General features: G+C 31.4%; 4 protein-coding genes across 4 annotated transcripts; 3 read left to right on the top strand and 1 right to left on the bottom strand.

Moving 5' to 3' along the window:
• Positions 1-18213: 18213 nt before the first annotated feature.
• On the top strand, positions 18214-33836 carry LOTGIDRAFT_167787 (hypothetical protein; the record flags this gene model as incomplete). The annotated part of the gene is made up of 5 exons (XM_009065291.1): positions 18214-20101; positions 25164-25247; positions 31823-31897; positions 32695-33604; positions 33767-33836. The coding sequence occupies 5 exons, from the start codon at positions 18214-18216 to the stop codon at positions 33834-33836; spliced, it is 3027 nt and encodes a 1008-aa protein (XP_009063539.1).
• A 991-nt stretch (positions 33837-34827) lies between these two features.
• Positions 34828-45679, top strand: LOTGIDRAFT_235763 (hypothetical protein; the record flags this gene model as incomplete). The annotated part of the gene is made up of 9 exons (XM_009065290.1): positions 34828-34975; positions 35827-35981; positions 37507-37609; positions 39633-39709; positions 40223-40429; positions 40772-40859; positions 42011-44123; positions 44387-44431; positions 45233-45679. The coding sequence occupies 8 exons, from the start codon at positions 34828-34830 to the stop codon at positions 44388-44390; spliced, it is 2895 nt and encodes a 964-aa protein (XP_009063538.1). The 3' UTR covers positions 44391-44431; positions 45233-45679.
• Positions 45680-47537: 1858 nt separating this feature from the next.
• On the bottom strand, positions 47538-65165 carry LOTGIDRAFT_130484 (hypothetical protein; the record flags this gene model as incomplete). Its single annotated transcript, XM_009065289.1, has 16 exons — positions 47538-47906; positions 48266-48439; positions 48637-48873; positions 49362-49511; positions 49668-49830; positions 50319-50422; positions 50763-50990; positions 51271-51435; positions 51734-51816; positions 53108-53308; positions 62265-62448; positions 62869-62937; positions 63257-63406; positions 64002-64229; positions 64592-64676; positions 64915-65165. 16 exons carry the CDS (start codon positions 65163-65165, stop codon positions 47538-47540), a joined length of 2841 nt encoding a protein of 946 aa, XP_009063537.1.
• A 1577-nt stretch (positions 65166-66742) lies between these two features.
• On the top strand, positions 66743-68790 carry LOTGIDRAFT_235760 (hypothetical protein; the record flags this gene model as incomplete). Its single annotated transcript, XM_009065288.1, has 5 exons — positions 66743-66884; positions 67046-67194; positions 67470-67529; positions 67835-67925; positions 68099-68790. 5 exons carry the CDS (start codon positions 66743-66745, stop codon positions 68278-68280), a joined length of 624 nt encoding a protein of 207 aa, XP_009063536.1. The 3' UTR covers positions 68281-68790.
• Positions 68791-72089: the final 3299 nt, after the last annotated feature.

The following is a 72089-nucleotide window of genomic DNA, read 5'->3' as shown; positions in this document are numbered from 1 at the left end:
GTGAGTACAGTAACCTGTTAACAATTAATTGGTAATAAGTATAATTGAGTGTAACCTTCTTCCTAGGTGAAATGTATGTGAATATATTTTAAACTTAAACTCAAAATTTTCTATTATATGGGTATTTTTGCTATCTGAGCAGTCATCATCATAATCAACAGTCCAATATATTAGTGCAATATATTTACTCTAATGATTTTTCAGTTTCTGTGCTTTTTTAGTCTGAAATGTTCAGAATGTGTCAAGTAGTGTTCAATGGATCTAATATAACAGTTAACAGTTAAAAAGGTAACCATGTTTCAAATTCATTCAGTTGACAGCTTTGTAATATGTCTCATCTGTCAATAGAATCTAAACTGTTGTCTCAATGAACTGTTTTAGCCACTCATTTTGTAAATGAATCTAGGGAAAAACACATGATCACTTATCATTGGTGATTATCAATACCAAGACTTTATGGTTAAGCTGTTGAGCTATTATCATGATGAGTATATCTCCTATGGGTGGGGATTTTTTTCCTTGTAAACAGTTAGAATTGCTAACAATTGGAAGTTATTTAACAGCGCAGTTTTTGTAATAAGGAAACATTGTTGAGTTTAATTTACAATTCACATGTACAATGTTTGTACCTCACAAAGACTGATATAGTATTAGTACTCAGATACCATAGTCAAACAAGATTGTGAAGTCAAAGTTCCAGTGCCAACATATCATGGCTGGAATAATGATTCTTAGTTCCTGTAATCAATCGGTTTTTGACCAAGCTCCAATTACCACCAGTAGATCTCAATTAAATGGCTTCCTCAAAGTCTTTGTAAGTGGTACTCTTGCACCTGTTAAATGTGTGTTTATTTGGTACTATATAGGCTCTGGTACTATACTGACCAGCAACAGAAATTGGCAGGTGATAGTCTAATCATAATATTCTTTCTAGAAATACAGTCTAACCTTAGCTATGCTCATTTTAAATCCCTCAGTAGTAAGAAATACAATGCTGTCATAGCAAATAACCAATCTTTCACACTGTATGGTATATTTTGCTCTTTGTTATCCAAACAGGGTGCAAGAAAGAGAAGCAGGAAATTTTTGCTTATAAAATATTAAATGGACCATTAGGTATTTTGGTTTAAGCCTATCAATCCTCATCAAGATAGATATTCTGGATTCAGGGTGTAAAATTTCTAATATTCCAAGATGAAGATTGGTAGGCCTATATCCAAAGCACACAGCATAAACTGGCATGCCAGACTTATTTGTTTGAGGGGCAAGTCCAGATCAGACCAGAAGCTACAGAAGATCAAGGTGCAATGGTGTATGGTGCTAAGTTGCAGTAATGGAATTAGTAAGAATTTTTTAGGGGGGACCTTGCACCTTGACCTTCTGTAGCTTCTGGTCTGATCCTTGGTCCATCAATTGAGAAAGACACTGGAATGATAATGGGAGAATATTAATGAAATGGTATTTGAATACTGAATCTATTTACCAGCTGTCAGACTGAGGGACGTGACCACTTTGTTGAATATTTTTGTATTGTATATATACTTTGTAACTGATAAGGTTTAATGTTTTGTTAAGCTGAATTCTTCAATATGCAGACGTGAAAGAGTTGAAAGCGGTAAAACAGATCTATATCTAGATTCAAAATTAGTTTCATACAGATACTAAGGATACATGTTTAAAGTCTTTTGTGTTTAAGAAGTTCTAGTAAGAGGATAAAAAAAGATGCAATAATTTGAGATGTCAGATTAACCTGTAGATAGAATCATTCTTTGAATACTTGTAGTACAGTCTACCTCATCTTCACAATGGTCGAAGTATTACAAACTTAGTCTTATACCTTGACTACAATTGGCACCTTTCTTGTATCACAGAGGTTTGTAAATGCAGTGATTTGATTGGAATGTATTCTAGTGAATACAGTCAATCAGAGCCCTCGACTAAATGTCTGTAGATAATAAGCCATAATGTTTGCCGTATTTCTGTTGAGGGCTCTGATTGGCTGGATTGCCTGTCCGGTGTATTCCATGATACCAGAAAGGTGGCTATAGGTAACTGTAGTCATGGTTTAAGGTGAAGTTTGTAACAGCTGACATTGTGAAGATCAGTCTACCTGAATACCTTCACTTTCTACCTGTATCATACCTTAAAACATACCAACTAGAGTTATATCCCATCTTATAGTACAATTATTTGTAGCAATCTACCTAATGAGCAGATATACTTACAATCTGTAAGTTGTGGACAAGTAGAAAATTGAATGAAATGGAATTCTTCTTACTTTTCTATTCTTGTTTAGACCCATTTAGACAATACCATGCAGTGTCTGATGAGGAAATTATGCCCAGACCTCAGTATTAAAACTAGGTAGAAAATGCAAAGATCTAATGTCATCAATGGCTAACAAGCAACCTATTTTGGTAAAGACCACGACTTGTTCTACTAATTTGATTCCACACAAATTTTGAAAACCTTACAATTGAATTCTACTATTGAACAAAACAATGATCAAATTTCACATATTTTGTTACAAAATTAAGTTGTCTTGAGTGAAATTGTTTTGTTTTTTTTTCAGAATAAGATGTACTAATGGATTATAGAATATGTAAAACTTTACTTCAAACCAGCAAACTGGTGAGTAGACTTTTTATTACTTTAATCTTAAACACATAACTAATTGGTTCTAGGTAAATCTCATTGTTGCAGTTGATTTTTGGAGCTCATAAAATTATTTGAATTTTTACCAAACAAAATGCACAAGGGAAATAACTCTTTAAGAAATAGGTTTACATAATGCATCTTTATTAGCTAGTAACAGTAGCATTTAGATGATAGATGTTAATAATTTACCTCTTCCATCCATTCACAAGTATTGTTTCTGGATATAGAACAGACAAAATGGTTATTGTTTGTTAGACTATTTTTTAAAATGTTAAGCTCCCTTAACATAGAATGCATGTCATTTTCTAGGTCGAAAACATGCAGCCTATTTAAGACTCTCAAAGGAGATGCTCTTCTTTACTCATTTCTAACTCCTTAATCATTCTTAGACTAGCCATGACAATATGAAACAGTAGACATGTCAACACTGAACATTAACTGCCGCCATCTTTAATGTAATTTGCATTTCTTCATGTTTTATATTGTCTCATGGGATCAAAAACTTGCCAATCGAAATAAAAAAAAATTTTTAAATAAAATTTAAATTGAATTTTACATCCTTCTTTTCTGCACCTATTTGGATTAAATGCAGTGTGCAATGAGGGAGATTTTGTCAGGAAACCAGTACTTGTTTTCTTGTCCCACGCTTTACAACCTCCATAGCTGATCTCATATGGCACATATGAACAAAACATGACTATCTACATGCTATGATCTAACTGTGCAGGTGGAAATTTGTGGAACATGACATGTTTATACTTATAAGAGCACTTGATGCCACTTCGCAATCCTGCATGTCAATTCAACATAACTTTCAATGTGTTCATGTAACCAACTGTATTTTATTTGGTTTATATCTAGAAACTTACAGAAAAAAAGTTAATATATTTGTTATGTCGATGAGTCATCTAGCTACTACCTGTAAATAAAAATTTTCAACCCTGGTGGTTTTCTCAACGTAACATAATCTCTTAGCTGCCATTTTTTCTCCCACTGTAGTGTAATTGTAAAGGTAATCAAGGAACTGCAATAAATCATGTGTGAAATGCATTATTAGACAACAAATTATTTCACTGTTTATTTTTATTCATGTTGAGTCAACGTTTTTCAGTACAAGCCAAGTCTAAATTGTACTCAAGAGATTCTGATTACAAATCTAATTGGTCATGATTACAAAATAGAAAGATAATGATCATAATTACAAAATGCAGAAATCATGATTACAGGAACATCGGGTTATAAATCCGAAATACTATAGATCATGATTCCAAAATACTTTAGATCATGATTACATAATACCTCAGATCATTATTACAAAAAAATGTACCTCAGATCATGATTACAAAATACTAATAGATCATGATCACAAAATACTAAAGACCATGATTACAAAAACATCTGGTCATAACAAAATACAATAGATCATGATTACAAAATACAATAGATCATGACTATATAATGAATGTATATCAGATCATGATTACAAAATACAATAAATAGTGATAAAAATAAAATAGATCATGATTATAAAAAAAACATGCAGTCATGATTACAAAATACAGTAGATCATGACTACATAATGAATGTATATCAGATCATGATTACAAAATACAATAAATAGTGATAAAAATAAAATAGATCATGATTATAAACAAAAAACATGCAGTCATGATTACAAAATACAGTAGATCATGATTACAAAATGAAATTGATCATGAAATACAAAAGACCATGAAACAAATTACAACACATCATGATGAATACAACAGATTGTTTTTGATTGAAAACACATGTAGAAACAGTAGAGGAAATAGTTAAATGTGTGGCTATTGAAGAGTGGGATGGGGAGTGATATTAGTTGTTATATCTGGTTTGAGAGAGGGTTTAAGATCGATGAAAACAGGGAAGGAGAGAAACCGGATTTTCTGTCAGAAAGTAAATGTGTGATAGGCTACAAAGTGTATCAGTAGCACGTTTTTCTGTATACTGGGTGTGTAAATATTTGACCTTCATTTGGAGATATCTTTCTGATACAGGTTCAGGATAAACATATCATACAAATAGAAATAGCTGACAACTTGTACAAGCTGTAGGCTAAACATGAAATATTTCTCATAGCCTAACATGTTGCCACGCTAAAAATAGCTACAGATGAGAATCAGGAATCATGAAAAGTTGAGTAGAAGCCTACTATGTTTACTGGTGAAATAATGAGAAAAGAACGCTTGCCAAAGGTGACTAAAACACCAACCACTGAACAGCTAGTGGTTATAACTTAGTACTATGGTCTATAAATACTCACTTGTCAGATTACTTAGAGATATTAACTGTAAAAAGATTACTCCATACCTTCCAAAAGATAATCTACCTCTCTATTCTACCCTTTACTTACAATTGACCCTTCAATACAACCATTATATCTCTAACCTGAATGACCTTTTCATATCCATTTAAGGTAAAATTATCTCCCTTGATGAAGAAACTTGATACACAAGCTTGTCGGTTTAAGAATATTTGTTAATGTCTTGGGAGATTTTTCTTAAAACATTGCCAACATCATAGCCTCAATGTCTGTGTTTTCAAATGTAGGTTAAACTTTTTTTTGTTGCTGGCATTCTTAGAACTTTTGTCTACATTTACCTGATGTAAACCTTTCAGTGGCCAATAGATATATCAATATCAATTGGTTTCACTGTACTAGTGAATACTGAGTATAATAACATCAGGAGAAAAATTCTATTAAGTACATTGTTCCTTTCAACCATTCCTGAGCAGAATTGAAGCCATAATCTAACAAAAGAGGAGTTTCAATCACTTTCAGAAATGCAAAAAAGAGATTGAAGAGCCAATGATCTGTAAGGTGCATTACCGCCTTCCATTTTTGTGCATCAAGATCAATTTTTTCCAACCTTTTTCTTTCTATAATTATACTATTAAGAATTTTCTAATTTTGACCCTTGACAGATAACTTACTAGAGCTAATTTTGAAGTAAAACTCCATTTCAAGCGTATAGAAATCTTTGATGACATTTTAAAGGAATTTTTGCCATTTTCTTATATTTTATATCATAGATGTAGTTTGAAATGCTGATGAAAAGTGCAATCATGGCTTCCCATGAAACTCTCTGTCATTTAAGTTTTTTGAAGGTGTCAAGGTAGTATACCTCATGGTTAATTGGTGTGAAAATTACCAAAATAAATTGGTGAAATGGACACTTTAAGGTTAATAAAACTATCTGTGTTCTGTAGCACAGTTGGTGAGAGCATTGGAAACTATACCTGACATTTGCTGGGTTTACATCAAACAAGTGGTGGTCATGGATTCTAATCTTGGTCAGCTTGTGAAAGTCTAGTGACCTTGAATATGTTATATTTCCTCATTATTCCAGTTGATCCAGCTGTAAATGGGTAGGGATAATCCAGGAAAGATCAATGCCAAGTTGTTTGGCAAAGGACCAGTTGGTAGAAAGGTATATCATGCACCTAAGTGTTGTTATCATTGTAGAATTTGGTTGTTTCTTTTCATTTAAGGAATTTTGTCATAGTTTATATAGAGTTTGGACTGGAACTGTCTGTTTCCCTGAAGAAAAGAATACTTATGTATGTTGATGAGAGAACTGTCTCATCATACCTTTCTCATTGGTATTTCAACATCAGACAATTATTTCATGACATAGAGAAATGGTTAGAATTGGTTATAGAATTTAGGCTGACCCAGACCGAATATTAAAATATCAAAGTAAATTAGTTGTTCCAGACAACTTTTTGGGGTTATTTGTAGCTCAGCAATTTTTTTTTTACAGTATTGATAATGTTACTGTACAGCCAAATTGTATTACAGAATAATGAATAAACATCCACCATTTTTTATTACCAAATTATCAACTTGACTGGAAGTTATTGGATCATCAAAGTGAACCACCATTATGTCAAGGTCTTGTAGAATATATTGAAGCATTAAATGATACAGACTATATTTTTTATTATTTTAAACACATATAACTCATACAAAATCTCAGTATAGCATGAAAGAGAGTCTTGAAGGAACAAGCTCATCATCTGTTTCACCAATCGTACTTAAGTCTCAGAAACAGACAATTTTGTGCTTCAGCTTCATATTTTCTTGAGAATCTGCCTTAAAAAGAAAAGACATTTATAGTGATCCTAGTTTGAGGTATTTTTGAACGAATTATGGGATTTTCATACATTGCTTAACTTCTGAAGACTATTTACATATATTCAAAATTCGAATCAACCCCCGTAAATGGAAAATCATGGTCTTTAAATATAAATACCTAAATTGGTAACTTTCTCTATAATGAATTAACAAATCATGTCATTAAAAGTAAAAAAAAAATTTTGAGTAACTTTGAAAAGAAAAGAATTTCATACTGGATATCCTAGGCTTTAAAACGTTTTGCTTTATTAAACATAGACCTGATTCACATGACATTAAGAGGTGAAAATGCATTTTAAACAAAAGTCTTCTGGGAGAGTAGAAAGAAATGTGGCTACTGTTAGACAATATAATAGATGAGGTTCTTTTAATAATAGCAATATTTTCAGTCCTGTGTACGTCATGTGATATATTTTGTTTTCATTTGTTCATTCTTGTTTCGCAGTACATATTTTGTCTTGCTGAATATTGATGAGAACACAGTCTCATAAAAGCACTGGCCTAGGTCACAAGGTAAAAATTTATAATAAAACAAAGTACAATGGTTAATCATTTCATTTGGTGATATTGCTGAAATTATAAGAGCCAACTTGGTATCATACTTAAGGTTTGTAACATTACAACTAAGAGATCTTTCAGAATTCGTTTGCAATACTTAGTAATACATTTTGCACTTTTATCCAGTGTTTAGCTCCTTAAAAAATCATACACAATAAAAAAGGTGAATCACATGACATCAACAACACTAACAAAAAGTCCCTGTATTTTTCAGATTTTATCATGATTTTCTGATAAATAATATTTCTCTGAATCTGAGGAATATCATTAAAGAGATATTTTCTGAAAACTGATTCCATTTTATCCAATAGTATAAAATGTGTAGAGTATGAACACCAACTGTGTTGAGATATAATGGAGGAAAAAATAGCCTTGTGGAATTTTGGCAAATGAGCAAGATAAATACTAATCACTGATTGAAGATGAAGTCATGTTTTTCTCCGATATTATCAGTTGGCATATCACTGGCTCAATTTCATTTCTTTGATAGTACAGATCATGTCTAGATCTATATGTTAATGGTAGACAGAAAAGATAAAAATTCACCATTTTCTACTCATTTTTTTTTTTGAAAAAATATTATTAGGCTTGGCACAATGGTTTGTTTAGTATTTAGTTCATTCATATGACTATATGGTCGTTGTTCTTCTGCAGAAATTGTGCTCTAGATACATGCACATTAGTGCAGTGAACATTAGTGCTTTATGATGGTTACAGTTCTGTAGGTTACCCTGCAATGTTATGCCATTGGTTTGGTTGTATCATGAAATCGATAGATGCAAGATATCATATCCTTAGCTAAACCAAGGTTAATGACCTTGAACAATTTTTCTTCATTTTTTGAGACAAGATAACTTAAAATTGGTAGAATTTAGGAATGATTCATGTCATAGTTTTTATCTAGCCTCTTTACATTTTAATATATTCTGATATCAAATGAAGTCATTTACCCCAGACCATTTTAATGCAAAATAAAGTACATATTCCAGATACATTCTAATAATTTTCAACATGAGTAATGCATTTCTGGTCTATAAAAATGAAAAATAAATTGGTAATAAGGTAATTAGTACGATAAAGTTTGTTAACCTAAATGCTGTTTACTGGATAATTAAAAGGATACTATTTTAAGAATAAAGATTTGAAGATACTCAGACATTGTCTAGTTTTTCATCAACCTGTGCCAAAAGTATGAAATACTGTTTCGTTTTTAAACCACAGGTTCATTTTTTAATGTCTGTTTCAAAGTCTGAAATTTACACTCAAATATCTGGAAGATTTATTCCTGTACAATGTAAAATTGTTTGTCCACACCTCTCTATCAAGTAATTAGTTTTATTGTCAAGTTCTGAATTTCAGACTTGTTTCCATCCTTGCTGAAATAAAATCTATAGTAAACTATTGTTTTGTGAATCATATAATGTCTGATCAGCTATACATTGCACATTTTAAACCATTACATGCTCTTACAGACTAAGCTGGTGATAGTAGGTCTACAAGATCTATCCCTGCTGTTAAGCTTGGTCATGGTAGACCTTGTAGATCTTCATTTCTTTGGTTGCTTAGTTGGTAATGGTAAATCAGGATGTGTCAGTATGTTCTTGTTTGTTTAGTTGGCCATGGTAAATCTGGATAAATTTTTGATTGTAATGTTGGTCATGGTAGATCATGGTTTGTCATTATGTTCATGGTTGTAATGTTGGTCATGGTAGATTCTGGTTTGTCATTATGTTCATGGTTGTAATGTTGGTCATGGTAGATCTTGGTTTGTCATTATGTTCATGGTTGTAATGTTGGTCATGGTAGATTCTGGTTTGTCATTATGTTTATGGTTGTAAGTCGGTCATGATAGATCTGGTGTTGTCATGATGTTCATGGTTGTAATGTTGGTCATGGTAGATCACGGTTTGTTATTATGTTCATGGTTGTAATTTGGTCATGGTAGATTTTAGTTTGTCATTATGTTCTTGGTTGTAATGTTGGTCATGGTAGATTCTGGTTTGTCATTATGTTCATGGTTGTAATGTTGGTCATGGTAGATTCATGGTTTGTCATTATGTTCATGTTTGTAATGTTGGCCATGGTAGATTCTGGTTTGTCATTATGTTCATGTTTGTAATGTTGGTCATGGTAGATTCTGGTTTGTCATTATGTTCATGGTTGTAATGTTGGTCATGGTAGATTCTGGTTTGTCATTATGTTCATGGTTGTAATGTTGATCATGGTAGATTCTGGTTTGTCATTATGGTTGTAATGTTGGTCATGGTAGATCATGGTTTGTCATTATTTTTCATGGTTGTAATGTTGGTCATGGTAGATCACGGTTTGTCATTATGTTCATGGTTGTAATGTTGGTCATGGTAGATTTTGGTTTGTTATTATGTTCATGGTTGTAATTTGGTCGTGATAGATCTGGTGTTGTCATGATGTTCTTGACTGTTCATCTGGTCATATCTGGATATGTTCATAATGTAATGTGGGTCATGGTTTGTCATTGTGTTCTTTTTTTTAAGTTGACAGAAGTAGTTTGGATAGGTTTGCAACTGTTTAATGGGTCATGGAATATCAGGACGTTCCATATGTCCTAGGTTGATCATAGCAAATTCATGTATTGCCTAGGCTGTTTAGTTGATTATGGTGGCTCTGGATGTCTTTAGTTGATTAGACTTGATTTCTGGTTTTGTCATTTTGTATGGTCTGAATGTATTGTATTGTTTTGTTTAAAACTGGCAAGAGTCAACTGACATAAGTTAATTATCATGTGAAATCTACTTTTGATCAAGGTATTATCAGGTAAACAAAAGACATGCACATATTTTCGTTGCCCCATAAAATATAAACTGGATCTGACCACCTGAAAGGCATGGTCTGTTGGTCCCCCACGTTAAAATTGTGAAACCTAGAAACCTAGAAGCTAAGAGAATGGATTTCTGACTGCTGAACATTTCAGAAAAGTCACATGCTGGGACTTTATTATCACTTGCCAAAGTCCAGCTCCCATAGGCCCCACCCTTATGATGGGGCTGTGTGTAGTAGATGTCACAGAAACAGTTTTGGCTATGGTGGATCCATGATGGAAATTGTATTCACTTCAAAGAATATTTGTCAGTGATCATGATAAATAATCAGCCTGTTAGGGTCAAGTTAGGGACAGGTAATTACAATCTAAAGGTGATGCATTGATTGATAAAATATGCTTAGAAAATGTTTCACAAGATATGTTAAGTGTTGAAATGTAGGTAGATGAGTTGGTCCAATCAAACGCCAGTCTCATCTCTCTACCTCTTCAGAGAATCAAATTTCATTCTATAACCAAACAACTGTTATGGCTTCTTATAGTTGACTCTGGTTCAAGTAAGGGAGCAAAAACCCACAATTTTTCGACTTTAGGGGTAGGAAACAACTTGAAACACCCTTTTTTAACAGTGTCACTCACAATACAACTAGGTAAGCAACTTTTTTTGAACTTTTTATAACTTTTAGTAGAGTTCTGCAAACATAAAGCCATTGTATATAAGCTACTGTTAGTATGTACAGGTATATGTATGTATTATGGGTATTTACCATTTAGCTGGCATTCCACTACATACTGTATAGGTCAAGTAAATATAGAAGTTTGAAGGAATAATTAATGGTAATTTCTGATTGAGTCAGTTTGTATGGTCTAATATATATTAATGATAAACATATGTTAATATGTATAATGTTTATTTATCTTCTACATGTTTATTTCTTATACATTTTTATATAATTATTGTATTTAATGTGTATTATGTCATTTTACCCTTAATATATGTATATGGAAAATGATTCTGGATTTTGTAAATTTTATGATTTGAAAGTTTGATAAATAATTCAAGCAGCAGATTCAAAATTTTTTAGGTGAGACAAAAGTTTGTTTTTTTTGAATTATGGAAATAAAATTTTTTTTTCCAATAGTTATGGATCCTATTCCTACAAGTATCAAATTTCAGTTCAATATTATTCTTTGACAAGCCTTCAGGTATCATGATTAAGAGTTTTATATACTGATATACTTATATTAAACAAGGAGTGCCAAATTCTATATGTTTTGAACTGATAACAGTAAATTTGCTTAGTAATAAGGAGGTCAAGGTTAAGTATTTATTTCTATTGAGTAATAACATTATTTATTGTATAGTTTTATTAACTAATAATAAAATAATAATATAATATTATATAATATAATATAATATAATATAATATAATATAATATAATATAATATAATATAATATAATAATGAGAGAATTTTTCCAGGGAAGGTTAACTTTAAATGTATTAAGTGGGTTCCTCCATCTAGGTCTTTTTTTTCGCATTTTGTGTCAAAGGAGGGCAACATTTCTTGAAGAGATTGTCACATGGAGATGTTCCATTAAAATATAGGGGATGAAAATAGTTGGGTTATCCCAGAAGTAAATGCAGGTAACAGAGCACTAAGATGCTTGAGGGAATTTAAAAAAAAAAAAAAAAAAAATTTAATGCATCCTGAAATTTCTCAAAAGACATGATTAATCAACATGACATTGTGGATTCCAGTTTACTTTAAGAGCACAAGAATGTGAACAATGTTCTTTAATGAAGTATGATTGTGAACATTTTTTCATGTAAAGTTTTAAGAATTATACCAGAAGAGAAGTTAATAGCAGACTACAGCTTGAGGCCATCCTGACAAACAGAATGATATTTGATAGCAAGAAAAACCTTGAATTATTTATAGATTACTTACATTCCTATCATTTCTAACGTATTTTGACCCGATTTAACGTGAAATGCATGTGCAGAAGTGTATCTATCTATCATGTTCCTCATATAGCTTGTAAATTCATATATATGCAATTGCTGAAAGGTGAAAACTTTGCTCAATATTTTTGATTCAGGGTAATAGATATTTTTTGTGTTCTCCTCTGAATGTCTTACAGACTGTGCACAAAAATTGAAAAAGAACAGACTGAAGCCACAATCCTGGCAAATATTCTCTCATTGCACACTGCAAGACATTGCCCTTCTTCATTAGCTGATAAGGTGCAGAAAAGTAGGTCGTAAAACTCCATTCATTCTGCATTACTGCCTTGATGATGGTTTTGGAATCATGGTACTGTTTTTAGTTTCTATCAGAAATTACAGTGCATTTAACAGAGACATTCAATTTTCAACTCTGAAAATGTTCAATATTATTTTCAAATGAAAGTGCTTTGAGAAATAAGTTTATCACATTTCAGAAAGGTTAATTTAACGTTTAATACAATCACCCCCCTTTGACAAAGTTTGCAAATTTTCAAATCGAAATAGTTTATGAGAAATTCTCAAATCAGGGTCATTGAACGGACAGAACTTTTTCAAAACTATCAAAGAAATTTAAGATGTGTAGATGAGATTCTATATTCAAAGTAATCTTACATAAATTTTTCAAACATATTTTCTGCAGAAAGAAAATGGTGGACTGGGTCAACTTGCCATAAACACCTTTTATTCCTCTTTTATTCCACAATGGTTGACATTTTAACAAATATTTTCTTAGAACTTTTATTTCTAATCTAACTAGCACATTTATTATTATTATACAGTTAAAGAAATAAATAATAGAATCAGTTTTTTTCTAAATTCCTCCTTAATCTAAGACGGATGTTGGTGAAGTCAAGATATCATCAACTGGGAGAAATACAGCCAGATCAGTTTCAAATCTTTTTATTTCTCTCAAGTTCAAAGCAATAACATAAGAACATTCTATTTTTGTGGAATAAACTGAGAGGTTTGATTTCTAGCCTAAATTCTTGAGTTTGTCAGTTGAGTTGAGTAGATGCTCCATATCATGTTGTTGCCAGGGAAACAAACAAATGGTTAAATGATGATTTGGATATCTACCTGTGCTAGTTTCAATGTATATTTAGATGTTATTTTTTATCTACATTATTTATAGTTCTTGTGCATTTATTTATGCACAAGTCTTGTTGATTTTTTTTTTATTAAAAAACAGAAATAATGTAGTAGAGATATTTTTGAGCTTATGAAATAGCAACCTCAATTTGAAAAAAAAAATTGCAAAAATATGTGAATGCCCTTAAATCCTACAAATTAAAGTATAAATCATGAACATGTTTTGAAAGACATTTGGCTGAATATATGCCCACAATGTACTAGCTTACATTTGGATTACTATTTTGGGTTTAAAAGGTTTACAGGTATTTGTTTATGCATGGAAAAAGGGGGTCAGAACATTTAGATATGATGTTAATAGCTTGGTGGTTGTGGGTTGTTATCTCTGTCGTGGTGTAAAAGTCTGCTGTCAATTTCCTCATTATTTCAACCCAGCTGTAAATGGGCAAGGATAATCTTGGAAAGATCAATGCCAAGAGGTTTGACCTAAGACAAAGATGGTTGTTGTCTAGGCTGTCAATCCTGACATAAAAATTTTACTTAGCAGCAACTTTGGATTTAAAAAAACTGTTTATTTATATTGGTATGTTAAGGGTAAAAGTTTAGGTCAAGAATTATATATATTTACAGAATAAATCATAAAACATCAGGAGATGTGATATCTGTATGCATTTATTTATGAAATGTGTGGTCCCAAGACACAAGGAACTAATTCTGTTACCAAATGTTAAGTATGTTCTGTTATCTTCAAACACAGTATATCAATTTCTCTTGTGCATTTCAGGTTACTGTGGTCAAGGGGACCTGCCTTGGCACTGGGTCAGGTCACCTATCAAGGTCAGCCGATTCCCTGGTGCTGTACTCCTCTACCAACTGCTTTGGTGCTGAACAAGACTTCACTTTAAGGTATGTCCCAATGAAATGCACATTATTGGATTGTAAAGAGGTTTCTAAAATTTGGAGTGAGCAGAGGATATTCCAAAGTTGAGTTTTTAACTCCGATCTGAAGTCAGTAAGTTGCAGACTACAGGATCTGGGTCTTTGTAATGGTGTGGGCACATGAATAGTCTTGATCATTGCCTACAAGAGTCTTGTCGAGAGTTTACTCAAGATTAGCGCTGGCGACAAAAAGCAGAAAAAATATATTTGTGTGCCGACAGCATAACAGTGCCAGTTGGACAACTGAATGTTCTCTTTCTATAGAAAAATGATACTGTTGTTAGTTCTGGTCATGGAGTTTGTATAACCACTACATTATTATAGAAATAAGTAATAATCTAATAATCAAAATCTCACTATCACTTCACTCAACAGCACATAATATATTCATCCTGTTTTGTCCTGAACCTGGTGGTCAGTAAATTTCTCCAATATATGATATGTGATATGCCATACAATATCCTTCATTCATATGTCAGATGTTGGAGAATGGTGAAGGTGTAGCTGAAGGGAAGAATCAGTAGAAATATTGTAGCAATCTTTCAAGTGAGGCAATCTCTGGAGGCAATCATGATATTAAGTTGATTGACCTTTATATAATAGAAGATACAGGTTGTTATTGAGACTTATATACAATGATTACCTGAAACTTGTTGAAAATACTTGAGGTTACCATAGACAATATCAGCAGGCGGTTAGCTACCTACACCTAGAATAATGACGTAAGAGCCATTAAAACTGTGATCAGGTTTCTAACCTAAGCCAGGTGTCGACCAAATATTCAACATTTTTTTTTCTTCACCAAAATCTGATAGAAGAGTGCAGATCTTGTAAACATATATTGCTATCGCATCAGTTTTTGTCAGTATGTGTTATAGATTTGTGGCAGCAAAAGTGTGGGAAAATTCTTGAAATAGTTTTCTTCTATGTTTTTGGTATTTTGTATGTTTCAGTTACTTGGCAAATCAACATTCTTTAGGTCATATTAGTTTGCAAATAAATTAGAACTCCTAAAATATCTATTAGTGAGCCTATTAACATTAGTAAATCTTCTCTTCTTCACTTAATATTTTTTTAACTCAAAGAACATAATGATGTTAATTTTCAAGATCATTGAAGTACTTTGTAATTAAAAAAGAATTTCTTCAAAAAAAGAAAATTCCTGGCATATTTTGTAAAATGTTTGGAAGATATTTACCTTCTTCAAATGCAATAAAACTTTATAGGTTAAGATTACCTTTAATATTGGATAAATGATAAATTTCATTATTCCTCTGAAAAAGCGTGCCAAGTTCAAAAACATATAGGGTAGATTTGGGCCTTGCATTTTGTAGCTACATTCTTAATTGTTGACTGTATTGGAGGATAATGTGGTTGGTGGTTTAAGGCTTCAAGGAACCATGATGGATTGAATTCCAATATGGATTAAAAGAAGTAGACTAAATATAATTGATAGATATTTTAGATGATGGGATTTGATCTCTAAAATGAAAGGTTTGAAAAAATGAGCTTAAAGGGATTGTAAAGAGTTTTTTTAAAAATTGTATAAGGGACACTGAAAGCATCAATTTGCACCACTCCAATTTTCAATCAAACATCTGTGGTTCCAGAAAATCCACTAAAACTTAGTGTTTGATGATGTCACTAATCGTGGTGATAAAGCAAATATTGCTTTTAGTTTAAGTGGCATTGCAGGAACCATAGACATATGCTTATTAATTGGAATGGTGCAAATTGATGCTCTCAGTGTCCCCAATGCACATTAAAAAATTTAGAAAAACCTCTTTACAATCCCTTTAAGTTTTGAAATTGGAAATAGGTTGGAGCTCAAAGCAAAGTTATAATCTGATACTCAAGGTTGGTTGTACTTGTAAATTTTAAGGTAATCTAACTGTTCAGGTACTGTTATTGTAGAAGGTAGAAATAATATATGTTCATGTTTAAATCAAGAATTAGTAAATGATAAGAGAGATTGAAATTTGACATTTTATCAGGAATTCTGAGTTGGTTATCAATGTTTAAGACTGGTAGAGGAAGTGTGTTGAGAAAAAACAAGATAATCTGAGATACTATACTAGAACCTCATGTAGAGAAGTAGAGGCATGGCATTATGACTTCTGAACTTAATTTTTACACATTGTTCAAAACATGACATTCTGATTAAAGTGCAAATATGTTTTTTTTCTGTGAGTGACTCAATCTGCTATCCATGATCTGATGAAATTGATATATATCTTGTGTTCTGAGTCATTTAAGATTCAACCAATCAATTGATTTGTTCAATGACAGATTCTCTTTCATAATTGAGGAATTCTGAGATATTCATTATTAAACATTGAATGGTATTGTTTAAATACTTTTCTTTTTGATTGGTTAGGATTCATTATGAAAATTTTTGGGTCAAAGCTCAAGAGAACACGATTTAAAGAATAATCTTGTAAGATCATTCATACCAAGTGAGGTTACCAACAGAAAAAACATGAAATGATGTATCTGGATCTCCCATTCAATAAGATTAGAATGAAAAAAATTCTTAAGAATAATCTGTGCAAACATTTTTGTCTTTTTAGAGTTAAAATTAAGATTTTTTAAGTTATAAAATGTACTATATTTAGGATATTATTAATATATTCTATATCACAAGGAATTACTATGAGGATTATTAATTTATCTTATTAATCATGTTAATTATATGCTAATATAAACACAATATTTACATATCAATTAGATATCATAGTATATTATAATTTATCTTAGTAATTGTTATCTTAAAACAAGGTAGATGGATTTATTTCTTCAATATACACTTTGTAGTAAGTTCTTGTATATCTTTTAAAGTTTTATGGTATATATGTAATTGACGTATGTGCCAGTCGTGTCTGATGAAAACTCCTGAATGTTAAGCCACGATGTAGAAATTTTATTCTGTGTCAGCCATGTTGAATATTTACCTTGAAGATAGCCAACTAATCTGATATTTCACACTGTTGGCCATGAAAATGTGAAAGACCCAGATTTAGTTTGTACTTTAAATATGATTTCAAAACCATTAAATTTTATCTTCTAAAGTTAAAAACTAAATAAAATGGTGGAAGATATATGACTTGGCAATCATACTAGATAATGTTTTTTACGCCTGCTTTTAGTAATTTAGGTAAAATTTGAAATTTTTCATCCCATCCCTGGTGAAAACAGATAATATATAAAGATGATGCCAATTAACTTATTTAATCGTCTGAAAGGTATATTTCTTTCAACGTTTTTGGCAAGACCGAAAAAAGTTTGTTACATCAATAAGAGAATTGATGAAGCATGTTACTACCTTTGTTTCTATTTATAACTGGTATGGGTACTTGGTGTTGAATTGACATAGACCATATACAAGAACCATGCACTCTGTAGACTGTCTAGAAAGCCTGGGAATAACTCATACCTTCTACCTGCATCTTTCACCATGTTATTTACCTGTTTTATGTTAGGTAATATGACTCATCTATAGATTACCACAAGTCATTCAGTTCAAATAAACTTTTTAAAAATTTTAACTACATGTTTCTTAATTAAAGCATGCAGTTCAGACAGTGAATATCAAACATAAAAGATTAGAACTGTCACTTATCATTTGACTCATTTTCTTTAAAAAATTCAAATTCGTCATGTTAAAATATAAAAAGTTATAACAAAACCTACTTTGTAAACAGCAATCTTAAAATTTTAAATAAACATTTTTGCACTTAATAAATGAAAATTAAAGAATAAACGTTCTTTCTGAATTGAATGATAATTTACAAAGTGTAATTGCATTGTTATTATGAAAGGTTTTAACCCATTGCACACTTCTTGGTGCTGGATTTTTATCCTGTGGATACCCCACGCTACTATTTAATTCATGCTGTTCACAATATGTAAATTACATTGATGAATACAAGTGTGTAAGTTTTGTTTTTTTCTGTATATTTCAGGCTTGTTGTTGGAAATTTAGTAGATGGATGAAAGCCCATCTCTAAAGAAAAAGAGTTACGAGCAGTTGGTAGTCAATGTTATATACGAGACAAGACCAATTATCCCGGCTATTAAACTTGAAAAGAAACAGATTAAGATGACCCGACCCCCAGACACTGTCCCCTGCATAGTGACCGTTACTGAAGAAGAAGCAGAAGACAAAGAAAAAGAAAAAGAGAGCATTGTGGGTGAAACTGATCCACTGGAAGAAGATGAAACGAAACATCAACAAGATGTGGCCCTAAAAAATGGCCATGCCGAAACCAGTAAAGAGGCAGATAAACCTGGCAGTAGGCTAACAGTTCAATTTGCTGAACAATCGTCAACTAGAAGAAGCAGTCAAAATGTCATGGAATTTTTCGAAGAACAGGAAAAATCCTTTAGAGAACAAATGAAGTTACTTCCTAAACCAAAGAAACATCGATCCCCCAGTCCGAGTCCATTACGTCAAAGTGTTGGATTAGATCATCTTGACAATCTAGTCAGATTGATGGAACAACTATCTACACTACGGAATGAGAACTCCAGACTGAAGAATCGATGTGAGTATTTAGAAAGTACCAAAGATTTACTACAACTCAGATCCACCATTGCTGGTCAGATGCCTGTAGGCTATTCATCCTTGCCTAAACCAAAGGCTAAATTGAGGAAATCCAACACTGACCCTGAAAGTCATGACCAGCGCAAAACAAGGCAAAGTCGTTCCAGACTAAGACAACAATTAAATGTAGAAGATGAAGATATTGTGGAATCTTCATCTGATAAAAGTCATAAAAGACCTAAAGCAGCAACATTATATAAACGTAGCTATTCTACTGGCTCAATAGATGTACCATCAGAAATCATAGAGGAAGAAGTTGTTGGTATCACTAAATCCTCCAAAATACGCAAAGAAATTACTAAACATAAGAAAAGTAAGAGTTCCAAATGGGCACGTGTTAAAAAAGTGTTTTATGAAGATTTAGGCTCTAGTATTAAATCTTTACGTGAGTTTGGTAAAGGTGCTACACAATTACGTTATACTGGTATTGGTTCTCCATCAGAACTAAGTCCACCTACTCCTAGAGGACATGAAGGTAGATCACTGGATAGTGGGGTGAGCAGTAGTATGGATGGTCAAGGTTTACGAATGTCGACATCGTCAACTGAGGCTCCGAGTCCATCTCGCTCACCCAATCAAACAGCTGATATTGACCTGTGTACGGATGTGTGGATGGGACCTCCTGAATGGCTACAGAGACAGCGTGAGGAGCGTGGAGAAAGTAGCTGTTCAGGAGTGAGTAGTGACGTTAGCTCTGTTATCGAAATCAAAAGTATTTATTTAGGTAAAGACTCAACAGGAAGTGAGAAATATTTAAAGGTGAAACCCAAATTAGCGCGGAGACGTTCTAGTCCTACTCTAGTATCAGAATCAGGTGTTATTGATGATTCTTTGGAAGTAGCACAAGCTGTACCATTACATCGATCATCTAGTTATAAATCAGAAACTGATTCTGTTATTTTAACAGATGATGTATTAACTGTGCGTTCACTCGAAAGAGAATCCAAGAAACAAAAAACTGCATGGAAACGTGTGAAGGATATTATTCATATTCGTAAGGACAGCACTAAGAAAAAGAAACATCGGAGTGATCAAGATGGAAATCGCAGTGAAGAAACATCAGAAATTGATATGGAAGCTTTAAGGGAAGAACATTTTGGAGCTGAAATATTTGGTGAAGGTGTTATTAGTCGTTCCACACCAAAAACATCTCCAATCATTGTTCGACCATTAGGACCTAGTCATAGTGATTTAGCTTATATTAAAACTCCACTCTCAAGATCTCAAGGTGGACCTCCTAGTCCAGGCATGGATTTAGCAGCTTTGATGGGTAATTATTTTATTTTCATACACTTGGCATCATTGAAACATGTTGGACTGTGATTCAAAACATACTGTTGTCAGTTGCTAGGTTGATATACAAACTTGACTAGTCTGATGAATATCCCAATATCTGTGTCGAGTAAGTTCCTTGAGAAAAAATTTATTAACCTTCGTTAACAAAGTATTTTATTTTAATTAACCTAGGTCAGTTTAGACAATATTAAGTTCAAAATAATTGTAGGTCTTAATGGGTTAAAACTGTAGCATGTATGTAAAGTAATCAGGGCAATTGGGCAAATATATATAATTACTCTTAAGAAATGCTTGATTACTCTTTGCAATTGTGATTGCCGACTCTTGATAAATCTGTACAAGTTAGACAGTGAGAATTACAAAAAAAAAAGAATGGTGGGATAAATCATAATTCTAGTAATGATAATTGCCCTATTTCTCGTTAGTGATGAAGAACAGGCTTAAAAAATGAGATTAGTAAAGTCAACATTAGGTTGTTAGTTATAATGAAGATTGAAGGCAGGCAGATGGTGTACAGTATTCACTATATAGTACTATAAGGCCAGAAAGGTTAAAGGTGGAATTTATGTCTGGCAGCTATCACTGCTAAAATCCAATCATAACTTTACTGTTTTAGTGTTATTTTTAGAAGGACAGGTAATTGATATTGAGTGAGTAGGGATGGTATTTATCTTTCAATATATAACCAATACCAGTACAGTTTCTTTCAATATATAAATGATAAGCTTAACAGTACAGTTTCTTTCAATATATAAATGATAAGCTTAACGGTACAGTTTCTTTCAATATATAAATGATAAGCTTAACAGTACAGTTTCTTTCAATATATAAATGATAAGCTTAACGGTACAGTTTCTTTCAATGTATAACCAATACTGGAACTGTTCCTTTCAATATATAACCAATACTGATACAGTTTCTTTCAATATATAAATGATAAGCTTAACGGTACAGTTTCTTTCAATACATAAATGATAAGCTTAACGGTACAGTTTCTTTTAATATATAAATAATAAGCTTAAAGGTACAGTTTCTTTCAATATATAAATGATAAGCTTAACAGTACAGTTTCTTTCAATATATAAATGATAAGCTTAACAGTACAGTTTCTTTCAATATATAAATGATAAGCTTAACAGTACAGTTTCTTTCAATATATAAATGATAAGCTTAACAGTACAGTTTCTTTCAATATATAAATGATAAGCTTAACGGTACAGTTTCTTTCAATATATAAATGATAAGCTTAACGGTACAGTTTCTTTCAATATATAAATGATAAGCTTAACGGTACAGTTTCTTTCAATATATAAATGATAAGCTTAACGGTACAGTTTCTTTCAATATATAAATGATAAGCTTAACGGTACAGTTTCTTTCAATATATAAATGATAAGCTTAACGGTACAGTTTCTTTCAATATATAAATAATAAGCTTAAAGGTACAGTTTCTTTCAATATATAAATGATAAGCTTAACGGTACAGTTTCTTTCAATATATAAATAATAAGCTTAAAGGTACAGTTTCTTTCAATATATAAATGATAAGCTTAACAGTACAGTTTCTTTCAATATATAAATGATAAGCTTAACAGTACAGTTTCTTTCAATATATAAATGATAAGCTTAACGGTACAGTTTCTTTCAATATATAAATGATAAGCTTAACGGTACAGTTTCTTTCAATATATAAATGATAAGCTTAACGGTACAGTTTCTTTCAATGTATAACCAATACTGGAACTGTTCCTTTCAATATATAACCAATACTGATACAGTATCTTTCAATATATAAATGATAAGCTTAACAGTACAGTTTCTTTCAATACATAAATGATAAGCTTAACGGTACAGTTTCTTTCAATATATAAATGATAAGCTTAACGGTACAGTTTCTTTCAATGTATAACCAATACTGAAACTGTTCCTTTCAATATATAACCAATACTGATACAGTATCTTTCAATATATAAATGATAAGCTTAACGGTACAGTTTCTTTCAATATATAACCAATACTGGTAAAGTTTCTTTGAATACAGAAAAGATCAGCCCTACAGTTATTCTTAATATATTATCAAAACTGGTACAGTTTCTTTCAATATATAACCAATACTGGTACAGTTTCTTTCAATATATAACCAATACTTGAACTGTTCCTTTCAATATATAACCAATACTGGAACTGTTCCTTTCAATATATAACCAATACTGGAACTGTTTCTTTCAATATATAACCAATACTAGTACAGTTTCTTTCAATATATAACCAATACTGGAACTGTTCCTTTCAATATATAACAAATACTGGAACTGTTCCTTTCAATATATAACCAATACTGGAACTGTTCCTTTCAATATATAACCAATACTGGTACAGTTTCTTTCAATATATAACCAATACTGGAACTGTTCCTTTCAATATATAACCAATACTGGAACTGTTCCTTTCAATATATAACCAATACTGGAAATGCTAGACAGATAATCCAGTTAATACTAAAGCTTGTCAGATAGCTTAATTAATTTGGTATCAGAGCTAAATAGGTAACCCAGTTAATTTAAAACTTGAACTTGACAGATAACCCATTAAATTTGGATAACAGAGCTAGGCAGATAACCCAGTCAATATGAGTACTAACTCAAGTTTTTCCTAGTTGTTGCTTTGGACGCTAAAGCTATAAGAGTTATAATCCATAATCCAGTTGATTTGAATAAAAGCTACTTGAGCCTGACAGATAACCCAGTAAATTTGGATACTAGATTTAGACAGATAACCCAGTCAATTTGGATGGTAGAGCTAAACATATAATAGCCAGTTAATTTCGAAACTAGAACTATACAGATAACACAGTCAATTTGTATACCAGAGCTAGACAGATAACTTAGTTAATTTGGATACTAGAACTATACAGATAATCCAGTCAATTTGTATACCAGAGCTAGACAGATAACGTAGTTAATTTGGATATACTAGAGCTAGACAGATAACCCAGTCAATTTGTATACTAGAGCTAGACAGATAATCCAGTCAATTTGTATACTAGAGCTAGACAGATAACCTAGTTAATTTGTATACTAGAGCTAGACAGATAACCCAGTCAATTTGTATGCTAGAACTATACAGATAACCTAGTTAATTTGGATGCTAGAGCTTGACAGATTACACAGTAAATTTGTATGTTAGAACGAGTCGGATAAATTTGTTAATTTAAATGTTGTCACTTCTGGGGGATCCACAAAAGAGGAGCTGGATATTTGCCTCTAATTCTTAGATTGAGATTAACCACACATATATGAAATCAGGCAATTTTGCTCAGTGGCTCAACTACCACAGGGACTGGTTGAACCAAGTTCATGGTTCCCTATCACTAAGTGATCCCACCCTTGTTATTTCTGGCGGTTCCACAAGTCAAAAGATGTACAGGAACTGGATATTTGCCTCTCATTCTTAAATTGAGATTAATCACACAGTTAATTATGCTCAGTGGCTCAACTACCACAGGGAATGGTTTGACCAAGTTCACGGTTCCCTACCACTAAGTGATCCCACCCCCCCAGAAATAAAATGCAGGAGAGAATATCTTTAAAAGAACAATCCTGGGGAAGGGGCCATAACTAACTTAAGTCCACGGCCCCAACTCTAGTTAAACTAGTGATTCTGCTCACCCATACTAACTACATCCTTACACTGTTACAACTACAATTTAGATCAATCAAGCTAATGAAATGAAATAAATTGGTAATGCAAAACCTGATAGAACATAAATAGCTCCTTCATTACTGGTATAATTTGAAGTAACTGTATAATTTTCAATCATGCTAGGAAAGAAGGTTTATTTCCGTTATTTCCCAAAAAATTTGATGTGAAAATTTGATATAATTACAAAATTCTTTTTCAAATTAAAACGTATTGAGGCTTTCATTAACAATCTTATCTCATTCTGGCCATATTGCTTATTTTTACAATTGAGTAGGTTTATGATTAGTTAGATATTCTCAGTTTTCTGAACTATAAAATCATTAAAATTGGTCTTAAAATTTTGTGATGATTTGAAATATGATAAGTTTAGTTCAGTTCAGTTCAGTTTTGTATAATTTCTTGATAAACATTTTTTCACTATTTTAATCTGCGCAGTGATGAATATCATCAACCAAATTGGCCTCTGTCATGTTTAAATTTAAGTTGCTTCAACTTCTTGTCTGCTGGAAGTTTGTTCATATAGTTTAGGAATGTGAAATTAGTTTCCTAGCCTCGATAGTGTATATATCTGGAGGACCATTTACATAAAAAAAGATAGATCACCTATGAAAAAAACCAGAGTTAGTAACTATGGGCACATAGATTGAATTAAAACAATGACTGGAAGGTCTAGTGTCATGATTTTTTTAATTTACAGACAGTTTATATTGTTCATATTTCATACAGTTCTTCACATTTCAGTTTTTCATAAAGTTGCTCTTATTTCATAAATTTGATTTTAATGTTACCTGGATTTTATGTATAATAATTAACTGGACTTAACAACAACTTAGAGATCTTGTGGTTAACTCTAGACACTGGCACATACAAGATGGTGGTTAAAACTGCGATTATGTGTGCATGCAAACTTAAACTCAGGACTCAGGCTCAATCTCAACTCCAACTCCAAATCCTTAGCAATCCAATGTTCTGCTTACATATTAATCAAAACCTCTGTAAGAGCAACAGATGGCTAAGTGAGCGATTTTTGCATTTACAGACGGAAACAGACAGTTTGCAAGGAAATCCCCGCTATGACAATACTATGGGGGAACCGCCTATGTTCCTTATTTTCCTGACCCAATATCATATGGTTATTTGACAGTTTTCTTAGCTTAGCTTTTCTTCAGTACTGGTATTTTATTGGATTCGTTGACAAGACTTATTTCATGTTTGAGAATGATTTAAGGTTTATGAGTAAGATAAAACACTTTCCCTAGGGTTGTTAAGTAGCTCTTATTTGAAGAAGATAAATGATTTTCAATTATCAATGAGAATTTTTTTTATTTTAACAGCTTCTGGAGTAAGTGATGAATTTAACAAGAAACTACAGGAGTGGGAAGATAGGAAGTCTAGGAAATCTATACCATCTTCAAAAGGTAAGCATAACATGTTTTTAATGTTTTACTGGATTTGTCGTAGCTCATCTATTTAAATGCCTCAGTTTCCTAATGTCAGTGATGTTGTTATGTGGATTGAAAATAAATAGAAGTTTTTTACCTGTAAGCTGTGCTCAGTTAAGATCCATTAGAATTTGAAAATAGTCTGGAATGGTTACTGTACTCAGTAAAACAATAACTTCTATTTTTGGAAGCTGATGTAAATTTTGGGTTTCGTTCATAGCTCAGAAAACATCAAAGAGTAGATATCCATCTTTAACCCGTTCAACACTAGCAGCTGCTTTGCCAGTCACATAATGATGTATATATACTTGAGCCACTATTGAAGTTACTCTTACCAAACTATGTCACATAGTGTTAAGACATAGTGTTTTAGTCATATTACTTAGTGTTTAGGGTGCAGGTCTTTTTTTTTTCACCTTGTGTTCAAAGGGTTAAACTAACACTGTATATCCTTGCTGTATCTAGATATATTTATCAATGACCTTAAGGACAGTTAATGTGTTATTAAACTATTAGAAATGAGATTGTTAACCTATGATTAGTTTCTGGTATAATGTGTATTGTTTATTGGTCTGATGTATTGATTGAATGGAAATTAGTTCTATTACATAGTAACATGAAAGAGATTTGCAGGAAATTTGGAATCCTGGAAATTGAATTCTGAGAGTAAGTGGAATTGAGAAGGTTAATTTGACTGGCATTGTCAGGCTGAAATTGGAATCTCTTGGTCTAGCCTCGCTCAATTTACACATTTCCAATACAGTGGAATAAGAAAGTATGATATTTATAGTAAAGACAGCTTCTATTACTAGATTTGATACAATAAGAACAAATGAACAATGCGGGAAAGTTTTGTGTATCTGTTTAAGAGTAATCCCACGTTCGTGAAACTTTGATTAAGATTATCACAAGTGTTTTATATCAATATAATTTGATTGATTGTTCGTGATATTTAATTATCAGAAAGTTAACTCTAGTTTTATAGTGTTTGATATCATTGTTCTAGACACTGCTACCAGGTAAAGACGTATTAAACACCAATAGTTTGCTATTAATGTGATCATGTGTTTTTATGAGTTGGGAGAAATCTGAGCTATATTTTATCATAAAAGGAATAATTTGAAAGTTTTTAATCAGTTTATATGAAATGTAAAACATCTGTAACCAGATAACACTATATCTTCAAGTAAGTTGAAATTATTTCTAGTTTGGCTTCATAGAGAAAATCATCAGTTTGAATAATTATTGTGATTCTTACAATTTTGACTCAAGAATATAGTTTTTTTTTAGATTGAGAATGACGAAGTGGGTTTTGGGTAAAATTGTCTTGCTCCTTAGAAAATACATGAACAAACTTTTAAAAAGTTTCTCAGGATGTTTTTTTAGGTACTGTTTTAGGTTGAAGTTGGTCTTTTTCTGTAATATAGGATCTCATCATTTGGCCATGGTGACTTTTGAAACTATCAATTATGTTTTGCATCTTCTAAGACTGTTTTTGTTAAAGTTTTCTAAAAAATGTTTCTGTTTTAAATTAAACTTTTTGAAGATTTTTATTACATTAAAAGCAAGAAAATTGAATATTTTGGAATCTTTTATGCAGCAGCTGCAAAACTCAGTTTACTGCATTTGATTTAGTTCTATCCATTTTTTCAATAGCAGAGAAAGTTACTTCATGTTTTCCCATTTCAATTCTGCAAAATCATTAAAAGGATGATTCTTTGACGTACACAATATCTGTTTCTGCAAAAAATTGTGTTTCAAAATTCCTAGTTTAGTGTAACTTGCTTTCTTCATGTGGGATATCGGCACTTTTATCATGAAACATTTTTTAAAAGATTCAAATAATTCTTTAGTTAAAAAGAGCAGAAAATAGAATATAGCAATAGTATGATACGATATTATGTAGCATAAGGAGCTATGCAAAGACAGTTGTTAGCAGACGGTCAGTTTATCGACTATGAAGGAACCTATGAGATGCTGTCAAATTGCCAGTCAGTCTGAGCCCCTCTTTAACTCAATCATTTTGCCACTTTACAACTGTTCTCAATCCTTTAGATTTATGTACTATACATATAATATGTGTGAATATACAGTAGCAATGGAAGTTGACGATAAAACTAGGTTTTTCTCCACCAGATAAATTTAGTGATTTATCTGTTAAATGTGTGATTAGAGACAATGTAATTTGAAAAAGTGCCAGAATTCTACTTATACTGATAATGTGTTAGTTTATATTTAGTATTTATATATTCTTTATTATTATATAACCTTCTAGTTAATTCTGCAATATTCCTGTTCGTTATTCTACTTGGTACCACTGTGGCTCAACTATTGAAACATGAAAAGATGTAGTGCAATTCTGCTATAGGTGGGGGTAGTGTTTTTAGATTACCCTCTGTCAGTTATGCAGTTCTGGGTGGTATTTCAGTTGTATGGTTCCTGTGTAAAATAGTCCTTGTATGTTAAGATTAACTAATGTTGAAAATCCATTCTGACATTGGTCGGGATAATACCTTTAGATTTTTCAGCCTTGTTTCCCTCTGTCAGTGATGCAAGTTGGAGGGGCTGACATGGAAAATGGTTCTAATTGTTTGGTTTCAACAAAATACTTATGCCCTGTGTGTTAATTAATTGTACATGAAAGATACCTCAACATTTGGATAATAAGCTAATGCTGCTGTACTGGCAAAATTGTCCTCATTGTACACAACATTACATTGTCATTCCTCATTTGTCTCACAAAATAGTAAGGCGACCTTGTCCACTTCATTCATTGGCCTCATTCATTGTGTCACTTACACTATCTTCATCATTCCCTCAAATAACTTTTATCTTCTCTATACTAACTCACTATTTGTTCTATTATAAGACAGAAGTGATAGGAAACTAGGGAAATGTCTTCAGACAATGATATAAAAATGTATTTGAAGAGCCATGAATAAGCCATTAGATCATCAAAGTTGATATATTAACAATGTCAATGACCCAGTTGACTAGAAGACCGTATTGACAGTAAAGTTGACCAGAAGATTGCATTGAACAATCCTGCCACCTACATATAAAAAGAAAGACTTTGATCTTATGGTAAAGCTTTGAAAAGAAACTACGATGTGCTTTAATCTGAATAGTTCCTGTAATTTTTGATGGAAGTGATCATTGACTGATTCTCATTTTCATCCAGGTTCTACTTTTCCAAATTTCTGTTAGTTTTGAAGTTTTATACTTGTGTATTAAATATAATTGTTTGTGATTCGAAGAATATACCTTAAGACAAGCTCAATTTAATAATAAAAAACCACCAAGTAGTAGTTTTGTTCCATGGTTTGAAATTTGATCCTCGTGGACTGGTGGATTTTAGAACAGTGGCTGTGCCAGCATACTGAGACTGGGGTACAAATAGGGGGCAGACTGATTCAATGGGGGACAACTGTTGACATTTTATTCAAAATGCAGCAGCTCGATCTACTTTAAAAATCTATTAAATCTCTGGTATAAACCATTTTTCTGTGGTACTCCCATTGGCGCTATCACTGTTATAGAATGAACTCTCATATTTCCAAGTTTTAATTCTCCTTTCAACTATCGAACTGTTTTATTTGTATTAAAGTTCTCGATTCATCATAGGCTTGATATTTGATATTGTATTTAGTGAAATCTAACGGAGAATATCCTAGATCAATTGTTATATGCAACAGATCAATTTCAGTCTTTTCTAAAAATCAATGATAGCTCACTCACGTTTAACTTTCAATATCTCTGTTCAACAATCAGGATTAAACGGCATAAAACCTTAATCTATAAATAAGAAATCAAATAGAATTTGGTTTGAGTTTTTTGCAATTAATTAGAATTAGTTTATTCCCTGCAGAATTGAAAATAAAATATCCCTGCAATTTTACTTTTCGTTCATGTATTTATCCGTAAATATGTTTATAATGGAATTTTGTTTGAAATTGTTCAAATTGTCATGAAATTCAACCATTGTGACCATTCTCTGCTTTGGTTTAAATGATATCTTTTATAGGGCAGATTGGGGTTGAAAGCTGACACCTGACAGCATTACATTAGGATTAGGATGTGAAAATTAAGCCCTTCAACTGTTAAAAATTCTATCTTACCAACTCTGTTGGTTCCTGGGGGTGGGGGGGGGGAGGACTCTGGCAGCCCCCAAACCCCTGGCCTCAAGGGGTTTTGCTTTGTAAAGGATACTGCTGCCCTAATGTTTTGAATGGAACGTAAAAAGTCACCCTGTGGACTGTGTATGATGTGTTTTGATTGATTATTGAAGTATATGTCATTTTTGATTGCTTTTTCCAATTTTGCCATGAATTGCTTTGAGAGTATTCCTTTAAAGAATCGGAAACATCCCATTTGATAAAATCCTCAATTCCAAATCACACGTACAAATAATTTTAATCTGTTTAATGGAAGTGATCTTTCAGGCTTGAAATTTGCTTTTTTTTCTCTTTCATTGAAATCTACATAATAATAGTCTTATTGAATTCTTAATGGATATTGCTCATCAATTTCATATTGACACAGAATTAAATTTGTTGACATTAAAACTAGCATTTAGACTGATCAAGGAAACAGTAGAACTATTATTATAGACTGGTGATAGTTGTCAGATTTTAAAACTATATTGAACTATCTTATCAATATCAATTTATATAGTCCACTGTCAGTTTAGATTTTAAGATAATTAACTATATTGAACTATCTTATCAATGTCAATTTATATAGTCTATTGTCACTTTAAAACAACATTGAACTATGTTATCAATGTCAATATCTGTAGTCCATTGTCACTTTATAGCAATATAAAACTATTTTATCAATGTCAATTCATATAGTCCATTGTCACTTTATAACAATATTAAACTATTTTATCAATGTCAATTCATATAGTCCATTGTCACTTTATAACAATATTAAACTATTTTATCAATGTCAATTCATATAGTCCATTGTCACTTTATAACAATATTAAACTATTTTATCAATGTCATTTAATTAAAGAGTCCATTGTAATTTTAGATTTTATAATGATTAACAATATTGAACTATCTTATCAATGTCAATATATAGGGTCCACTGTCAATTTATATAGTTCTAATGTCAATGACAATATATTTGTAAGTGAATTATGAGCCACTTCAAAATACTTTAGGTACTTGATTGCTCTTGATTGATTTTTCTTTTACCAGGGTTTTCAGTCCAGTATCAATTTGAACTATAGTACAGGTACTTTCATGTACCTGTTGGCATCCTGGCATGGCCTGTAGGCACCAAATGAAATTAAGTCTCATTTAATTCTATTCAGTCTCAATGACATTAACTTAATTTAATTTTATATTTTGTGTGCACCATGCTGAACCATATAGAATTATCTATTTATGTATTTAAAAATTCGCTAATGTAATGCATGCATTTAGTGAATATAGAATTATCTTTAATTGCATTAAACTAAATAAATGTAAAGGCTGAAAATAATTCTATTCTTCTTAATTGAATATTTTTTTGGTGCATATAGGCCAGCAGACAAATATTACATTTGTTTGGTATACACTTTTCAACAGTCCGGGTATACTTTTATAAAGATAACATCCAGTCTTTTAATGAAATGAATTGTGTGCACTAGAACGAAGTAGAAAAATAGAAGTTGCTGCAGTCAAATTTTTTTAGATTTCACTGTTTGATTGCTGTAAAGGCTGTTATGTGACTTGATGAACTTGTCTAAATTTCTTATATTTTTCCAGATCAGACAATATGGAAAATTAATATTTTATTTATATATTTTGATATTGGAGACTTTATTTATTCACTTACTATAGTTTATATTGTATCATCTATCAGTCTTGTCTAAATTCAATAAAATCTGATATTTTAAACAATATATTGTTAAATAGACAGAATTACAATATATATATAAATACTATTTCTGAATATATGAACTAAATGTTTCACATGCTGCACAAGTCTTTCAGAAATCTGGTTAAAATGCAAATCTGTTTGTTTTGTTTCATATTTTGCTAGAGGTAACTCGACTTGTTAATGAAGATCTGACAAAATTGTTAAACAACTGCTTTTCTCCATTAACAAATATATAACCAATCAATCACTTCATGTTCATTGACTTGTAGTGTCTTGCCACTTCAAAAAGTTTTTGATTGGACAAATTTTTGATCTTGAAGGTCAAAATTTCATAGAACAAGACCTTGTTAGATCATGGATGACAAGCTTAGTAACCTGTAGAAACAACATGAATTGAAAGCAAACATCAAATTATGACTTTCAAGGCTTCTATGTTACTTATATGTTACTCTGCATACAAGTTGTGAATCAAACTTCATTTTTATCGCTTATTTGATGTACATTAGGTTAAAAAAGAGCATTGCAAGGAAAAACTCTTACAATTTTGCTTACAAACAATAACATATATTATATTACTATATAAAATAATGTTACTGCTACAATAATGATTTATTATAAAGTATTGATTATTATTATATTATTCTAATTATTTAATGTGTTTACATTGTTTATGATAGGAGCTGTTGATGAAAGTGACACATTTTCTCAAGACTCTTCACGTTCCAGTGAGTTGGATAGATCAAAAGGCAGAGGTAATCTACATGTTTTATATCTAAATATAAACTTGGTGTAATAGAGCACTGGTGATTGATCTCCTTTTCATTCTCTCATTTTAATTGGATTCTTAGAATAAAAATCAAGTGCTGGCATTTGGATATATAAAAAATTTTTATTGTCAGACTAAATCCTCTTAATACAATCCAAACTCAACTTCAAACTTTCACCATTTTTACTGCCAAATTAAATAAACTGATAACATTGCTTATTGATATTTGTTTCTGCTCGAGTCTGATATTAAAGAGAGTTTTATTTCTATGATTGATAAAGATTTTCTCAATATGAAAGGTTTGATTTTCCAAGAATGGTTGTAGGACTCTTTGAAAAAGAAAAAGTCTGTAAATGCATGCTAGTCTTTACTAACCCTCTGTCTGTTTCTACCTTGACACAACAATCCAAATTATTCTCTGAATCATGCTTTTTCATGACGTAGTTTTATCGTTCGTGGTTTATCTATGCTCACAAATCTCTGTAAATATTTAGTTTTGATGAAATGTATGAAACGATTTGAGTGTCACCCAAGAGCAAAATTTAAACCTTGATGGGAAAAAAAAATTCCATGTAAACCTTACAATGTTTAATTGCTATTTCAATAAAGTCTTAATGACAAGTAGCTATTGTAAGTACCATTATAAACAGGCCTCAGGATGATTGGAGAAACACGACAGAACTTTACATATAATTTAAACCAGTGATTTCTTTCAATTTCTATTTCAATATTTTTGTTTCTGTATAATTTGAGTGTTTATGATGATTATTTGGTTTGTTGCAGAAACATTAAGGAAACACAGTGTTGAGATATCTGAAGAATCCAGAAAACCTGGTGATGTGACATCAGATGAAGACACATCAGAAGATATTCTAACTGCTGATACCACAGGTGCCTCTGTCAATGTGGACGACTTACAGAGACGTATTACAGAGAGTTTTAGTCGTAAATTACAAGAATGGGAACGTATTAAGTATCGCAGAGATACTAAAGAAGGAGAGAAGAGTCCTGAGATTCAAAGAAAGGAGAGCAAGATAAGAAGAGAAGATCGAGCCAAAAGTAAAAAATCTCGAGAAGAACGAGAAAAGGAAAAAATGGACAAATTACGCGAACGTGAGATGCAAAAAGTTGAAAGAGAGCAAGTTAAATTAGACAAAGAGAAGATGAGATTAGAAAAGGACCGATTGAGAGCTTTAGAACGGGAGGCTAAATTAGAAAAAATGAAAGGAAGACTAAGTCAAACTGATAGCGATCCAATGTTTAAAAATCCTGTCCTTAGTCCACTAGCTGAATATAAAGTCACTGCTGATTTCGCTCATAAACTTCACGAATGGGAAGTGAGAAAAGGACTGTCACATGATATTTCTACTGCAATTTATTTAGAAGCTCAAAAACGCAGCATTCAACAAGTTAGAGAAGGCTTACTAGAGTTACCGGTACCGCAACCAAAACATGAACGTTCTAAATCAGATTCAGATGTACCATTACCCATACCTGATGCTGGTATTAGTCCGGTACCAGTTCCAGAAACCAGTATATCTGATGATGGTAGAAAACCTCCGCCATTAACATTACAACCCTACTGGGGTACCCCAGAACCTTCACCAATAGAAAAAACATCTGAATTAAGTTATGGTGATGACAATACCAGTGTAACAGAAGATAGTATGATCACTAGATCAAATATTCATAGGTAAGCTAGGACCGAAGTTTTTAATGTTTTTTACCAGAGCTCTTCTACCAAAAACCATCTGCTAACTTTTGAATTTGAAGACCTGTGATTGTACAATATCTGTCAGGTTTCTTCTTGAATGTTAATTTTACTGATGTCTAATTATAGTTTCTTGATTTTCAGGTGTAAATATGACAATTTGTGCATTTTTCATAAATCTTTTTTCAATTTTCATGCTAAAATGAAAAATTAGTATTATAAATGATCTTATACAATGAAATGTGGCACTTGGCAAAGTGAAAATAATGTCTCTGATTTTCTTCGAGTGATAAAATAAATGTATCTCTTTACTATTGATTTATCTATAGTTTATTCTACTTCATAAAGCAGGTTTTATGATCGGACAAACAAGAAAAGATTATAAAATTGATCAAATTATCCGTGTAGCTTAGTTACACCCTGTTTTTCTTAGTAGACTCGTCTCAATTTTATTTTCCAACTTTCTTTCCGCATGTTACAGTTTGGAATGAAGACAGTGATATTATTTTTAGTATAAATTTCTCAGTATATTTAGTAACTATGTTTCCTGCTAGTAATGTTTGTCATTCGTAAGTGTTTCAACAATCTTAGAGATACGGGAAGATGTGTTCTTGTTTTGACAGCTAAATTTGTGATCTTTGACAGCCAAATTCGTTTAATTGGCAAAAATGACCATAGAAAAGCTTGGAAATTTTTTAAACAGGATTCAAGAGTGTCTTGTGTCTTGAGGAAAATTTCTTTGCAAAGCTATAACCAGTCATGAAATGTAGCTGAATTCTTTGTAAATGAAATGAAGTTTTACATCCTGCTTTTGTCACTGAATTCGGTGTAAAAAATTTTGGCTGCAGAAATGAAGAACACCGATAGGAATTATTAGCAACCATATATTTTGTTATTATTATTTATTATATATATAATTTGATATGATTTCATTTATTTCTAAATACTTTTTAGTTGTAGATTATTTTATTTTGATGCATGACTATTTCTCTAATGGCTGAATCAAAGGATATCGGAATCAGGTCGTGACATTTTGATTGGACATCAATTTTGACCAATGAGAATTTAGAAATGTTGAGTTATGGTATTTAAAATATGTATCAATAAGCCATTAGAGAATAGTTTTTTTTTAGCTGTGATGTTTATGTTGTTGTGATGATCAGTTTTTTTCATCTTTTCTCCCCGATTGTCCGATCAGTGATGAAATGAATTTTGGTAGTTTGGAGAGAGCCAATGCCCAGTTGTTACAACAGTTAGCTATTAAAGAAGAGGAATCGGCACGAATTCAAGAGGAAGTGAAGCAACTAAACTTGCAGCTTGAAACAGCTAGACTGAAGCGAATTCAAGAACAAGGTATGATTTAAATTAGAAACTCATTCAGATGATATTGAAATGATAAAAATGAGTATGAGTATGAATGTAGTTTGAAAGCTTAACCCTTTGAACATTGAGTGTCAATAAAAAAAAACTCATAACTCTGAGAAATAAAAGTGAAATTCCAAGTTTGAGGTATTTTTGAAGTAATTATGCAATTTGTGTACATTTCTAGTACTTCTGAAGACTTTTTATTAAGATATAGAGAATCTTTCCGTTTAAAGCGTACGAGATAAACTTTATGTGATGTCACTCTGCACTGACTGCTTCATTTGCTTATGTCATGTTATTTGTGGCCAGTAGAGCAGCTGCCATTGTTGAAAGGGTTAATTAAACTTTTAACTCCTTTTGAGAGATGTGGAGAACCTTTAACTGATTGATAGTATAACTCAGTACAACAATGTTAAAGTTTATTCTATAAATTGATTTCATGTTTGGAGTAGAGAGGTGCATATTTTTATCTTTAGTCATATGAAGAATTTTGATTGTGGGAATTTGACTCTGGTATGCTAAAATATGACATTCATATAAATAGATTGTAAACTGTTTCCTTAACTTTTATGAATATCAGGGACACTGATAATATTGATATGCACCATTCCAATTTTCTCGAAATTCTACTAAAACTAAGCATTTTATGGCATCTCCATGGCAAAGGCCCTTAGATATCATTATCAGCTTTTGCAACAGTGACATCATAACCTGCCTAGTTTTGGTTGAATTACAGGAATCACAGACGTCTGACTGAAATAGGAGTGTACAATCCCTTTCATTTAAGTTTATTTATTATATATTACAAGTAATATATAATGTCACTTGGTATATTTCAGCACAACTGCATAGAAAATCTGAGAATGGTGCTGGACTAGCTGCTGTTAGTTTTGAACCAATGTCTGTAGCTTCTACTGTAGTTGATTTAGAAGAGAAAATATTACAGTTACAAACATTGGGAGAAAATCTGGCAGATTCTATGGAGTCAGCTGCAGTAAGTATCTTTTAATTTAGCATTCAGTCTCTCCTACTTACTGAGTACAGGATATGGTGTTAAAGACTGCCGTGCAATCCATGTTAAAATGAGGCAAAGGGGGGACTGGGTGGTTGTCATTTTAAAAATGATGCTTTTGGCTCATTAGTCTCCATTACACTTCAACAACTCCTTCTGCTCTATTCTGAATTAGAACTTCTGATGGACAAGACGATTTACTCCAATACACTGATTTGAAATCTTCTGCAGTCTTCTGACGTCCATCAATCCAGATTGAAGAATCCATAGGGAATGATTTGTTATAAAGAAAATAATTCTGTACCAATTCTGTCTTGAAGTTTTAATTGTCTTAGAGAATATTCTCTTGTTTCCTTTCCCTTTGGAATCATTCATTTTCTAGCTTTCACTATTATGTTGCTACATTGAAATTGGCCAATAAAGAAATGTTATCAAAATAATGATTAAAACCTAGTCCTCAGATAATTCATTCATTTTCCATTTAACTGTGGTAATTCTCTCCTTTCCAATTATACATGACAAATAGAAATGTCAAGATTTTATATAGTAGAAATATTGTTAATTGATGATTAATTTGGCCGAAGGGAAGTGTTGTGAATCTAAACCTAACAATAATATTCTCTACTGGGACAAGATAAAACTATTAATCTTTTCACTATCAGATTTATATTGTTGTATAAAATTATGATATCTTGATTTATACAATTGGCTTGACTTATTCCATGTTTGTATATCTTGATTTGCACTATCGTATGATTCATACCATTTATTAGGTCTTGATTTATACCTTGTATTATATCTTGATTTACATCATACAATGATGTCTTGATTTCTACTATTGTATGATATCTTGATTTCTACTGTTGTATTATATCTTGATTTCTATTGATGTTTTATATCTTGATTAATACTGTTGTATGATATCTTGATTTATACTATTGTATTATATCTTGATTTCTACTGTTGTATTATATCTTATGATATGTTGATTTATACTATTGTAAGATATCTTGATTTATACTATTATAAAGGAAAAAATAAATCACATGATAACGTGCAAACAGTAGGTAAAAAGTTGATTCAATTGGAGTAAATGTGGCTACATTTTGGGACTAGTCACTTTATCAAGCGAAAAAAACAGAAAGGTGCTAACTCCAACTACAAAGAACAACACTATGATATCTTGATTTATACCATTGAATGGTATCTTGATTTATTCTATGGTATGACAATGACATCTTGATTTATTCTATTAAATGGTAATATCTTGATTCATACCATTGTATGATATCTTGATTTCTACCATCGTAACCTTATGGTACAATGAGAAAACTATTTTCTGTCATATTTTCTCACAAATATTGCACTAAAAATATGAGGACCTATTATGTAAGGTTTGATGGAATTAATTGACAAAACTGATTTGGGTTACATTATTGCAGACAGTTCCACTTTAAGCTGGAAGGGTGTATTCAAACAAAATACATAAAGATATATTTACTTATAGGTTGGTAAATTATATACAGTAGAAGGAGAAGGAAGTGTGAGTTCACAGCTAATGGAAATGGTTGATAAAATGAAAGATATGTTATCTCATGCATCACAAACTGGTAGGTCTTATTTATTGTTATGGTGTGTCTGAATTAATAGAAGACTGACAGATACCTATTAAATCTCTCATTCAATAGAATTGTATCTATATCCTATATCTAGTTCATGTTAAAATAACTCTCTGGTTTTAAAGCAGGAGATGGATTATACATGGGTAGAATATACTGAATACTGAATATATAAACCTTTCTAATTCAGAATGATGTTACAAAATCCTACTCTGTCATTCAATAGAATTGTATCTATATCCTATATCTTGTTCTTGTTAAAATAACTCTCTGGTTTTAAAGCAAGAGATTGGTGATACACAGGATAGAATATACTGAATACTGAATATATAAACCTCTCTAATTCAGAATGATGTTACAAAATCCTACTCTGTCATTCAATAGAATTGTATCTATATCCTATATCTAGTTCTTGTTAAAATAACTCTCTGGTTTTAAAGCAAGAGATTGGTGATACACAGGATAGAATATACTGAATACTGAATATATAAACCTCTCTAATTCAGAATGATGTTACATAATCCTACTCTGTCATTCAATAGAATTGTATCTATATCCTATATCTTGTTCGTGTTAAAATAACTCTCTGGTTTTAAAGCAAGAGATTGGTGATACACAGGATAGAATATACTGAATACTGAATATATAAACCTCTCTAATTCAGAATGATGTTACAAAATCCTACTCTGTCATTCAATAGAATTGTATCTATATCCTATATCTAGTTCTTGTTCAAAATAACTCTCTGGTTTTAAAGCAAGAGATTGGTGATACACAGGATAGAATATACTGAATACTGAATATATAAACCTCTCTAATTCAGAATGATACTACTCTTATCTTAATTCTCATCATATCTTCAATGTGTATAAAAACAATTACATACAGGGAGTTTCAAAATTAAAGACCCCCCAACCCTTTCTGCAGCATAAACTTTAAAACATATGGACAATAACTACAGTGATTAGTGATTTTCAATGGATATGATTTCAGAAAATCTCATATAGAATTTAAAATTATAAATAAATACCAGTTATCACTTATTTTACTGAAACACCCAGTATATCTAATGTGTTTCCTAATATCATATTAGGCATCATGCTAAAAAATATTTATGATGTCATGTAATTTTCAAACCAGCCAATCGGTATGCTTCTATATAGCGATTTTTATGGTTAGTTTTGTAAATATTAGCACATACATGAACTCTGACTTGAATATTAAGTATTCATCTCTTTGATGTTTTGATGGATTAAATTCATCACCTCATTTGGATTAGATGAACCATTGCACCATCTGCTTGTCGGCTTGTTCTGTAAATAGTTTGTAATTATATTGAATTGTATATTGCTAGTAATTATGCTACAACTGTGAAATACCAAATTATCATCAAGCTGTGAAATATCATATTTATCTTGATAAGCATGTACCATGATTTATTTTGATAAGATATATAGTGTTGTAGAAAAACATGAAAAACAGTCAAAGCAAACTATATGATGTGAAATGATATCATATAATCTATTTTACAGTCTGTTGATAAAATTATCATACAAATTACATTGCTATACATAAGATCACAAAAATCAGTCTTGGTCATAAAATTAGAATAACATTCCTGTGAATTTTCAGATGTAACATTCAGTGATTCAGTACATTTCAGATATAACTTCAGTACATTTGAGAATTGCAGATGTAACTGTCAGTATATCTGAGATTTTCAGAATTTCAGATGTAACTGTCAGTATATCTGAGAATTTCAGATGTAACTGTCAGTATATCTGAGAATTTCAGATATAGCTTCAGTACATTTGAGAATTTCAAATATATATGTCAGTACTTTTGAGAATTTCAGATACAATATATTTGAGAAATTCAGATGTATTGACATGTACATCTGAATGTATATGTCAGTACATTTGAGAATTTCAGATTTAACAGAAGAGTCAGTACAATTTAGAGTGGATCCATTAAATAAGGCAATGTTGAAATAATGATTATGTTTATTTTGTAGAAGAAGCATCTCAGAAGTCTTCAGCGCTACATGATTTTGAGAAGTTGTATAGTCAAGCTATGACCTTACAAGTTCAGGTATTTACCACATTATAAGATATATTTACATTATGTCAGGATAAAGCAATATATTCATTCACAAAATAGATGCAGGTCTTGCCAGAAACATTATAAACAATTATTTACAACCTGGTGCATTTATTATTTGGGCTTCATAAGATTCAGTTGAAATAATTTGCATATTAACATATAGCATTATTGGAAATCTTGCCAATTTACAAATAAGGGATTGGAATACAAAAAATATTATTGCTTATTTGGATATTTTGTAATTGGATATCTTGATATTATGTTTGGATATTTTGATATTATCTGTTATATTTTGATATTTGTTGATATTATAATTTAATATTTAATTTTGATATTAGATTTGGATATTTTGATATTATCTGTTATATTTTGATATTATATTTTGATATTTTGTTATTATCTGTTATATTTTGATATTTGTTGATATTATAATTTAATATTTAATTTGGATATTTTTATAATATATTTTGATATTATATTGAGATATTATTATATTTTTAGATGAACAATTTGAGATTAAGTCATTTAGAAAGAAATAAAGAAATTATGGATATTAAAAGACAGTTATTACAACAAGAAGTTAATAATTTAATGTTACAAGTTGATATCACTAGAAGAGAATCAGAACTCTACCAATATCATGAAGATGATTCTCTAGGTCAAGAATGTGAAAATAACTATACACAGGCAGAAGGTGCTTCAAAAGATGTAAGTATTGGTGATAATTTTAAATTAAAGCTTTGATTATCTTGAGCTTCCTGTAAGAAACATCATATCAACAATTCCAATGTTTGATCCAGAACCAATCAGATTTCTTCAAAGAATCAGAACTTAAAGGGATTGTAAAGAGGTTTTCTAAATTTTGTTTGTGTATCAGGGACAATTATAGGATCAATTTGAACCATTCCAATTTTCATTCAGACATCTGTGGTTCCTGCAATTCCGCTAAAACTAAGTGTTTAATGAAGTCACTAATCGCAAAATAGTCTTTATCACATAACACAACTGTGAATATTCCATGATATATGTCACCTCAATTTACTTGTACAGGCTGAAGGAGAGAAAAAAGAGATAACAGATCAAACAGAACATGATAACCAAGATGGTGAAACAATTCAACACATTCCATTAGCTACAGGTTTGTCTTGTTGTCCAGTGTTAAACAGCATGTTATATGCTTCAGGCTTATTCTGCTATCACATACATATAATATTGCCACGTTGGTCTGGTCAAAGCGAAAAAATAAAAAATAGAACTATTGATCTCATTTATGCACGTGAAAAGAGTTGGATCAAAAACAGTATTTTGACATAATTCAATTTCTTTGACTTATGGTCTTTTCAGAATCAGCCATTAACAAACCAGTCAATTGATTAAGTATGGGTATTATTGAGTTATAGAATGTGTTTCAATCTTCAATAAGTTGCTATTGTCTCAGCAAATTCGTTGTTATATCAAATTTTATCCATTTAATTTAAAGGATACAACCTCTTAGAATGGACAAAAAATTCATAAAAGTGTAGGCCCTATATATTCAGAAGTTGGACTTACCAGGTACCATGACTAAAGAATATAATCTCTTTATTAAATAATATATCCATTAAACTAAATAATTATTTAAACACATGTAAACATTTTGAAAAAAGTACTTTATTGGATTATAGGGGGATTTTTTTTTGCATAGTTATGACACCATATAAGTCCACTGATGAAAAAAAATTCATTTTAACTGAGTTATAAAATATTTGGGAAATCTTAAAAGTTAGTATACCTTTAAAGTGAATTTGATCAAAAACTTCAAAAACAGTACCTTTGCTATTAGGACAATTTCCAGTTTCTTTCCAATTTTAACTTACAAAAATGTATATATTTATCAACACAAAGTCATTCTAAGACTAAGATTATTTTCAAATTCATTTTAATAAAATGGGCAGAGTTCGATATACCAACAAACTTGCTCAGGCAATATATTTTGTTTTAAGTTTGTGCTTCTTCTGAATTTGTTACAATTATAAATAACATGTTATTATTATTTCTTTACAACAATTCCAAATTTTGAATTAAACGAACAAGTAATGAATAAGTAAATGAAAATCACAAAATGAGTTCCACATTCTGAAATTTTTAGATATAGATATTCATAAGAGATTTGTTTTGTTCTTTTTAAGAGTGGTCCCCCTTCCCTAGTTTTGAAAAAAAATATTGATATATGTATTTCTCTGTATTTTATAATATTGCTCAGATGTTGGTTACAAATGATCAATTTATTGATTATTTTATATATTTCAGTCGAATCCTTAGAGTCAGAAGCTACAAGTAAGAAAAAAGGACTCAAGAAAGAAAAACAAGTCAAAGAGAAAAAAGAAAAAAAATCCAAATTATTTCATTCCAAATCTTCAAAAAAAGACACTAAAAAAGAAAGTGACCAATCAAAAAAAACTAAAAAAAAATCTCAGAGTGACTCTGAGGAAAGTAAGAAAAAATCAAGTGCCATGGAACGCAGCCTTGAAATGAGTTGTAGTTTAGTTTTGCCTACTGCCATTGTTTCTCTGCCCAGAGATCTTTCACAAACTGAAACTAATGTCCCTAAAGTGGAGAAGGGGTCTCCCACTTTGGCGAAATCACAACCAAAGCAGAAAGGTTTTCATCAAGAAGAGAGTAAGAAAACAGCAAAAAGAGTAACGATTGAGACCCCTGAAAAACCCATTCCAGAATCACAACAGATTCACGATAAACCTAAACTGACTAAAACTGGTTCTGTTGTTGATGACGAGTATTCCCCACAAACTGTGACAGATAGTCAAGAACAACTTGTAGATAGTTCAGACAAACACAAACACTCGGATGAACAGGGCCAACCTTCAGGGACAATAACTAGAGCTGAGGCAGGGCAAGCAACTCTTATACCGAGTCCAGTTATTAGGTCAAAACACCCCCATACCAGGGGGGAATCAAAAGGATTAGACAAAGAAAATGGTAAATGCGCTTCTCCTAAACCAATATTAAAACACAGTCAACCAATATACAAACCACCTTTACCAAAACAAAGCACCCCATTGACACATTCCCCGGTTCTCATTCACAGCGTTAAGAATGGATCAAGATCTAAAAGTGTGGATGAAGTAAGGAGTAGGAAATCAGAATTATCAGAACGAGAACCAGGTCGTGTAATGTTCTCTATTCAAGATAAAAGAGCCACAGTGTGTGAAATAGATCAACATGTACTTGAATTACGGAAAACACCAAGTCCAACATTGTATCTGCCTCGTGTTGGACTGGTTACTCCAGTAAGACGACTAAAGCCAGCTGCTGAGCTTTTGGAGGAGAGCCAGCGGTATAGAAAGGGCCATTCAGTCTTCACTCAAAGAATTCTTCAACGTTACCAACAAAAAGAAGAACAACGTTTAAGACTAGAAATGTTACAAAGACATGACAAAGAGAATATTTCGGGTATTTATACCAAATCTGCTCTAAAGAAATCGCGTGAAGGAACTCCTGTTAAAGCAACAGATTCTTCACCAATTACATCTTTGTCATCACAGGTTGAATTTGTTCAATCATCACGAACACTGCCTTCTTCCAGTGGATCAGATAAACCAAAATCAAGTGCTCCCTTTAAAGACTTGACAAATGGTGGACAATTGTCCGAAAAATATGTGTTAGATTCTCCCGAAAGAACGTTATCAGAAAGCGTTTTGCAGACAATATCCCAGACAAACATACCGAAATTGAAACGTAGGTCATGTGAAGTTGGTGTTTCATACGATCCAACTTCTTCGACCGCATCCTATATTATTGTCTCAACTACATCGGGAAGTGTTGCAGAAAGTATTATCCAACCAGAATCAACTATAAGTACAATAAATCACTCCTCCATGCCAACATTAAGCTCCACCCGACAAGACTCAATAGAACCTGAACCAGGACGAGATAGATCTGCTACCTATGCTGCTTCTTCATCTAGATATGGTGGTATAGATGATATTATAGAGAGCATAGGTACTTGTCGAGCTAGACCAACAACTACACAGAGTGGACCAATATTTAGTTCTTCTACATCCAGATCTCCAATCTTAAAGCATTCTGGTGGAGATCGACCAACTTCACCAAAATCACCAGATAGAAGAGCCAGAAGTAAAATGGGGACCATTGGGGTGCTTTGTAAACAGTCTATATCATTTGATCTTGGAGTAACATTATACTCACCATTAGAAGGTGCTGTTGGGGGTAGACAGAGAGACTCTACTGGTAGTACCTCCCCACCTTCAACATCTAGACCAACCTCAACAAGTTCTGAAGGAGAAGTTGCATCTACTTCCAAGGATGAAAAGAAAAAGCAACGAAGCAAGTTTTTGGATTCAAAGTGGCTCCAAAAACCGAAAAAGTTTTTCAAAGTTTCGAAGTGAGTTTTCTTATATGAATATAATAGAATTAAATGAGAATATGGAACTAAATAAAAAAATTTTGAATATAAAAATAATAAAGTAGATATATTAAAACAGAACATAAAAACCATGTTGTTGTTACTCAGTTTTTCAGTTATGAGCACTTCTTTAACAGTGAGAAATTTTAGTTATTATTAAATAAGTAAAAAATATATAAATATCTTTGAGGTACTGAAAGTATAAATATTATTATCATCAACAACCCAATTTGCAATTTCAGATGAGGCAACATGGCCAATTGAGGTGGATCAAGTTTATTCTGTTGGTATGTAGATGATATATGTTTAAAAAAAATTTTGTTTTCTCTAATGTTTTTCATAATTAGGCTTCACCAATTTGATTTTTGATATTTCAGAAAGAATGAATATAAGATAAATTTCTGAATAATAAGAAATCAAATTGGTGCAGACTTGAATATACTTTCTAATTTTTTTTGTATTTTCACTTCATAGTGTGCTTTTATTCAATTATAGCTTTATTTTCTTCAGACCAATATGGTAAGCAAACTTTTCATTTAAATGATAATTTTCTGTCTGCAGCTGAAATATTACACTTCACGCTATCTGACTTGTCTGGTTTAAATTTAGTTGTGACATCTTTAAAGTTAGAAATCTATTCAAACTACATTGTTAATTTATTAACTGATAAATTGAATATTGGGCCTAATTAGTGGAAACTTCAGTAGCGATTAAAAATAATTATAACACTTGCTCTCTATCTATTTTGATCTTTTTAAAAGCCCTAAAAAGGTATGGCATTCACAAACTTTTGAGGACATCTTGCTTGGTAGATCTGCACCTGAGGAGAGTTTTAATGCATTAGCATCATTTTGTAACATAATTTACACGAGGGTACAAAAGGGCGCGCACTATATTCGCAATTATACAGTTAATATTCATGATGGTAGTTGAACCTTTTTTTACCTGATTTTTTTGTCTTTTAGGTTCTGTAGATGTCCTTCACTTCATTTTTGCATATATTCTTTTTCTATTAGCCTCTTTTCAGTAGTGTTTGATTTTGACCATACAGATCATTTTCTAAAGTATCTGTATATTTCTTGTTTCAGTTGCTGAGCTTGCCTAGTGGACCAGAAGTCTGTTTGGGCTGGCCCGGCACTATATACAGAAGATTGATAGATTGAGACAAGAGTTACAGACATGTCTAGTTAATTCTAGACTTGACAAGTTACCACTTAAATATACAACTAGCTAGAGAATAACACATCTATATTATACCATATATAGCCCATAATATTCTTAACATTAACATCTATAGTTGGAAAAAGTTACTTATGCACTTCTGCCAAACAGAACAGTCTACTTTATTTTGAGGTTGCTCAAGTGGTAATGAATACAATATAAGTATGACTTGTTTAGTTGCAATTACTATTTATTGTACCCTGAAACGAAGTGGACTCCTCAAATTCATATCTGGAAAGGTGTAAGGGTGTTGCATTAACATCTAGTCCAACTATAGAACCATAGTCAATTCAAACTGGTACTTGTTAAATAAAATGTTTGTTGGAGGGAACAGCGGCCATGATGCTTTGAAACTAGCAATTAGTCAGCTTCGTACAGCTTAATACCCGTTAATATGACCTTCAAGCCCTGCTAGCATACTACTTAGATTAGTCATTATAATTTATGTTACATTCTGCTCATCAATGATTACACTAAACATCTTCAATATTGGAGATTCATTTAGTCCACCATTGATTGTTGGGTTCAAAGTTCAATAATAACCAATGAATTGTAGTTTTCTAGAGTCATTATCAAACTTTAGTTTAACAATCGAAGATGGATGAACATTTGTCATTTCTTACGTGATTAATACTTCTAAATTCGTTCTTACATGGAGATAAAAAATTTTGAAGGATGTCACAAGATCAGGAGTATTCTTTCTTTCATCGTGATTCATATATCATTGTGTACCGGTATTAGATGTACACCAAGTCATCTGCTAGGATCAAATGAAGCAGACGACATGAAAACTGTAGTTATTGTAAATGTATGTGTAATATGTAAATATTGTAATTATGAGATGTACAATATGGTAATATGTTGGGAAGCTCAGATGTGGAGTCTATACAAGTTTGTTTGCTGGGGATGGAATCTCTTTCAAATTTTCTCGTGTCTTAGGTTGAATATTTCTCACTATTTAACAGATAATTTGTATATGATAGAATGAAACTCAGTTTCATAAATTTTGACTTGAATGGCATTCCGAATTGTGAATACTTGTATGATTTTAGTTAAAATATGCAAATAATTGGAACAGTTTTCTGTACATTTAATTTTAAAAATTTGGACATTGAATATATTTGCTCAGACTCATTTTGTATGAATTATTTCCATTTGACAGATAAATGGCTAGAAAACATAAAACAGTATTTAACATCATTTCACTGTTATAACATCATAAAATTTCTACCTCAAAATTGACAACATAAAGGACATTTGATAATGGTCAATGTTATTTCAATGGCACAGTTATAACTGTTAAGGTTCAATGCAAAACAAGGGCTGCTAAGTAATATTTCATTATGTGTATAATTTAGAATTTTTTATCTGGTAAAATCTGCTGTTTTTTTTTTTAGTCTTTATTCTTGTGCAATATGTATATAGATCTTTATATCCATCCCCTCGTGTTTATTTCAGTGCCAAAATATCATTTCTTTTAATTCATCTATCTCCACATCTGTTACGGCCAATATTTCAATGATGTACATCTCCTTCAATAAATTCATCATAAATCTTGTCTTATTGTTTCTTTGCCATGTTTTGTGAGACTCAAGAATAGTTTAGGGATCTATATGAATACCAGTCCCTTATAAGTATTGTAAAAAGTTTTTTTTATGGATATTGGGAACACTGATTGCATCGATTTACACCATTTCAATCTAATAGATTTGAAAGAACCACAGATGTCTGACTGAAAATTGGAATGGTGCAAATCAGTCCCAAATACAAACAATTTATAGAAAGCCTCTTTAAATCTTTGTTTAATATTAACCAGGTCTCCTGCACAAAAAATGATGTCACAGAAGTAATTATTTTGGATGCTAATCAGGGAAGGGTAATGACTTCGCATTCATAACACCAGACGTTTTGGTTGAGCTTGTGATTTATTTTACAGAAATAGGTAATTTCTACACTAAAATTATATACAAAGCACTTAACAATAAAAACTGAGTCACTTGTATTAAAACTACACAACTTTGTATCTGCTTTTGCTGATAGGTTGGTAAGAATTTTGCTGAAATAAAAAGAAATAAATTCAATAAATTCTCTGGAAAAATAACGATGAAATATACATAGGACAACATGCATAACATTATGCTCTGTAATTGTGCTATGAGTTCTATTAAGAAGTTAGGGATACTCTGATCTGAAGATTATTTGATAAAAAAAAACTAAACAAGGTTCTAGCCTCAGAATGTAATAAGTAGCAAATTGCAAAAGATTGATTTCATTTGAAATGAGCAATGACTGGTGCCCCTCTCTTTTGAAAATATAGGTCCTCAAGATCCCAACTGAAAGGAGACTCACCAATCTTATTAATTCTTCTTTAATTAATCTAGTAACTTCTTTCTTAGCTTTACTGATAGACAGTTCACTGGTACCTTCTATAGCTAGATATAACTTTCTTTCTCCTTCCTGTAATTCTCTTTTACCAGATATATAGGTGCCACGAACTGTAATACCAGCTTCTGAATACTCACAGATCTGAGCCAACGCTTCCTGCAAATATAATTCATTTTTAAAATAATGCTTGGTATATAAGTTGTAGAGAAACTCTTTGTTTCGTTTAGAAATATTTGTTTAATATAACAATGGATGGCAATATATTTATCATTTTAGTTATATACCAGCTTTGAATAGAGAAGGCTAAGTAAGGGGCAGTAACTCTAGTTTTAATGACGAAACTTTTAGGCACTTACAGAGGATGACAATTTTGTGATACACTGAGCTACGAGAACTGAAAACTGAAATGCATAAAAAGGTCAGCTTTCAGTTCTTGTAGTCACGGTTAACTCTGTTTGAACATGGTATAGGTACATAATAACTTTAATAATAATACACAGATAATAAAGACTTACCCTCGAAGTAACTTTCCATCTGGCAGTTTGTGGGAAGTCATTAATATCAAGTTCTTCTTCATAACATTTAAATGTTTCTTCAGCATTTTCAGCTTCCTTGTCTTCTTCAACTTGTGGTCTGTATCCTAGTTTAGCATTAATCTTTTCTGCCATCTGCTCTGCTATCGTCTTGGACTATAATGAGATTGAATTAATTTCAAAGGATTATTGGCAGCCTATTGAACATTTTATGTGTGGATGAGAAATTTTAAGATGAACAAAATGAAGTTCCATTTCTTAATGTCCAAGATTTCAACTAAGCAAGTGATCTACCAGTTGACACAAAGCCCAAGAGTACTGCTTTTGTTTATTTTTCAATATATGTAACTTACCTTAACTTGTGGAGCATTAGTATCACCCTTTAAGAAAGCCATGGCTGCCTGTTGAGTAATATCTTGTGCATCGGGTCCTAGATTCTTAGACATGTTGATTCTAGCTGCTAAACGTTTAGCTAATTCTAATTTTTCTAGATTAGTTGAAGCTTGTTGAGTAGCCAGGTTAGCTATTGGTTTAGCTACATCAGTTACTCTTTTAACACTAGCAAACATATCTTCTATTTTCTGGTCAATCTGTAAGACAAATCAACAAATTGCCAAGAGATATGTTGTGATTTGGAGGTCCATTGTGACAAGTATGTTGGTATTTGTCAATAAATTTACCCACTTTACTGGCAAGGGCTCAATTCAGATTAAAAAAATAGAATAGCAATTGGTCACACCAAATAAGCAAATGAAATGATAGAATTCAACATGGTAGCCATGTGACAATACATCATGTGATACCACAAAATGGCTGCAGCTTGTTAGCAATCTAGTCTGAAAAAGCCAATGAAAAGGCTGGAATGGAAGAAGCTATCACTAGTAACAGAGGACAATATAAGAATATGTTCCCTCCTTTGGAACACCTGATGTAAATGAGCAACTGAGTTTGAGAAAAAAAAATCTTGAAAGTATCTTGACTACCAAAAAGCCAATGACCATGACGAGGGCTTTGAGCTCTTAAGTGGGTTAAGGATTTTGTCAGTGTTTTTTTTCATAGAAAGAAAATGATAACTTACATCTACGCCAGCATCTTCATCATCAGAATCTTGTAAACCTAAAGCTGCTTTCTGTAATTTACGTCTATCATCAGCTAACTGAGCTTCAGTTTCATCAAATTTAAAACCTTTACCCTTAAAACCACTGGAACTTTTGACTTTTTTACCTTCCTGAAATTAAATTAAACCAATGTTGAACCTAAATTGATTAAGCTTGGTATAAAATTATACATGATAGGAAGAATAGTGAATTCAAAAATAACAAGTATATGATTAAAATTTCAATTACAAACAACAAAAAGATAATTTTATAAAAATAAAACTTACTGCTTTAGCTCTTTCAATATAACTTGTCCATAATAGTTGTACATCTGCTGGTACAGTAGCTCCAGATAATTCTAATGATTTAATAATATCACCAGCATATCTCTCTTGTTCTGGTGTAATAAATGTATAGGCTTGTCCTTTATTTCCTGCTCTACCAGTTCGTCTGAAATATTATATTTATATTGGCTATAGTGATGGGGCCTTCTTGTATTATATCATTTGAATGATAACATGATTTTTCATATCAGCCCATCTCAACTTCAACACTGAAAGGAGGAGTCTGGGTGACTAAATCTAAAGATACTGTTTAACCCTCTACATTAACGCTAGTCATCAAGTGTTTTAACTTGCTATTTTCAAGGATGTGAGCAAGGAATTATAAAAAAAGAGGAAAATTCTGATGACCCCATTCGGGTCATGCTGACAACATTTTTGTGGGGGGAAATTTTCGAAAAATCAAGTCAAAATCATACAATTTTAATCATCTCCCACTTAAAAAATCAAATTTCTGTCTTTAGATCACCCAATGAGTAAACACTTTCCAAGAGATTGTACATATAAGCAAATGATTCATGCCAAATATCTACACTCAATTATGAGTGACAGGCAACACGCAAAATATTGAAGGACAAAAATTGATATCCAACTCACCCACACCGATGTACATAATCTTCATAATGATTAGGACAGTCATAGTTGACTACTAAATCTAGTTGTTTAACATCTAAACCTCTAGCTGCTACTGAAGTTGCTATCTAAATATAAAATAAAACATTATAAGGTTTTGTAGTTTGAAAAGATCAAATTTAACCTTCAATGGGATAAATTGGTCCACAGAGAGAAAGATAAATGTCTGGTGGATAAGCTGTCCAATCAAATTACCATGAAGACAGGGAAAAAATGTGTTGGATTTTGAAAGTGGTTGTCAGTTCTCTGTGAGAGAGTAATCAGATGGATTGTCGTCTGCTTGAAATCTTATGAATATATTTCTCCCTCATAATACTTTCCAAAGATTTCTAAGATTACATTTATAAACTTGCTATGTCACTGCAATAATATAGCACATTGAAAAATTCAGATAAAAATGGAAATTACCAGTAATTTGACAACGCCATTTTTAAAATCAACAATAGTACTATCTCTATCATATTGATCTATACCACCATGTAATGATAAACATGGATAAGAATGACTCATTAGATCTTTCATCAGATCATCAGCATGTTCTTGTTTATCAACAAATACTAGAGCTGATCCTTCAGTATGGTATAAACCTAATAATTCTAATAACTTAAAAAACTTCTGATCTTCATCAATTAATATCTGAAATCAAACAAAAATATTTAATTACATGATCTTTTTAATTGACCGTATGTCAATTTCCAAAATTTTGACGTAATATATAAATAAACTCCAGGCTTTCTTTTCTTTCATGTAGATAAATGTCAAACAATCTAACTATGAATGAAGCACATTTGAAACTAAGCTTTGAATTAGTTTTTCCATTTCAAGACAACAGTCCCAGGCTTAATCAACAATTGGGAATATCAGAAATTATTTTAACAAGTACTAGAAGTTATGAAATTAAAACAAGTTATCTTACAACATGTTGTTGAACATCTTGACAAACAACACTTCTACCACCAACTTGTACCTCTATTGGTTTATCTAGTATTCTACGAGCTAGAGCTTCCATCTGTCTGGGAAATGTTGCTGAAAACATGACTGTTTGTCTATCAGGTCTTACATTATCTATAATCTTCATTACCTATTGGAATAGAAATATATTACATTTATATGATACAATTATAGCGAATTGAAAAAAAAACTTTCAAACTGTATATGTTTGTATGTCTTATGCTAGTGGATTAAGTGCTCTGTGTTAGATTCCTTCATAAGATGCCACAGCTAGTGCTTCTGAAAGTCAACTGATGTCAACTTTCACTCAAACATGAAGGCTGACAACTTCTGAAAATGCTATGTCCATTTACAGCTAGAGAGGTATTCATAAAGCAGATGACAGACCTTTGTAAGGAAATATCACGACAGTTTCAAAGAAATTTTACCTGGGGCTCAAATCCCATATCAAACATTCTATCAGCTTCATCAAGAACAACATAAGTACATCTTCTTAAATTAGTTACTCTTCCTGTAATTAAACAATACTTCTTTTATCAAAGATGATTAAATAATATCACAGAAAACTAAAACGCTGTGCAAAAATGTGTCTGGTTTGGGTTAAAAATAAACAGTCCTGAAGAAAGGGGGATTTAAATGTTGAATTTAGGAGGATAAGAGGATAGTTGTATAAATGTAGCCAAGTATTATATTTTCAGATTAAAATCCTGTTTATCCAGTTCAGGAAGTAAAAAATATCTGCTGATGAAATGGGAAATTTAAGAATTGCCAAAAAATTCAAAAATCTCATTTATTATCTTCTCTTCATTAAAAGAAATGAAATGAATGGAGTTTTACGTCCTACTTTTCTGCATTCTCTAAATTAAAATAAATAACTTAAATCAAAATTTGCCTGTAAATGTCAATCTGACAGAAAACCAGTCACATTTTTTAATTGAAACTGATAAAAATATAATGACAAAAATGATCTATTTTAAACCATCTGCAATCTTTCGACTATCTAGTAACCATGCATGCTAACATACACTTACCATATCATAAATTCAAGTCTATTTCTAAAAGTTTGTTTGGAAATTAAAAAAATCTTTCATATTGTTTGAAATAATCAATGATAAAATCTCTTTTAGAAATAGAACTTTTAATGGAAAATAAATTGATTGATATATTTCTATGAAATATATACCATGAATATGTTGAACAGCTTCTCTGGGATGTCATCATTTCATACTGAAATATAGCGCCTTGTCATAGGAACAAATATATTGCCTAGTTAAATAGAATGAAGAAGGATTACACCGTATGTGTGACATACTCAAGTCCCTACATCTTCATAGAACATTTTCGTTTGCCAAGGCAAACTTATCTCTGGAAATCAGTTTCAAAAATTGTTGTATAAAATAGCATTTTCATAAGAATTCAGCTCCTGTTATTTAGTGATCAGGGATTGAAATAAAGAACAAACTGGGCTGGTGATACACAATTTCTAGAGGCCCAGTCAAATTTGTAGGATACCAGCAAATATCATGGTATCATTTCTCAAAATAGGTGAATGAAAATCATAATTTTGGGCAACCTGTTCCAGGATTTAGGCAAATAATGGCGCATGGGCATATTTTGAAATGCTGGTGATGTGTAATTTGTTGAAACAAAACTTACAATAGCTTCATGGATTAATGGCTTATTTTGACTCCCTTGACAGAAAGGAGCTTATTAGGACACATACATGCTAAGTGGATTGGCACTCCTACCCAAAAGATTGCAAACAAAGGCCAGGTTTATGGGTATATAAAAAATAAAATTACCATTATTAGCTGCTAACATGTCAATCATTCTGCCTGGTGTACAGACTATAATCTCACAACCTCGTTTTAATTCAGCTATTTGTTCAGATATACCTGTACCACCATAAACACATACTGTCTGTAATCCAAGAGGTTTAGCAAACTTCTTACATTCTGATGCTATTTGTAATGCCAACTCCCTAGTAGGGGTCAATATAACACCTATAATAGATCAAATATAATTATGCAATATAAATGGTTTTGAAAAGGCTTTTTAGTTGTTTTTTTTTTTACACCATTTCATTTTCCTTCAGATTTTGTGGTTAATGCTTAATTGTATAAGACATCACTATAGTCAAAGCTACTAGAAAAATATAAGGGTCTTTGCCATAGCTTTGACATAAAATGATTAGTTTAAATGGAATTGCAAGAACCACAGACTGAAATTGGAATTGTGCAAATAAATGACACAAACCCCTGGCAATGATGGGTTTAAGGTCAACGCTTTGAGGCGTTGTCTTACTTCAGTCCAGACCTAGAAAAGTTAAATATTGACACCAGGTGAAATAGATGATAAAGCATATAATATATAAGACTTAATGATACAATATAGCTAGAGTAATTAGCTAATAGACTGAGATACAAGTATATCATTATAATCAACATGACTTCATTTATTAAAATTACATTATACTATCAATCTATATTGATCTCTTATACAGTTATTTTCACAAGATACCCACTTCAAATGTTTATTTTTGTAATGTTGATGACTTTATTGAGTCGAAGTTAAAAGACATTGAAAACTAAAATGGATGTTGATAGAGGTAATGTTTGTTGCCATGGTAATAAATACTGCCTACTTCCTTTCTTTCAGGTAAAAATAACATTGGCTTTAAAGAGCACCAATCAGCTTTATTTATGATCTATGTATATATAGATATAGAAATATTGATATAAGTATAGTACTAACAATGTGTCCTACTAAATCACTGTCATTCTTGTATATCTAAAAACACCAGCAGTGGAGAAATTGTAAAATTATGATAAAAGATCAAAATTCTCTCCTTCTTGAACTAAATTCCACTCAGTTTTGCAGATAAATCTTCTGGCAAAGTCAGTTATGTAAAGGGTCAACATTTCTACATATTTCTCTCTGTCAATTAGGCATTTATTTTCCTTCATCAGTACAGTAGTTTTTTTAACGCCTACCAAAAGCATAATGAACTTGAAAAGTTTTAAATAGTTTTGGTGTTAAAAAATTAAAGGCAAGATTGATTTAGTGAAAACTTTCAGATACGTTAAGGGACACATTTAATTAGATTTTGGTGTATAGTTGTCATAAGTTTGTACAAAATTTTTTGTCCATGACAAAATCATAATGCCTCTTTAAGTTTATATAAGCTGTATAGCTCTCAGAATCAGCCTTTGAAAAGTTTTTAAAAAATGAGTTCAGTTTATTTGTTAAGTAAATGTTACATTTTTGTTTCAGGATGCTTAAAAATAAATCAGCAAAAATTTCAATTCCTACTTCTCTTATTCCAAATATATATAGAGACATTAATAACTTATACCAGAATTCAATTGTCAATCAAAGTAAAGTAAGAAAAATCAATTAAATTAATAGGGCGATAAGTCAAAGATAAATAGAAATAGTGTATGTAAACTATTATAGAAATACCTGAAACTAATAAAAATTTCATGTATATCAGTAATGTAATGAGTATATTATTATTAAGGGTGAATAGTCCTCTAGTAGCTATTTCTCAATAAAAACTGCAGCTCATCTCATATATAAAATCAGGACTTTCCTAACCAATTATAATTCAATGTATATATTAATAGAAATTGCCTTTCAGGGTGAAGATTGACAAATAAGTCATTCTGTAGCATAGTCTGTAAGGGTGCTGGAAACTTTACACAAAGTCATATACTTGGTTACTTCAATTAAGTTCCAATCTCTGTGAAAGTCTGGCAACATTAAACAAGTTATCTTTCCACATTGTTGCAGTGGACCTAGCTGTTAATTGTCCTGGGTTAACCCTGCTCATAGGTATGGGGACTTGGTCACTGATAGCTCGTCAAAAAGTATCACAGAAGAAGACAGATATGAAGATGAGCACGTTGCTATCACTATAAAGAAGCAACTGACATAAGAAGAATCTACAAAAGAAGAATTTTACAGAAGAAGAACACAGTATCAAGACTCAGAAGAAGAATCGGAAGAAACCATGGGAGCAAGTCATTCCTTACTCAATTTCATTTTAAATTTTCACCAGCAGCAGACATCATTCTCTACCAGTAGTACTAGTAGTTCTGTCTAAGGAAAGCTGATTGAAAGTCTCTTAAGTGAACCTAAGTTTTCATCCTTGTAAAAATATAAGCTTAGTTGTTGCTTTCTTATCTTTCTTAGACTAGTTGTCACCTCTGTTGTCTCATTCTGAAGGTTTTTTAATGTAAAATTGAGTTTCATTGAAAATAAAGTTAAGTATTAAAGACTTTATCTCTTTACATGCACGGACTAACCTTAAAACTTTAAACCTGAAACCTTTTTTCATTTTCTGATTTTCATGAGAATTTTTAACATTTGAAAATACTATGTTTAAATAGTAATATGATAGAAATGTTATAGAGATTTTTAATGAGACAGAAGATTGTAACAATTAAAGTGTGTAATATTACGCTGATAACATTGTTTATTTATAACAGTCCAATAATTACAATCATTATAATTAGTTGCATCACTATAACACTATAGTTACTAAAATAAAGATAGAGTTCCTCAAATAATAGGTTATGTAATTTCTATAAAAGTTAGCTGTAGTATTCCTGAAATAAAAGCTTGTTTTGAAAGATTCTTGAAAATAAAACAGTTCCACAACATTATTCAATTTATTTTAGAAACTAGGTACAACCAATATTTTACAATGTTTTTGAAGAAATATATCTTCCATCCTCTCTTTGAAAATATCTCAAATTGAAATCAAGATGCCTGAACTACAAATGTATAGCAAGAGAATCTCTAGTCTACAGATTGAAGCTATGAACCTTTAAATTGTGCCCAAAACCATGAAAGTAAGTTTCTTTAGGAACAGGGTTAAACAAACAAAATGCAATATGGTGCCGACCCTGTTATCATTTACATTTCAATATATTATGTATGTTAAAGTCTAATTCCAACCTTGAATAAATTGGTAGATTACATTCAGTCATATAATTCAATGGAACATTTAGATTAATTGCTTTTCCATATTTATTTAACATAAAGACATTTCTAACTCGTGTCTTAAATGGATTTAACAAAATTGCATGAATTAATCAAATAAAACTAAATTAAATCTATTTAGGGGGTTGATTTGAGTCTTGAATATATGTAAATAGTGTTCAGAAATACTAGAAAAGTATGAAAATTGCACAATTCCTTCAAAAATATCTCTAACTAGGAAATTTCTTTATATTTCTATATATGGCATTGACTTGCCTTTTTAACCTTCAAGCACAAATAATTTTTAACACACTTGGATTTGAAGGCTCAAATTTCGACAGTGAGCTGTGAACACTATTTGGCCATGCCAACAAATTCTCGCTCAAGACTAAGGTACGATTGGTCAAATAAATGGTGCATCTATCCAGTTAATTCCTTTATTATAAACACAGGTTCTAGTGCATATAAAAATGCAAACATCAGTAGACAGTAGTGTATTGAGACATTAATTTTTGGACCCATCATTTGATTATTACAAAAACAACTTCTAGTTCAGTTGGCTATTGCCAGTCAGAAGTACTATTGAATGAACCTTTCACTTACCAAAACAAAACATAGACGAGATGGTTTTGTCGTGTACCCAAGTTTTCTTAATAAACTTAAGAATTGTGCTGTAAGGAATTTAAAGGTACCCAACTGTAAAGATTTTTATTGATTATTGATTGGTGAAGGAGAGAAAAAGAAGGAAAACTAAGCTGGGATATTTATTGACTGTAGTTAAGGTAGAATTTTAATAAAAACTTTAATAATCTACGTCATAATTTCTAGTTTTCTCACTGTGAAAGATGTAATTCTTATTAAAAGGTAAAATTTTCTTTTTCTTATATTTGATCATTTCTAATTCTAGAAATAAAGCTTGTATTTGCTATTTGCAGTTACGTTTTGAAAACCATCAAATGTAACTTGGGCTATAGGGTACCTTTTTTCTTATAAAAATAGCTACCATCTTTTTGAGATATTTCATACAAAAACAGAATATTGCAGTTTTACAGAAAATAATTTTTAAGTGTAAAATTTGATCTGTCTGTAAGTGAATATAAAGCCTTCCAAATTTAATCCTTTAAATCAAAAGGGAAATATCTGAATATGACCCAAAAAATTTTCATCAGATTTTATATCAAAACTATATCAAATGCTTTCTTTTTTCCTTAAAAATATGCCTAAAAATAGTTATCTTATAGTGCCATTAGGTAACTTAAAAATATGTGGCTTTTACGTTTGGTAATAACTTATCTAGTTGTCAATTATTTTTACCAGTTTTAGTTGGGAATGGACAAATGCAGTTAACACATTTCTAGATATCATAATTTTTTTACTAATCTGTTCATTACTATCTGTTCAATGGTGCCAAAGTATTTAATAATATCAATGTTTTAGAAGTAATACAATTTATTTCTAAAGAATCTACTAAAATGAAATTTCTGTTTAGTCTTTTTAGAAGTTACTTTCATCATGGTATGCTTCAGTGAATTGTCATTTGATCTTTCAAATAACAACTAAAAATGATTAAACTTTTAGATAATATTTCTACAAGTAAAATCCCTCAACAGTAGAAAAGTAGAAAGCTACTTTATGAATATATTATATTATGTTTCTAGCTTTGATCTGGTAGACAATGAACATTCCACAATCAAATAATTTTTAAAATTTTGTTTGATCAATTCATCCCTAGTCATTTATCAAGATATAGATTTTGTTCATCTTGGCATTAAAATTCTGATATAATTGAGTGTCATTTTCAGTTTAGAATTTGTATGTAATCAAAGAAACAAAGATGTTTTGTTTGTAGCTTTTTATTATAAAGTCAGACATATATACCACATATCTTCACAATGTCAAGCTATTAAAAACCTTGTTCTTAAACCTTGACTGCAATAGCAACTAATCTTGTATCAAGGTATGCAGCAGTTTGATTGGATTGTATACCAGTGGATACAACCAATCAGAGCCCTGGACAGAAAGGCTGTAAACATTTAGGCTTTGTGTTGTAGCCTCTGATTGGCTGTATGAATTTACATACTTAAAAAAATTAAAATACAAGAAAGATGACTATTGATGTCAAGGTATAAGTACAATGTTTGTAATAGCTTGACATTGTGAAGATAATTACATTATGACACAATTCCATCAAATCTATATTGATACCTAAAATAAATTGTCAAATGTCTTTTTTGAAAAACATGTGTTAACTTCCATGCTTGAAAATTTTTTAAAAAACACGTTGAAATTTAACTGGATTGAAGTTTAGTAAAGGTGTAAACTGTCTCACTCAGTAATGATAAAAATGTTCCATTACTTAATAGCATTGTCATATTGTCCTGTTTTCATGGCATATGGTAAAACAAACATATAAATGATAAATATCTATTCCCTACATTCATTGATAAATCAAATTTTGTCGATCATTTCAAAGTGAAAACAACACTAAGTCTAAGAGCTATTTGGTGTTGATAAAAATATAATTTTTGTTAAAGTAGAAAAGGAATGGAAACACCATCTTCCTAGAAATTCAACCAAAAATATCTCTTATTTTGACCAAAATTTCTCCTCTGTATACACAAAATTCAAAATGATAATGAGTGCATATTTCTATATTTTTACCAACACAGAGTCATTCAAATAATACAAGGTCTATTTTCAAGCAAATTAAATTTTCAAATTCGCATAAAAATAATCAGTAAAATTTGGTTGACTGACTAGTATTCCAAGCTTGAAATAGGGTATGCCTTCATGACAAAAATAAATTTTGACCTTTTAAAAAACAATTTCATTTCTCATGAACAAACTTTAAATTTCTAATTTTGGTTAATTTTTTATTAACTTTGGTTAAACATTGATCTATAAACTACTGTATTATTTTCTTTCAGACCTATATGGAAAGAAGTTATGGCCAGTGTTCTAAAACTACCAAATATCATAAACAAGGAACCAATAAAAACGGAACCAAATAAAAGGTCTTTTGATAAACTTCCTGACATTTTAAAAACAAGTACATCTGATATAAAACATGCCTCTCAAGTATCTATAAACAATAATAATGGAAACAATCTATATTCCCATGGAAATGGTACAATAGGATTACACGATTCCAATTTTCCAAATGAACATGGTAATAAAGTTAGTATAAAAGACAATAGTGATACTAGTGTTGTGCCAGGAACCATGGAACCACAACATTCCGCTAGTCCTAGACATGGATTACTACCCAAACATCAACAAGACAGTGGTATTAGTCTCACATCATCCGACCTCAATCAACAGGATAACAATATGGATCATAAAGAATATTTACAAGAAAATTATGACGAATGGTTTTTACCAGATCAATATGCTGATTATAAAGCAGAGAAAATGAAAAATTTGACAAAATCTCTGATTGAGATGACTAATAAAGACACAGAATCTGTGAAATCCTCCAATAGTTTTGTGATTGATGCATCTGATACCACACCTGAAGAAGATGATTACTTACAATCAGCACAAAAAGAACTTGGATCCAAAGAGACCAGAAAGAAGAAAGAAGTGAAAAAGGAAAAAGAACCTAGTCGAAATTTAGAGGATGTTGAAGACAGAGTTGCCAGATTAATGGAGTATTTAAATAAACATGTTCCTGATGAGGACGCAGAGTCCATAGCTGCTCAAGATGTTGATAAGTCAACAAATTCTCTTGTGGAAAATAAAGCAAATGGAACTTCATCCCAAAATGTAGAAATGACACATTCAAAATCATCTAATGTAATCTTAAATCATTCAGACGAACAAGATCAGTCCAAACAAACTCTTCTACTTCAAACAAACAATAAACATTTAGCTTCATCTTCCAAAGTGCAAACACAATCTTCTGTGAAAAGTGATGATAAAGTTCTTTCAAAACATTCAACTCCAAAACCTAGTGCAGGACTAATTTCTACCCAAAAATCACCAACTGTGAAAAGAAGGACTGTGAGGTCTCATTCTCCAAAAGTAACACATAACAGATCTGTTCAACAGAGACAAACAAAGACAGAAGACACTGAACAGAAAAAACAAAGTGTTAAAAAGAGAGTGAATGAGAGGAACTATTTCAAGCCTATTCCAGCACCAGCTATACCTCCTGTACGACATGCTAAATCTCATCTTCCTAAATCACCCACTGCATCAAATACAGCGAAATCATCACCTACCAAACCAAAAAGATACAGTCCTAAACTATCTCGACGTTACAAGAGACCAGTTGTACGGGAACCACCAACCACTATTAGATATCCATCACGTAGTGAAAGAGAGAGACAGCTAAGAGAGGCTGAAGAACTGATGTCCACCAGGTCCACCTCTTCTTCTCAGTTACAGTCTACAGATGATCAGACAACAGTTTCTGATGATGTTTTTAGTCAAAGAGGAGAACAAAATGACAAAATTAATGATGATTACTCAATTAGCAAAAGTCTATTTAACATATCAGAGATCCCTACAGAAGACAAAAATCAACCTGTAATCTCAAATGCATCAGTGGTCCCTAGTACATCCAAAAGTCCAGACCATTCAGACAATCCAATAGGAACCCACAGTCATACATCTGATTATCATAGCCAACCTGTAAACCCAAGTGAGTCAGTAAAACTTATAACTTTAAAGGACCCAGAAACTTCAAAAGATCCTGGTCGGTCTGAAGCTACGTCATCTGGTCAATTTACAGCTCCATCTTCTGGTCAATCTGAAGCTACCTCCTCTGGTCAATCTACAGCTGCTCCACCTTCTGGTCAATCTGGAGCTTCACAAGAGGAGTTAAAATCAATGGAAACCTTGTTAAAAATAAGTGAAAGATGTTTTGTGAGAAAATCAAAACCACATGTAAGCCGATCCTCATAATACAGAAAATAAATTTGAATGAAAATTTGAAAAAGTCAAATTATTGCTATTATGTATCAATTCCATGACACCAACTTAGCTTTCGAGGGAAATACCCAATACTGTTTGTAGATATTTTGGTTAAAATCAACCGCTATACACGGTTTTCATTCTGTGACAATTTAAACCTCAAATTATAGTTCAAGTATTGTGACCTATTCACTCAATAACTCCTATTATAGTACAGAATACGAGGTGTCAAGAGCTCACCCACGATATTTTACTTATAGCCTTATAGTCTCAAAATATTCAGTTAACAGTGTTTTCTTATTCAGTTAATTATAGAAACCTGGAATATCGTGAAGAGGAATACTTCAAAAAATCAAAAAAGACTTTCCCATCAAAAGTCAATGATTTTTCTCTACTTATATATTGATTTCTATGCAATCATAATTTAGAATTAATCATGTCAACGAGTAAACAAAGCATCTCCCAGAATAGACATTGAGAATCTATACAATATCAATGCCATTGTTAGAGATTTTAATAGCAAGAAAAATATTTTCATTCAGATTGTCAAATAGTTTATTACCATCAAAATCTTGTTCAAAAGAACATTATCTCTTTGAAAACTATTAATTAAGAATAAAAGCTAAATTCTATATTTTTTATGCATTTTTTTGTCTTGTCTTTAACTTTAATTTAATTTTTTGGGGGGTTATTTTGTAAGGAAGCCATTTGACAAGAGCTCATATACTGCCAACACAGGTTTCCGATACATAATTCTAAGTAGGACAAATGGACATGGGGGAGTAATTTTCTAGCATCAAGAAAAAAAACGAAGAATTGGGCTGGTCTAATACCTCATTCTTCTAGCAATTACCATGTTCATAGGGTCAATGTTGTAAATTTCCAAGACATTGGGTTTTTAACTTTTGAAAGTTGTGAAAATGGTGACAAATTGTCGACAACGCTGATGTTACACCACTAACATAACCTTGTCCTAATAACATCTAAGTTATATATATTATATTGCCCAGATATTGCAGAGCATTAACCTTGTTTATAAAAGAACATAAAACTTACAGATGGGACCATCTTCTTCATCTAGTGGAGGTTGATCTAGTATATGACGGAACATGGGTAATAAGAATGCCAGTGTTTTACCACTACCCGTTTTAGCTATACCTATTAATCTCTTCCAGTCCACATAAAAATTCTTACGGAATGGAGCATAGTAAATTCTTGTGTGATCCACGACTACTAAGTCCTGTAAAGATATGGAAAATGATGTCAATGATGCCTTATGATAATTAATTTTGTTCATCAATAATGAGGTTGTCAGTATAAACAGCCTGAGAAACATATTACATCTGTACAATAAAAATATTCGAACTAGAAGTATGTAACCTTCAACTACCATGGTTTCCCAATTACAGCACAAATCATGCTAACCTGAATATATTTTCCATATACCCAGTACTTATATCAGTCAGGACAGTTCCTGAGTATATGGATATCATCGAATTTACAGCTCTTCTTAAATTAGTACTGTGCTTAGTTCGCTCATGAGCCAGACATGCTCACTGTTCTGCAACACTAGATTGCACTGTGCAACTGGGTTTGTCATAGCTAATACTGTTAATTTGTTATAATTATTGTTTTAGTAATACAAGGGAGGTAATCTGACCTTTTTCTTCATTTTATCAATATTAGCCATAGTCACATCTATACCTTCCTCCTCTTCTTCAGATGAATACTGAAATCAGAAACACAAAAAACACTTTTAAGAAGACATCTAAAAACTCAATTTCAATCTAGGTTTTCTTGTCTTCACCCTAAATATTTCACTAAAGACACTTTAATTTCACAAAAATTTCATAGTATATGTTTTCAGTTCAGTTCTCGATGAAATTTTTTTCCAACATGAATAGGATTTAAGATTAATTGCATCAAATTTCGAAATAAGTCATATGTCTCTTGTAGACCCACAATTGACAGCAAGATTTACACCAACACAGCCATTACAAACATACCAGTAGGTTAAACATAGATATTAAACTGAAAATAAAACCAACCTCCATAGCATCTTGATTGCTCTCCATTAATTCACCTTTAAAAATAGGTTCAGCTTTCTTTTTGGCTACTGCTGTAATAAATGTTACTTTACCAGTAGTGGGAGCAGTGGTAGTTACTACAGTTGTCCCATTAGCATTAGTACCATTGTTCTAAAACATAGTTTAAATAATCATAGGCACATATTATGTTATAGAATTATTGTCAAAGGTAATCTAAGAATTGTAGAAACCAAGTACTAAAGCATTTATGACAATGCTTCCATGTAACTAAAATGGCAGCTACTTTTATCATATTAAGAGTAAACGTTGAAAACCTGAAGACCCAGATTAACTATAGCACAAGTTCTTTAGCTAAAAGAGGAATAATGAGAGTATGTAGCCTAATTACATTTCTATTACTTGAATGCCTTCTTTTGTTCTTTAACATTTCAGCAGAACTCAAAAAACAAGAAATAAAACTTTTGAAGATTACTATACTTACTGATGAACCAGTGTCCATTTTTTCTGGTTGACTCTTATCTTGTTTGACCTCATCAGTAACAGACTAAAATAAATATGTTATAGGAATATCAAACAATCTCATTAATAAAACAATTATCCAAAATAAAAAATAACGGTAAGAATCAAATCGAATTGAAACACAGGGTGCACATACTTTCATTTTGTTTGGGTTGAGCTAAAAATTTTGGGCTTTTTATTTTTTTTTTCAAGGCTTAAACTATCCCATAAAAGAATATATACAAACCTGCATGTAAGCATCTAATGGGTCCACTTCATCAGCATCACCAGCTTTTTTCTCTTCTGATTCTACATCTTCATCATCATCATCTTCATCTTCTAGCGTCCATGTTTTAGTTGGTGGTGCTATATTTATAGGCACTAATTCTTTAGTTTTCTTTCTTTCTGCTCTCCATTGTTCTATTCTTTCTCTTCGTTTCTGCATCTCCATTTCTAATCTTTTCTGTTCTTCTTCCTATTGCAATTCAAAATAATGTAATACAATACATTCAGGTAAAAATTGTATGACAAATCACAACCATTCAGTCTTTAGCAACCTGGGTTTTCAGCACTTGCAATGGCATAAGAATTTTTCTTACTTTGAGCAGAATTCGACAAACAAAACCTTATCACCTCAACAGACGATAATCTGCTTCTTACAGAGCTATTCTACTGCAGCTTTAAAGAACTGAACAGCATCTGTCAACTTAGAACTCATTGTCACATTTATAAGCAAGAATTGCCTAGTCACAAATCTGTAAATTGAGACGTCAGACTAAATAGAGATTCATATTTAATACATTTCAAAAACATAATAATATATATCAATTGAATTACTTTGTTAAGAGGTTCATCTTTAACTGTTAATGCACCCTCTCTGTGAATAACCTTCTCTTTACTTGGTGAACAACTCTTCACTTTACTTGGTGATTTAGATCTTCCTTTCTTTGATTTCCTGAGTAAGAATGGAATTTATCATTATAATATGTAACAAAATAGCTTATTAAGGACAAATTGAAGTAGATAAAACAAATATTGTGTAATGACTTCTAAGTTGTTTCAAGTGAGTTATCTTGATTGAGTTTAAATAAATTCAAAAAAATCCAACACATTTGTTGCATACAGCTGAATAAAGTAGTTTAACGCTAACTTTCACTTACTTTCTATCTCTAGAACGAGAACGTGATCTAGATCTTCTTTTTCTTCTTCTGTCTCTATCTCTAGATCTACTTCTAGATCTTCTTCTATCTTTAGATCTATCTCTTCTTGATCTATCTCTGGATCGTGATCGTTTTCTTTCAACACTTCTAGAACGACTTTTCTTTTTTCTTTTTCTTTCTCGTGAAACACTCCTTGATCTTGACCTTGATCGACGTCTGTAAGATCTGTAAATATAAGACAAAAAACACATGCGATAAATGAGAGAAAAAAATATGCCTCATAGTAATAGCCACATTGACATTCAAAAGAGATTAATTTCATAATTTCAGCTTATCATTTAGGCTGTACAAAAAAAAAAGATTTGCAAGAAACCTATTCTGATAACATTGTGCTTTGAGTTCGACAGGATTGATGGGTAGTCCTATATGCCTCACAATATGTATGGTATGGCAAGAAAATTAAAATGATATTAAAAGTAGATATTAACCTGCTTTCTCGAGGCATAATTATTGTCGTTCAACCTTTGCAGCACTATATTTCTATTCGGTGTTTTCAAGTCGTTGGTAAACCGGAAATATCCAAATGCTGAAAATGGGAATGAAACGGTTGCTGCTATTCACCACGTAGTAAATCTGGAATCTGACGGCCACAAAACCAATTTGGCGCTTTCTGAAAGAAAGCATATGATCAAGATACAAAAAAATAACTTCAAACCCCTTCAGTACTTCATAAAGTATTTCTTAAATTAAATTCATGATAATGACATGAAAAAAAAGGTTTGACAATTTTAGGCCTAGAAGTCTTGCAGATTTTTAGCGCATTATTTATTGATTAGCCATGTTTTTCCAGTGCATATTGATAACTGATTGGGTAGGCCTCCAATAGCTGAATGTTATATTGAACATTAAGCCATAATAACAGTCCATCTGACATAAGTGCCAAGATTATTTGAATATATTGATTGCGATGTGGGCAAAATATACCCACCGTATCTATTTCCTTTTGGCTTTACTAATGCTATATAATGTCGTGATACACATCGTGAAAAATCTTGCCAAAAAGTTTTATTTGCAAAATATTTTGATATATGTACATGACACAAAAGACATAAATCGACATAGAATTGTAGAATCAATAGATAAAACTGTTAGATAACTTCAAAAGTTATAATTTTTAACAAATTTAAGTTCTAGACAATGTCGTAAATATCAAAGACTTTTTATCAGTACAAAAACACGTGCGTCTGTTTGTAAACATCAAAGTACAAAATTGCAGATATTAGAAATAGGTAATTTCAGGGACAACTGTCAATTTCCAAATATTTGTACACATTATATTCATATCTCTCTCCAAATAAGTAAGCATGAAATGTATGTGTACTCTTTAAATTGTGCAACGTATCTCATGGCGTGTGGCAATGAGATACGTTGCACATTGTCTAACTCTAAGACACAATATTCATTTATTCAGGTTGGAAGGGAGGCATTCAAGTATTTTGAGTGGCGGCTTTTAAATATATGGAAAAGATTCTTTTTTTCTGAAATATATGCTCAGCCCTCCAAAGTCTAGGAAGGTGCTACAGTGTCTCTGTGAGTAAGATGCACGCTAACGTGAGCTGTAAGAATGGGGAAGACCCAGAATTCAGCTAGTACAGACTATGCACATTAAGATCTCTCAATCACTTTTGTTTTGCATAAATACGACTTTGTAAAAGTTTGGACTAGGGGCATTCTAATATGATTGAAATGATTGGAGACTACTTTTTATGCTTCTTCTAACTTTAATTAGATATGGCAATTATTTTTTTTTAGACTGAAGTGAATTGTTATGTCTTGGCGAGGTGGAGGAGGAGGAAGAGGTGGGGGGTTTAGAGGTGGAGGTGGTAGGGGTGGTGGAGGATTCAGAGGAGGAGGAAGAGGTGGTCGAGGAGGATTTAATCGTGATCAAGGTCCACCTGAATCAGTTATAGGTAAGTCCAAAGTTAAAATATAACTTTTAGGCTAAACAAATATTGCATGTTCAGTTTAAAAGGAATTGGGGTCATGTTCATAGTTTTTCAATTTTACTTTAAAAGGAAATTAACCTGAGAAAACATATCTTGATAACAGTGAAATAATTTTTCTTTTGCAGAACTGGGAGAATATGTTCATCCTTGTGAAAGTGATATTGTTTGTAAATGTACCAATGAGAAAGTACCATATTTCAATGCTCCAGTATTTATAGAAAATAAACAGCAGATTGGTAAAGTGGATGAAATTTTTGGACCAATTAAAGATTTTGTATCCTTTTGTCATATTCATGTAATTTTTATCCAACATGACTAAAATCACTGTTGATCATGGATAAATGTATATTTTGTGATTGATAAATGAATACTTAAAAATTCTTTATTTTCTATCAGATGAATCAAAATTATGACTGCTATATGAAATGAGTGTGGATAATATCTTAGAAAATGTTGTTTGAATTTATCTGACAGAAGATAATGCTAGTAGGATCATAGCTAATAAATGACCTATGTTATTTATAAAGATATTTCCTTAACTTTGATTAGTTTTTTTCTGTTAAATTATCAGATGGTATGAAAGCAAAATCCTTTTCTAAAGAAACTAAGGTAAGTAAATATCTTGAATAGTCTTTATGAAACCAAAGTGTCCTTTCTAATTTTATAGTATTGTTCTTTATCATCTAACTGATAATACATGGCAATGATAGTCTTATGTTTTCTGCACCTTATTTGGCTCTTAATGATTCACAAAGCATGTGTCAAAGCAATTTGTCTACTTTCAGTTTACAGTTTTCAGTTTTTTCCCCATGTGTGCCTTTGATTTCATCCTTTTTTTCATGTCACTAACAAATAAAATATTTTTCTTTCAATGTTTGCCATAATTTTTGAAAATATTTCTGTTTTTTTTTTAGTTTTTCATTGATCCTTATAAATTGTTACCATTACAAAGATTTTTACCTCAACCTAAAGGCTCTGTACAGAAAAGAGGTGGAGGAAGGGGAGGTAAGAGGAGTTTTCCTTAAAACCTACTTAGAAATAGTCCTCCAAAAACATATCTTACACACTTACTTATGTGTAGTGGATATCAGAAGATATTAGTAAATATATGGAATCGATGACCTATCAATAATCATTATCATGGCTGGAAGTATAAAATTTATTGCCCTATATTTCAGGAGGAAGAGGTAGAGGAGGAGGACGTGGTAGTTTTGGTGGTAGAGGAGGAGGACGTGGTGGTTTTGGTGGTAGAGGAGGAGGACGCGGTGGTCGAGGAGGAGGCGGCAGCTATGGTCGTGGTGGCGGAGGAGGATTTGGTCGTGGAGGAGGAGGTAGTTTTAGAGGAGGACGTGGCCGATAGATTGCTGCGGTGAATCATTTTAATAACTATTTCGGAAATGTATATAAAGAATCAATTTTATGTTAAAATGAGTATCCACAGGAAATAATGTAAGATATGTCATTCAAGAGCTATTTTGATGACCGGATGTTCCATCGTCTAAATTGTGAAAAGTTTCAGAAAGTGAAAGCTCCAATTTGTGCGTATGCAAAGATAATGAGCTTTTATATGGTTAATTTTGTGTTGATGATATGGGTTGCAATGTTTTTCATTCATTTTTTTTTGTATGAAAGATTTCATGATAACAATAATTATGTTATTATCATTGGATTAATGATTTATGTCTCTCATAATTTAATCATCTTCTTCATATTTCTAAGAATTGTTGCATACTATTATGATTGTTCAAATTTTATCAATTTGAAATGAATCCAGACAAAATGTGTTGGTCATTGAAAGATATTCTGTCTGAGACATGGTCAGTTATTTGGTTAATCATATGATAATAAATAATCAACTTGTACAATAATTTTTTTTTCTTTTTTGCATTTGCAACACAGCAGTAAAAGGTCTATATCATGTGGGCCATAATATGCAATATTTTTTACAGGTTATCAGTATTTCCCCTAACTCCTAAGCTCTGAATAACCTTCATCACATCAAATCTCGTGTGTCCCAATTTGTCAGATCATGTCTTCTTCATTTGCATTTACCTGAAATAGCAGAATCAATTGAAATAGTACAAAGACTAAGTTTCACAGAAAAATGTCAAACTAGCAAAAGAATAGAATGTAACCTAGTTTTGATGGTGAATACAAAGTTTCACATGGCTAATGTTTCAGCAATTTGATATCCCCATGTAAAATAAATGAACCATTTCCCTTTGTATTTAGAAGCAAAACATATCTCCCTTTAAACAATGTCCCAATGGACAGTGACCATGGAAAAAAAGAAAACCTATATAAAAGCAAAGTTGTTGAATGCCGTAACGGTTTATATGCAACAATAAATAAATTCATCTGGGCAATACCACCAGCTGCACAAATCTCATTGGATTTCTGTTAGTACACAACTATCAAGGTTTATGCTTACAATTGAGAAACAGTGAAAAACAAATAAGGATTTAAAAATTTAATTTATTATAAAATGTATACCTCAACATAGGGAAGACTTACAATTCAATATAAACAAAAGCAAGACATGGGTGTAACATTGGGTAAGTTTATTCACATGGAAAAATTGGGTTGTCAAGAAACCTGATCTGTAATTAATTGGTACAAAGGACAGGATTTAACGCTTGGACAATGTGGCAAATATTACTTGCTCTTGATAAATATATTTGATATATATTGGCCTTTTCACAAACTTACAAAAATAAGACATTTCAAATTATTGAATGTGGTTTGAAATTATATTAATGATATTGCTGCTAAAAATAATTACAATTTTATTCAAATAATGTCATAAAAACTATGTAAAATTACCGTAATACATAAGGAATGTAGGTTTTCTGATTTTTGAGCTAGGGCACATACATTATATAATTTAAAGTAATAAGCATTGTATTTAAATAAAATGTATAATGTTATAAGTATAATAATTTTGAGCAATGAAATATTTATGCTATTTGTCAATATTAGGGCCGGGTAAAATAATCATTTATCGTCGCTCGATTATCGACTATCAAATTTCATAATTAAGTGTCTCAACACAATTTTCTCTTCAGCTCATAACTGACTCACAATGAACTATGATATTGGGCTGAATGTAAGACAGGACCATGTCCATCTGTATTGGTCCTATTTTTGACCCATGTAAAATAAATGATAATATCAACATGGAAGACTGCTTAACTACTTTGGTTGAATAGTGATTGTAACATAGACAAATATTTTGACTATTGATTGATATCAAGGACTGTTGTCAATAACAAATCTCAATTTAAAAATTGATACCCAGCCCTAGTCAATAAGCAAAATATAAAATATTAAAACCACACCACAATACATAAATAACAATATAAACCTTTCAAGACAGTATTTAGCATCTAATATTATATAAATACAGTAGTTAGTTCAACAAGAGCACTTTTCAGATTGAATAGATAATGGAAGAAGGCACACCTTAGGGCTGCTGTAATTATCTGTGCCTCATTTAAATAAGTTTATGCCAATAAAGCAAAAACAAAATGGTATGATTAAGAATGATCTATTCATGTGCTGTGTTACTAGCTGCTTTCGTTTCACTATCATCTTGTTATGCACCAGCTTCAAAATAAGAATTTCCTTTTGTGCACCGATTTATCAATTTTGTTAATATCGTTAACCATTCTGTTTTTTCAGAAGTGTTAATAGGGATAGTAATCCTTTATTTATAAACTTCATTTGCTTGTAACTTTTTTGAAAATGGTTCGTTTAACTCAATATTCCACCAAAATATAAAGTTCAACTCTGTTTTTAGATTTGAAAGATTATTTTTTAATTTTCCATGCACACTGCCATTTTAATGACAAATAAGTACATTTGAATGAAGTCTTAATATGAGATGACCTTAGGAATAAGAACATTGTAAAAAAATAAGATGATGAACTTAATGGACTATATGCATAGCATATGACTTTATAAAAGCCCTTTCAAAAAAAAATTAAATATTTGCCAAGAAAATTGATCCCATTTTAAACCTATGTGTAAAGTAATAACAAAAAATAGTTCAAAAATATTGAGTTTTCATTACATGTACATAATTTGAATCATTTAATAATAATGAAACCTTTAAAATGAGCCTTAACTTTTATTTTTTAAGAATGACTTGTTTGGTCTCAAATCTTTAAAAATAGTTCACACTGATTATGCCATTTTTTGGAAGAGTTTATTCAAAAGTTGAGGGAGTGCTAAGTAAATAAGTAACAAACTATTTTCAGTTTTAAGATGTATATATATAAAAAGTATGATAATATTTTATAATGACAGTAACAAATAAGATATAATGAATGACTAATACTGTACCATAGATGGCGTCATATTAACAAAAATATTATAACAAAATATTCATTATACATACATTAATTCTCAACTATTAAAAAGCACTTTTTTGTTATATAATAGCACTTTTAGTTGTCATGGTAAATATCAGGTTTTCTTTTGGCATCTTATCTCATTGATTTAAAATTACAAGCGTAAATTTTGCACATATTGGGAGATTTCCTAACATAAACACAGAAATATTAGGTATACATGTAATTGAGCAAAGATAATGCACATCCAAGTCGTATCCAAAACATTCCACCTAAGTAAAGTAATGATCAACTGTACAGTTTGAATTAATTCTTAAACCCATAGTGGACTTTTTGTGTTACTGTGTATGTCTTGAATTGTCCCTAGAAGTGCACAAATATAATTGCTCCATTATAGTATAAATGATACACCATCCATATTTCATACCTTGTATATATTTGTTACTACTGATTCTACCTCAAAAACAAAGAGGAGTAGTCTTTGTTTAGAAATGAAATGAATGGATTTTACATCCAACTTTTCTGCACCATGTGGGCTAATGAAGACGAATATACCTCCGCCACACAAGTCATAAAAATTTCTTATTGATTATATAGAGGTAACTATTGAGCAAAATTTTAAGATCATGAAGAAAATATTTTAAATTGTTCCCGTTATCATTATTAATTATTATTGTTTAATTCACCATAATGCATATGATAATCATGTAACTGACTTTGAAGATCGATAACGCGGGCCAGTGCATCATCGGCTGTCAAAGTTTTCTCTTCCAATTTTCGTTCCAAAGTTTGTATCCGAGTATTATTCGTAACCTGC

This window comes from Lottia gigantea, assembly GCF_000327385.1.
Source record: "Lottia gigantea unplaced genomic scaffold LOTGIsca_69, whole genome shotgun sequence".
NCBI lineage: Eukaryota > Metazoa > Mollusca > Gastropoda > Lottiidae > Lottia > Lottia gigantea.
Note: the sequence above shows the minus strand (reverse complement) of the source record. Positions and strands in the feature narration are given on the sequence as shown.